The following is a 72089-nucleotide window of genomic DNA, read 5'->3' as shown; positions in this document are numbered from 1 at the left end:
AAGTATTGCAAGCTAGCAATGTTAATTATAGAAAACAAAAGTTTCAATTGGGAAAAAGTTGTTTTGCTATAATTAAGGGAGAGGAAATTATACTTCATCTCAAATCTATAAGCTTAGATTGTGAGGTTTTAATCATTTAGTCAAGGATATATATATGAATTTCATGTTGGAATGGCTCAACATAAGGAAATTCTGTATATGAGTCCATTATTTGCGTTCTAAAATTCGATTATGATTACGGCATCCCTTTTCATAATCTGAATTATGAGAACTTGGCAAATTGAAATGGAAATATTATAGCAAAAGACTGGTTTAGTCTTTATGTAAGACATCATGAATCGTGTCCCATATGCTTCGGATATAGGATCGATTACATGTGCTATATTCATCCGTTCTAAAATTTTCCAAATGCCTGGGGCATTAAGAAGGGAAAAGGTTTAGAACTGGATATGACTAAAAGGATTAAACAATTGTCGAGGACAATCTAAGGTTTACCAAAGATTGGGTGCTCAAGGACAATTGGAAGTATAGTGATAATTCTGGAAGGACCATATTGACATAGTCTGTAAGGAGGCAACTCTTGTTCAGAAGTGATGGTCAAAATGGAATCTGGAAATGTTTCAAAGTTAGGATTTTCAATCTGTGTAAGATTAAGGAAACTTAATGCAAGAAGGATGTTTCCAAGGAGCTGATCTCCTTTGGAATACTCTGTAATGATTGTTGTCAAGTCTTTCTGACTTTGTGCATAATCATTACGAGAGGATCAATGCATATAAGTTTAGAATCTAACAGATTTCAGTAAATGGCATGAATTTGGAATTCTTGCATTTGCAGTAAGGATTTGGGAGTGTGAAAAGAGAATCATTGAAGTTATGTTCAATGGATCTAGTTCATAAAGTAAAGATCATAGACAAACATAGTATGCATACTTAGTGTGTGGCATGACTAGTGTTTAGAAAACATAGTGTACATGCTTGGAGCATGGGACAACTGTTGTTTTAAATTCAAGATTAAAGTTGATAGCTGAAACAGTATACAATGAATAATGTGTAATCATATGGTGATAAATAAAAGGTGTTTTACTTATGTTCAAAGAGTTGATACCATATTGGATTCAATTATTATTGTGTTTCACTTTGCATGTTTTGACTTCCCGAATAAACTGGGTTATTCTTCCGGAATGACTAAGTTATTCAAACCATCCACAGTCGGTCATATTTTGGAAGTAGATATGAATTAAGACTGTCATGATGGGTTGTAGAGGTCTAAGGTGTTGGACAAGGCTACAACAATCATGAGTGCTCATAAGTTCTGAGTATTGGATTCAACCCGCGCTCATTGGAATCACTTCATGGATTTTATCACGAGTGATCATGAGATGATAATATCTTATATTCTTCAAACCTAGAGATATGAGTTGTTACTATGAGTTGATAGTACATTGATTGCACGAAACCGCATTTGGTAACTCGGTGCTATAAAACGTGCCTTTGTGTATGATTCAACAAGTAGTAGAACAAGCCATATGAGTCGAAGTTTATCCATTCCTTTTACCTTCGGGATAAAAGCGATATCTGTGGGCCCCTCGATGATTTGATGATGACAAATGGAAGTGCTCGGCCGGGCCAGGACTGATTTGATTTGTTCAATTAGTCAGTCGTCATAAATCGGAAATCGGGAAACAACAAATGGACAGAGAGAATGATTATAATCCATGTCTCAGTCCATATGATATCTAGAATGGAGGAATATATGATCCCTTATCTAATGGACAAGTCACTGACAAAGGTCAGAGTTCATCGACAAGGTTAGAGTTCGACGGAAGCTTTTGAGAGCTACGATTGCCAGTTGGTTCCTGAAGTCATACGCAATAATAGTTTTAGACTTATCCAAGTGGGAGACTGTTGGATTAATGTCTAAGTCCATAACTATATTTGGTAAGACTTGACCCGACCCGGCATGGTCCATTTGGGTTGCATACCATCATGCACTTGGATGAGAGAAATAAGACACTTATGGTTATTAATATATTATAAGTTCTAGTATATTAATAATAAGAATAATAAGATTATTTAATTAGTATTGATCAAGAATTAATCTAGGATTAATTAAGTGATCAAAAGAAGACTAATTAAATATATGGGTTGATTGTGTAAATCATCCATACTTGTATAGTGGGCTAATGCTCCATGGATAATCAAGTTGGGCTAAAACCCATAGGATGGTTCATGGATGCTCCATGGTGTATTTGAACCCATGGATCCAAGGAAATGGAAAGTCATGACAATTAGGGTTTACCCTAATTGTAACACTATATAAAGATCTTATTCTTGACAAAATTGGCCACTAGAGATAGTGAAGAAAGGGCTAGCTGATTTTGAAGAGTGTAGAATTCTCTCAAGTCATTCTAAGTGTTTTGATGATTGTGATTCCATTTGAGGTGTCACACTTGGGGCACTAGGTACTCAAGCTTCATGAAGACTTTCTACATTAAAGAGGTATGTATTCTATCTTGCTATAGTTATTGTTTTGTATGCTAGATTAGGATAATACCTTGGAAGTTCTTATTTTCATGTATAATAGAGAAAACATAGATCCAAGGTATTTAGGGTTGCATGTACACTTAGGAAGTGTTAGAATGCTCAAAACCCAACACCCTCTCCCTGAATTTGTTGGTGATCTCCACCATAGTATGTATAGTCTGGTGAAGGTCCTGGAACTCCCTCACCAGCTGTTGCACCTCAATGGCCGGTGTAGACTCCTGATAGAACCTCTGCACAAAGTCCTCCCAAGTTATCACTATAACAGTCGTCGTTCCAACTGCTCGGGTAACCTCCTCCCACCAGTCCCACACTCTGTCCCTCAACAAGCAGGACGTGAATCCCACATTTACCGCCTCATGGCAAAAGCTCGTGCACTGATCATTCTCCATGTCAGCGTCCAACGACGGCTAGCCATGGCGTCCTTAGCCCCAAAGAACTCAGGCGCTCTGTATGCCTTGAACTCCCGGAACGAGGGAGTTCGGGTCCTAATCTGACCTGCGACAATCTGGCTTGAAATGATCTAATCCGCTCCTCCATGATCTCCATAATCCCCTCCTTGATTATATCGAAAATCACCGGGGTAGCGTCACAGATGTCGTGAGTAACCTCGGTTGCGATAAGCTCGCACAACCTCACATCAATCGGCTCCGCATCGGAACCTGATCCCGAACCTAAACCTCCTAGTGTAGTTATCACCATCCTTAACTGAAAATACAACAAAGAAACGATTGATAATGAATTTCAAAGGGAATCCTCCTCATCGGATTCCTTAGAGTTTCCCGGTCTGCTCTTATCTCGGGTACAAGTCATGTGCTTTTAGTAGTACGGGCCCAATACTACCTTCCACACCTACCCGTACCTTCTTCCAGGTCAAACCTGATACCTCTAATTCACCCAGCTATACTCAGAAAATAACTCATACAGCACAGCACACACACATTTCCTAGACTCTTCTAGGATTTCTCAATCCTTATAGAACCAAAAACCTCAATCAACACTACAGGTTGCCTTATGCATGCAAGTTATACACAAATAGAATCACATAGACTGTTAAATAAAGTTTCTACCCTAAGTCCACAACTAAACAAGGAAAAGGAAATGAGGAAGAATCCATCATTCTAGGGCTACGCAATCCTAATCGTATATAACCTTGAAAGCATACACTTAGCAAATACAGAGTCAACATTGATTCAAAGAAATATATGGCATCAAATTTTCCTAGGCTATAAGGCATCACAAAAATCATGCAATTTTGTCACATAATCCCTGAAGGTATCCTTAGCCTTACTTGTAACAACGCAAATTTTCAAACAAATTTTTTTTTCATTTTAAAAATATATTTATTTCCATTCAAAACAAGGCATAAATAGTTTAAGTATTCTGTCAAATACAAATAATCAAAATCCCAAGATCATAAAAGCATTCTTCAGTGTGTATCGATCACGCTGGCGCCTTCCCACGGTCCTCGCTAGTACCTGAAATACATGCACAACAACTGTAAGCATAAATGCTTAGTGAGTTCCCCAATATACAACTTACGCACATACGCCTTTCCAGGCCCGACCTTCCGGTCCATGTGTCTCAGGGGACTTCCTTCCCTGCTGGGTAAACCTTCCGGTCCTACCCACGCCGACCTTCCGGTCCATCACACAACATATCGCCTTCCGGCCCATAACATATTGCCTTCCGGCCCATAATATAATCGCCTTCCGGCCCATAACATACATAGCACATATAACAAATAACTTACCACATATAGCATACATATCACATATCATATCCGACCTTTCGGTCACACAGTCAAACCCTTCCGGGTACAGTATAGTGAGAAGACTCACCTCGTAAAGGCTGAACGCTAGCAAATCCCGAAATGACTCGTGCACAACCGACGAGCTACAACCTCCCTATAACATCACATATCTCATTAATACTTATCTCTTCTAAGTGTGACTATCCCTAAGAAGTCAGACTTAGGTCAACTCTGGTCAACGGTAAACTCGACCGGACTCGGCGAGTACCATGGCGACTCGGCGAGTCTAGACGTCCTCCAACTTTCTGAGATTCCTTATCTACTCGTCGAGTATCCTCCTCGACCCGACGAGTTACTCCTGGAAGAATCGCGGGGCCACCCCGACTCCACTCGCCGAGTCTGAAGAACAACTCGGCGAGTCCCAGTAAATCTTCAAGCTACTCGCCGAGTCTGAAGAACAACTCGGCGAGTCCATGCCATGCAGACGAGCAACTGCTTTCTAAATTACGTATGGTCCCGAGATATACAATCATGGGACTTTCTGGACTTCTAAACATCTTATTACTGGGGTATAAACGTTTGGGTAATAACATAATAACCCATCTAATCACTAAATGGGTTTCATAAACCCTAATTTCGCATACACATCAAAATAACAGAATTGGTCCGAGTATTACCTGAAAACGCACTCTCTGTGTCCCCCAAACCTCAGGACTCGATCCTCCTTGATATTCCTTTGGCCAAATTCCTCTTCTTCTTGCCTAACAAGTTCCTCCAAGTTCCAATGGCTTTCTCTCCTGCTCTGGACGTCCACAACGATTAGGGTTCTTCTCAATCGACCAAAAGATGGAAAATGACGGCCTAAGAGGCGTTATATATGATCCAAAACCGAACGGTTAGGGTTTCTGCTGAACAGCGTCGACTCGCCGAGTCCATATCTGGACTCGTCGAGTCCAGTCGCAAACCCGCGACCAAGTCTGCGATCCTACTCGGCGAGTCTAGGCTCCAACTCGCCGAGTCCCCTCTTAAATCACCCCCAAAAACATAATTTAACAATACCTGAGATTCCGGGCTGTTACAACTCTCCCCCGCTAGGATTAGACTTCGCCCTTGAAGTCTCGTTCTGAAAATAGTTCCGGATGCTGCTCCCGCATCTCACGTTCCGGCTCCCAAGTCATCTCCGATCCCTTACGGTGTTGCCATTGAACCAACACCAGAGGTACCTCCTTGTTCCTCAGAACCTTGATCTTCCGATCCCTGATAGCCACTGGTCTCTCCGCGTAATTCAGGCTCGCATCCACCTGAATATCCTCCAATGGAACCACTGCCGACTCATCGGCTATGCACTTCCTCAATTGCGACACATGAAAGGTGTCGTGGATCTGCCCCAACTCCGCTGGCAACTCCAACCGATAGGCTACCCGGCCTACCCTTGCAATCACACGAAATGGCCCAATATACCGGGGCCCCAACTTGCCCCTCTTCCTGAATCGAATCACTCCTTTCCAAGGAGAGACCTTCAGGAGAACGAAGTCGCCGACCTGAAATTCAAGCTCGGATCGGCGCCTGTCTGCATAACTCTTCTGCCGGCTCTGGGTGGTCAATAACCTCTGTCTAACTTGCTGAATCTGCTCTGTCGTCTAAAGCACGATCTCCGTGCTGCCCATTACTCTCTGTCCCACCTCTCCCCAGCAAATGGGGGTCCGACACCTCCTACCATACAACAGCTCAAAAGGTGGCATACCAATGCTCGAATGATGGCTGTTGTTGTAGGAAAACTCTGCTAAGGGTAAATATGCATCCCAGCTACCCCCGAAGTCTAACACACACGCTCGAAGCATGTCCTCCAGCGTCTGAATCGTCCGCTCGCTCTGACCGTCTGTCTGGGGATGGTATGCGGTACTAAAATGCAATTTAGTACCCAGCTCCTCATGGAATTTCTTCCAGAATCTGGAAGTGAAGCGCACATCACGGTCTGAAACAATCGAGATCGGCACCCCATGCCGAGATACCACCTCTCTCACATATATCTCCGCCAACTTCTCCGCTGAAGAACTCTCACTGATGGCAAGGAAGTGTGCACTCTTCGTCAACCTATCCACAATCACTCAAATTGCATCAACTCCCCTGGCAGTCCTCGGCAATTTGGTGATGAAATCCATAGTGATTTGTTCCCACTTCCACTCGGGGATCTCCAATGGCTGTAACTTGCCATGCGGTCTCTGGTGCTCGGCCTTAACCCTACGGCAGGTCAAGCACCTCTCAACGAACCATGCGACGTCCCTCTTCATACAGGGCCACCAATACTCTTTCCTCAAGTCCAAATACATCTTCGTAGCACCGGGATGGATCGAGAATTTCGATCTATGAGCCTCTTCCATCAAAGTAATACGTGTACCGCCCACGAACGGTACCCAAATCCGGCCCTGAAACGTCATAAGCCCTCGACCATCCTGAACGAACTCTGAAATTAACCCCACAACCCGCTCTTTCTTCTGCATTTCTGGTCGCACCGCTTCGGCCTGTGCCCCACGAATAGCATCCAATACAGGAGTCATCACAGTCAGTCTCAAGCATACATCTCGCAATGGAGTGCTCTCCGTCTTGCGGCTCAACGCGTCGGCTACCACATTAGCCTTACCTGGGTGGTACAGGATCTCACAATCATAATCCTTGACCACATCCAGCCACCTCCTCTGAGGCATATTTAGGTTGGGCTGATCCATCAAATACTTCAAGCTCTTATGGTCCGTATAGATCGTACATCGAACCCCATACAGGTAGTGAAGCCAAATCTTGAGAGCGAACACTACTGCTCCCAACTCTAAATCATGCGTGGGGTATCTCGCCTCATGAGGCTTCAACTGCCTCGACGCATACGCTATCACATGACCCCTCTGCATCAACACTGCACCCAGTCCCGAAATCGATGCGTCGCAATATACCACAAAATCTTCCATCCCTTCTGGGAGAGCTAATACCGGGGCTTCGCACAACCTCTGGCGAAGTGTCTCGAAGGAGGTCTGCTGCTCGGGCCCCCATGAGAATGCAACACCCTTCCGGGTCAATCTGGTGAGTGGCACTGCGATCTTGGAGAAATCCTTGATGAATCTCCGATAATACCCTGCCAACCCAAGGAAGCTCCTGATCTCAGAAGGTGACTTCGGCACCTCCCAACTCATCACCGCCTCAACCTTGGCCGGATCGACCAATATCCCTTTCTGATTGACAACATGTCCTAGAAATTCGACCTCCCGCAGCCAGAAGTCACATTTGGAGAACTTTGCATAAAGCTTCTCCGACCTCAATACCTCGAGGACCTCCCTCAAATGCTCCTCATGTTGCTCTCTAGATCTAGAATACACTAGAATGTCGTCGATAAATACAATCACTGACCGATCCAACATCGGTCTGCATACCCTATTCATGAGATCCATGAACACAGCCGGGGCATTGGTGAGCCCGAAAGGCATCACCACAAACTCATAATGCCCATATCGCGTCCTAAACGCTGTCTTCTGGACATCCCCATCCCGTACTCTCACCTGATGGTACCCTGACCTCAGGTCGATCTTGGAAAACCAAGACGCTCCCTGCAACTGATCGAATAAATCATCGATCCTCGGTAACGGGTAATGGTTCTTGACCGTCAACTTGTTCAACTCCCGGTAATCAATACACATCTGGTGTGAACCATCCTTCTTCTTGACGAACAGAATAGGTGCTCCCCACGGCGAGCTGCTCGGCCGAATGAATCCCTTCCCCAGCAACTCCTGGAGCTGCGAGGACAACTCTTGCATCTCTGGAGGTGCAAGTCGATAAGGCACCTTAGCAATAGGCGCGGCCCCCGGAACCAGATCGATACCAAACTCTACTTGCCTCACAGGAGGTACTCCCGGCAGCTCCTCGGGGAAAACATCTGGAAACTCGCGCACCACAGGGACCTCCTCAACTGATTTCGGTCTCTCGGAAACCTCCCGCGTATCCATCACATACGCCACAAAACCCTTACAGCCCTGCTGTAGACACTGCCTCGCCCTAGCGGCCGAACAAAAAGCTGATCCCGAACGGGTACCCTCGCCGTATACCGAAAGAACTCCCCCACTATGGTCTCGTATAGTCACCAACTGACGCTCACAGTCGATGACAGCGCCGAATCGACTCAACCAGTCCATGCCCACGATGACACGGACATCACCCATCGCAATAGGAATCAGGTCAATCGGGAATTCCACCCCGAAAATCTCTAGTACACATCCCCGAAAAACCTTCGTGGCACAAATCACTTTCTCGTCAGCTATAGAAACTCTCAAAGGTCGACTCAACGACTCACGACTAACGCTGATATGCTGACTAAAGGCTAAGGACACAAAGGACCTACTCGCACCGAGTCAAATAACACTAAGGCAGGCACAGAGTTCACAAGGAAAGTACCTACGCATATAATAACATAAGCATAACATCTCGACATTTAAAATAATTACATGAATTACAACATACCTGCCACGACATCGGGCGCAGCGCGGACCTCCTCCGCAGTCAGCTGAAAGGCTCTTCCCCGAGCCCTCGGGGCCTCGGCCTTCACCGGTCGAGTCGCAGTAGCTCCGGCAGCAGGTGCAGATCCCTGAAGAAGCTGAGGGCACTCGGCCTTCCTATGGCCTGTCTGGTTGCAATGAAAACAAACCGTAAATCCCTTGGGACACTCCCTAGCAATGTGCCCCTCCTTGCCACACTTGTAGCAAGCACCAGATCGACACACCCCCTCATGACCCTTGCCGCACTTTCCGCAAGTGCGGCTCTTCGAACCTCCCGTCCTCGCATCGGCGGACTTGGTCCGCTTGGCTGCCGGCTGGAACTGAGCCGGTCGCCGGTCCACCCGCTGAGACTCGGCCTCCTCCCTGGCCTGGGTCTCCAACTCGATCTCGCGCTTCCTGGCATTCGCCTGAAGCTCAGCAAAAGTATGGTAGGTGGAGTTCGACACAAACTCCCGGATATCCCTCCTCAATACTCCCAAGTACCGGCTCATCCGAGCCTGATCAGTGGACACCAGCTCGGGGCAGAACATCGCCCTCTCATGAAACTTCCGCGTAATCACCGCAACAGAATCAGTACCCTGCTTGAGGGTTAAGAACTCCTGCACCAATCGTTCCCTCTCCACCGGGGGAACGTACTCATCCCTGAACATGGCAGTAAACCCCTCCCATGTCACCGCTGTAGTCTTTGCTAAAGTGAAGTTCGCCGTCACGAACTTCCACCATTCCTTCGCTCCCAGGCGGAGCTGGTTCAAAGCGAACCGTACCCTCAGGTGCTCCGGGCATGAACACGTGTAGAAGCACCCCTCTATGTCCGCGATCCACCTCATCGCAGCAATTGGATCCTGCGTCCCATCGAACTCCGGTGGCTTCGTGTTGCTGAACTCTCGGAACAGCAACGAGTCACCTCCCTGTGGCCTAGCAGCGGCCACAGCTGCGGTAGCTGCAGCGGTTGCAGCCTCAGTCAACGCGGCGTACCGCTCATCGAATGTCTCCATCAGGGTGGTCTTAATAGACCCAAACATTTCCGGGATCTCAGCCCGGATCGCTGCCGCCACCTCCTCGTGAATCATCTGACGAATATCCTCGTCACTCACACCGCTCGTACTCGCTCCGTGGCGTGGTCTAACCATGATGTCTCTGAAATACAACATAAAACTATCAGAGACTCCACCGAGTATAACTGCACTCGATACGCAACCCTACTCAGTCCCCGATATCCAGGGATTCTTACTTGGGTCTCCCACTGGCCCGGTGTCCTCGGTAGTACGGGCCCAATAGTACCGACCACACCGCATCAGCGTTCATCCCAAGTCTTCCTCCCCAAACTCCGGATAGTGAGTACTCTACTTCTGATATGCACTATCTACCCGCATACTAGCAAAGCATCTCATATAGGCAAACTTCCCTAGACTAAGGCATCACAAATCAGGCCACTCTAGTCCTATCATGAATACCTAGTCTTCTAGCATGCATAACAATTCATATCATATAATATTGTAAGGTATTTTGGGGATCTTTACCGTTCGGGCGCTGACTGATCGTACACACTGCTTCTTTCTTGCTTACCACAAAACCATTTACAAAAGTTTATGCCTTTATTTAAAAAGTTTTCTCAAATCCTCGGTTTGAGTTCAGTTACCCCCGAAGGCGCACCCGAATCCCTCAAACCAAGGCTCTATTACCAATTGTAACAACGCAAATTTTCAAACAAATTTTTTTTTCATTTTAAAAATATATTTATTTCCATTCAAAACAAGGCATAAATAGTTTAAGTATTCTGTCAAATACAAATAATCAAAATCCCAAGATCATAAAAGCATTCTTCAGTGTGTATCGATCACGCCGGCGCCTTCCCACGGTCCTCGCTAGTACCTGAAATACATGCACAACAACTGTAAGCATAAATGCTTAGTGAGTTCCCCAATATACAACTTACGCACATACGCCTTTCCAGGCCCGACCTTCCGGTCCATGTGTCTCAGGGGACTTCCGTCCCTGCTGGGTAAACCTTCCGGTCCTACCCACGCCGACCTTCCGGTCCATCACACAACATATCGCCTTCCGGCCCATAACATATTGCCTTCCGGCCCATAATATAATCGCCTTCCGGCCCATAACATACATAGCACATATAACAAATAACTTACCACATATAGCATACATATCACATATCATATCCGACCTTCCGGTCACACAGTCAAACCCTTCCGGGTACAGTATAGTGAGAAGACTCACCTCGTAAAGGCTGAACGCTAGCAAATCCCGAAATGACTCGTGCACAACCGATGAGCTACAACCTCCCTATAACATCACATATCTCATTAATACTTATCTCTTCTAAGTGTGACTATCCCTAAGAAGTCAGACTTAGGTCAACTCTGGTCAACGGTAAACTCGACCGGACTCGGCGAGTACCATGGCGACTCGGCGAGTCTAGACGTCCTCCAACTTTCTGAGATTCCTTATCTACTCGTCGAGTATCCTCCTCGACCCGACGAGTTACTCCTGGAAGAATCGCGGGGCCACCCCGACTCCACTCGCCGAGTCTGAAGAACAACTCGGCGAGTCCCAGTAAATCTTCAAGCTACTCGCCGAGTCTGAAGAACAACTCGGCGAGTCCATGCCATGCAGACGAGCAACTGCTTTCTAAATTACGTATGGTCCCGAGATATACAATCATGGGACTTTCTGGACTTCTAAACATCTTATTACTGGGGTATAAACGTTTGGGTAATAACATAATAACCCATCTAATCACTAAATGGGTTTCATAAACCCTAATTTCGCATACACATCAAAATAACAGAATTGGTCCGAGTATTACCTGAAAACGCACTCTCTGTGTCCCCCAAACCTCAGGACTCGATCCTCCTTGATATTCCTTTGGCCAAATTCCTCTTCTTCTTGCCTAACAAGTTCCTCCAAGTTCCAATGGCTTTCTCTCCTGCTCTGGACGTCCACAACGATTAGGGTTCTTCTCAATCGACCAAAAGACGGAAAATGACGGCCTAAGAGGCGTTATATACGATCCAAAACCGAACGGTTAGGGTTTCTGCTGAACAGCGTCGACTCGCCGAGTCCATATCTGGACTCGTCGAGTCCAGTCGCAAACCCGCGACCAAGTCTGCGATCCTACTCGGCGAGTCTAGGATCCAACTCGCCGAGTCCCCTCTTAAATCACCCCCAAAAACATAATTTAACAATACCTGAGATTCCGGGCTGTTACATTACTCTAGCATGAACTTCACATATCAATCATACTAATCGCAATACGTAAGCATGGTTAATTTTGGGAAACACTTACTTGAGCTCGACAGATCGCATGCATTGTACTCTCCCTTTTTACTTAAGAAAACCTTTTTCAGAAAAATTTGATTCTTTTTCTTTTGAAAAGATTATCATTTCCTCTGTTTGAGTTCTGACACACCTGAGAGTGTGCCCGAATTCCTCAAACCAAGACTCCAATACCAACTTGTAACAGCCCAAAAACCGAATAAATTTTTTAATTTTCAATCAAGTATTACGACATAGTTTGTTTCCAAAATCCATTACAAAATAAACATGTCAAACTATCAAAGTAAGAACATCAGTAAGTGCGGAAAATAGTGGAGAGTGAATGTTGCGCCATCAAGTCGGGCCCTTCCCTTTAGTACCGAAAGTACCTGAAATCACAATACAAATTGTAAGAAAAAACTTAATGAGCTTTCCCAAAATATCACACAACACAAAAACAATTACCATGGGCTACCCCCATGGTCTTTTTCTCTGAAATGCCATGGGCTACCCCCATGGTCTGATATCCAGGTTCCATGGGCTATCCCCATAGTCTTTCATGTTGTGGGTTACCCACATAGTCTTCCATACAAGTGCCCTGGGCTACCCCCGAGGTCTTCCAGACAAGCAACCACATAAACAATTATCATTCCACATGACAAGTAATGGGCCGACATTGGTGTCTTCGACCCATGGATATAGTGAGAAGACTCACCTCAACTGCTAAAATCCCAAACAAATACTCCGACTGCTAGGCTGCATAAAATCCCATGCTAACTCGACAAATAGTTCCCAAACAATAAGTTCAAAATCTGAACTAAGACTTCACATAAAAATATATTGCCCGAGATGGGTCAAACTAGTCCTAAAGCCCATAAATATCTAAAGTCCAATCTAATGGATCAATTAAGACCCAAGAGGGCCCAAAAACTAGAAAGGACCTACGGAAAAATACCCTAGGCTCAAACCCATTAACCAAGCCTATCAACTTGACCCAAAACATAATTACCCCAGATCTGGGTCATACGCTCAACATACATAGTGGTATGTATAGCGTACCAAGTCAAAGCGGGAAAACGCGACCAATGGAGCCAGTATACGCGACGTACAGAAAGTACGCACGACGTATGCAGCCTCCATACAAAAGATGCAAAATTGGCTTAACCACTTAAGTCCTTAAGCCTAAAATCCATATCTAAACCCCTTAAGCCCATTAAGGCCATAAAGTTGCAAACTTTATGCCTTAGGATAAATACCAAAACCCCAAACTCAAAATCCTAACTTATCACACCCAAAACTACATTCTATCACATGAAAGGGGACACAACAAAGTTCAAGCTTGTACCTTTATGGGATGAAAAGACTAGAAGCTTCTGAAAACTCAATTTTGGAGCTTAGGAGTAGCTCATACATACCAAGATCTAATCTTTATGGAAAAAATGTGGAAAACTATACCTAAAGTGGAACTTAATGATAAGCAACCAAAGGTTGGAGCTTTATACCTTCTAATGGAGCAAAATGAATATGAGAAGTTGGATCCAAGCTCTTGAGGGCAAGGCTTCCTTCTTGAGCAACCTACTTCACCACCAAAAGCACACTCTAACACTTAAAATCTCCAAAAAGGGGCAAGATACACTGGGGTTTGCTAAGAGAGTCGTAAGAGAGGATGGAGGATGAGGTAGGGGATGGACTTAGGCCATAATGGGGTATAAATAATGAACAAACCCTAAATATTAGGGTTTTGGTTTGAGCCTCATATACCCAGCATACTGGAGTACGCACAACATACTAATCCAGGACCAACTACGCTAAGCGTGTAGGGGTGTATACCCCGCGTACTCAATTAGGGACAAAACCTAGAGATTTTCACTTCAGGGAGCTTTTGTGCAACAAAAACGAACTTAAAGGGTTCAAAAGCAAACCTAAAGATTTCTATATGTTACACACCACATCTTAATCATCTTACAATTCCTACTACCACCTCAGGTCACCATATCCAGCAACAGATTCAGTTCCTACAGCAGCTCAGGTCATCATCTTCGGTCATAGATCCAATATCATAGAAATCACCCAAAACCCAACAGAGAGCTACCTAACATTCCATAATAAATCTAAAAATACATCTAAAACCAAACCTGTAACTCAAATCAAAAACTAAAATAAAACCAGAAAATCAAATTTAAAACCAAAATCGAATCTAGATGCAAATCCAAATCCAAAATCGAAGATGCAATTCAAACTAAAATCCAGAACCAAAATCCATGATGCAAAAATCACATATATAATCACAAATGACAAAATACCACCCTGCACGGCCCTTCATACGTCCTGCAGCACTTTCCACAACAGCTCCAATCATGCTAGCCTCTCGAAAACGAAGGATGGGTCTCATCGTATGTGCATTGACTATCGGGAGCTGAATAAGGTAACAATGAAGAACTGTTATCCACTCCTGAGGATTGATGATCTTTTTTACCAGCTTCAGGGTGCATCTTGGTTTTCCAAGATTGATTTGGGATCAGGTTATCATCAGATGAGGGTTAGAGAAGAGGATGTATAGAAGATAGCTTTCTAGACTCGTTATGGTCATTACGAGTTCGTAGTGATGCCTTCTGGGCTCACCAATGCTCCAGACGCGTTCATGGATCTCATGAACCGCGTGTGCAGGTCGATGTTGGATCGGTCTGTGATTGCATTTATCGATGATATCTTGGTCTATTCCAAGACCTAGGAGCAGCACGAGGAGCACTTGAGGGAAGTGTTGGAGACTCTGAGTAGGGAGAGACTTTTCGCAAAGTTCTCCAAGTGTGACATCTGGTTGCGCGAGGTGCAGTTTCTTGGGCATCTTGTCAACCAGAATGGTGTTCTGGTCGATCCGGCCAAGGTCGAGGCCGTGATGCAGTGGGAGGTTCCGAGGTCACCATTTGAGATTCAGAGTTTCCTTGGTCTAGCAGGTTACTATCAAAGGTTTATCCACTATTTGTCCAAGATAGTTGTTCCATTAACTTGGTTGGCAAAGAAAAAAGTTACATTTCGTTGGGGGCCTAAGCAGCAAGCAACTTTTGAAATCTTGAGACAGCAGCTGTGCGAGGCACCGATTTTGACCCTGTCAGAGGGTGTTGAGGATTTTGTGGTTTGTTGTGATGCGACAATCACAGGTTTGGAAGCAGTATTGATGCAGAGGGGTTATATGATCTCTTACACTTTGAGGCAGCTGAAGCCGAATTATCCGATGCATGAATTGGAGCTGGGAGCTGTGGTTTTCACCCTCAATATTTGCCGGAATTACCTCTATAGGGTCCGTTGTACCATTTACACGGATCAAAAGAGCCTGAGTTATCTGATGGATCAGCTGAATATGAATATGAGGCAGCGCCGGTGGTTGGATGTGGTGAAGGATTATGATTATGAGATCCTTTATCACCTAGGGAAGGCCAATGTGGTGGTCAATGCTCTTGGTTGCAAGGAGGTCGCGGCTCCAATCAGAGACATATATTTAAGGATGACCGTGATTACTCCGCTTTTGGAGCGGATTCGTGAGACCCGGTTCGAGGCTATGAAGGAAGAGCACCAGAATAGTTAGTGTATTGTGGTTTAGGTGGCTCCCTTCGATTATGATAGCTATGGGTTGTTGACTATGCATCGGCAAGTTTGGGTTCATTTTGGGGCGATGTGCGTCAAGTTCTGATGGAAAAGCCACACAAGTTTAGGTTCTCCATTCACCCCGGGGCGACGAAGATGTATAGGGATCTTTTCCCTGATTATTGGTAGCCCTGCATGAAGTAGGATGTGGCATGGTATGTGGAGCGGTGCTTGACTTGCACGAAAGTCAAGGTTGAGCATGAGCAGCCTGTAACGCCCTTAGATCAGGGCTAGTCAATTTAGAGACGATAAGCATCAAGAATGACTTTTTGATGAAAGATTATTTAGAATGATTAATCTTAACTAAGTTATAATATATGTTACAAGGATTTCGTACATATAAAGAACGCCGAAATCCGAGTTATAACGAAGAAGTTATGACATGTCGAAGTTTTGCGACAAAACCGGCACGACACAGCGCGACATAAAAAGTGAATTTACGTTAGAGCGATATTTATCCTTAGCAATCTAAACGAAAGTCGTAGAATACGTTAAACCGTGAGCGTTCATAAAAAGAACGTCCAAATCTGACTTCGTATGAGGAAGTTATGATTTTTTCTAAGTTTCGACTTAGCGGTATTTAGCCCAAATGCTCGATTTGAGATCAAGTAGTTTTTAGCCGAAACAATATAAACGAGAATCGAAGATCTTGTCAATTGTAGTGAAACGAAAAAAAGATAGGCGAAAACGGACGTCGGATGAAGAAGTTATGAATTTATAACGGAGTTTTCCTGTCCCGGCCTACTTAAAATTAATAATAAAAATAAAGTCAAAATTAGCCGATGGAGTCAAAACAAAAGCTGTAGATCGTAGTCTCACCGACGCGGGGATATAAAGAACGTCGAAAACGGAGCTCGTATGAGGAAGATATGAATTTTTGAAGTTTATTAAATAATTAAAGTATTTAATTTAAATAAAAATTCGGATATTATCCAAAGGGAGGGGGGGAGTCACCGGGCTTATCCACATTACGCCCAGCGTAACATAGAATTACGCCTAGCGTAATTCGGGTTTCAGCCCCCTTTAAAAGGATGTCGAGGGCAGCCGATTATTATGCTCATTTCTTCCCTTTCTCTCGCGTTTTTGCATCGTTTTTCGTGCAAGAATATTATCCCAAAGCCCCGGTGTCATTCCCGAGCCCCGAAGCAAGTCCCGAGGCCCCGAAGATCCCGAGAAGTGCAATTCCTGAGCCGAAGCTCTGCCCGCGAGGAGTCCGGTTTTTGTGAAGATCTTCCAGATCTGCCGAAGAATACTACTTCTACAAGCCGTAGTGTTGTCCAATCATCTTCTAATCAAGTGAGTGTGTAGTTACTTTCTTCTAACGCATAAATATCAAGTATTTGCTATGAAATACGTGCTATGTGTATAATATAAAGTTGTTTATATGTGTGGGTGTATAGTCCCTTTCATAAACACGGGTACAATACAAGTATTGTTTGAATGTATTAAGTATATGTTTGGGTGAGTGTGTGGTTACTTTCTTCTAACACATAAGTATGAAGTATTTACTACGAAATACGTGTTATGTGTTTATATATTGTTGTTTATTTGAGATATTCGTGGAATGGATGAACTATATAGGTTTTAATGAGTTAAACTGTATATGTATTTTATATCTACAAATATGTTGGGTAGGACATGGGTAGATGAGATCCGTGAATATGGATCAGATCAAGAGATTAGTTTTAGATCCGTGAGTATGGATTAGACCAAGAGGTTAGTTTTAGATCCGGGAGTATGGATCAGGTAAAGAGATAAAACTTGTTATTAGTCTGGGAGTATGGATTAAGACTAAGTTAATTGTCCCTAGTCCGGGAGTATGGATTGGGCATAATTATTGATCCGAGAGTATGGATCAGATCAAGATTAAGGTATACTTAATTGTCTCTATTCCGGGAGTATGGATCGGGTACAATTATTGATCCGGGAGTATGGATCAGATCAGGAGGTTAGTTTTAGATCCGTGAGTATGGATTAGGGGAAAAAGGTTAGTTTTAGATCCGTGAGTATGGATCAGGGGAAAAGGTTAGTTTTAGATCCATGAGTATGGATCAGGTGAAAAGGTTAGTTTTAGATCCGTGAGTATGGATCGGGTGAAGATAATAGTTTTAGATCCGTGAGTAGGGATCGGGTAAAGAGGAAAATTTTAGATACGAGAGTTTAGATCGTGTCGTTGTGAGGATCGATGTGGTGGGATAAGAGTTGTCGTTATATGGTGAAATTATACAAGTTTGAATGTTCTATATTTATAAATATATGATATAACATTGTAGGATGAAAACCCTATATGAGCACCAGGCTCCCAAGCCTGACCCACTCAGTTTTCTTTGTATCATAGGTATTAATACGAAGACATATTTCACAGAGAGATTTAAAGGAGATATAAATCATTAATGTAATTGAATGTAAGTTCTATTTATGCTTATATGTCTGTATCGGAACATGACATCTTGAGGTTTTATTATTAAATGAAAATACATTCTCTTCAAGAAATGTTTTGATAAGTTATTATCATATCTTGTTTTGGAAACAAATTCCGCAACTATTTTCTTTAAAAGATTACTCTGATTTTTAAAAACAAGTATAAACAAATCGGTCTTTTCTGGCCATGAAATTGGGGATGTCATAGTTGGTATCAGAGCATTAGTTTAAGCAAACTAGGAATTTGTAGAAAATTTCTAGACTTAAACTTAGAATGCTAAGTAATGATTGTGAGGAGTGTGTCTAAAATATGTTAGGTAGTACAACTAAATTGACACGAGCACTAGTTTATTTTAGGAATGATGCCTAAAAAGCTTTTATGTGCTAAATGTTTTGTGTGATAGCTATATTGATGCTATTATTTGTTCGGATCTATGGTCTGTTGCCGACCGGATCTGGAAACCTTATGTGTGTAGGATTCTAAGCGTATGACTACGATATTAGAACTAGCATGTAAACGTTTCGGAGCGATAAGGAGATTTATACGTTTACCGTAATTAAAGCTTTCTTATCTTAAATTCTCGCTTGGTACACCGAATGTCTGCTTGGATGTACAAGAGGTCATGGTGAAGACTCGTAGAGAAATTGAGTAAATTGAGGAAATGAAGAAGGCTTATGATAGTGGATGACACCTATCAGAAGATATCGTAAGAGTGGTATCTTGCCTTTAGAGTATGTCTTATGAAATAAAAGTACGTTTAGAGGAGTACGGTGCGTCTAAAGTACACCTTCGATTGGCAGGATGATGGAACGATTGGTGAAATTCTTGAAGTTGTCTCACCGTTTGGTATTTCCATCACTAATCGAGTTGAAGTAGAGTTGATGAGTGAAGATTGAGCAATGAAGAAGTCCTAGTAGAGTCTAGGGAAATTGTTTATGATTACTTGGACACATCCGTATGTGTTAAATTGTTTTGTGATTTTCTTGTATGGTGACTTGGTCAACTGCGGGACAATACTTGGGACGAGTATGAGTAGGTGTGAAAGATAGTAGATGCATATACTACCAGAAGCACAGGACTCGAACTTGGATCAGGGAAAGTCACAAGGTTACCAAGAAGCTAGTGTTTGATTCCGTTTTATTCGAGTATGTCATTAACCTTGTTTCGGTACTGACTAGTAAGATGGTTGTTATTTCGACCCTAGTGGTCATATCAAATTGAGTCCGACTACGGTGGGTATGTTACGTGGTTCATAGAACCAAGTTCGAGGTAACATCTGACGTAAGTCAGAAGGTTGAAATTAATGCGATCGATAGTATCGCGCTCGTTGTTAAAAGAAGCTTGCAGGTAAAAATGCTACATGCTGAAATGTGATTATATCACATTAGAATACGAAGGAAGGTATATTCCATTTTGGAATTTGACTCTAAGAGACTTAAGTCAAAGCGTTGCATAATGCGATGAGAGGTCATTAGAAAATGACCCATCGATCTGTTACAATAGATAAAGGAAAGTATTTACCCTAAGAAGAAGAAAGAGTCCACAATAAGGACTTATTTGGTAACTCGAAGGTTACGATTGAAAAGTACAACATGGTACGATAAGCAAATGCAAGATTGGGCATCGTCTGCGGTCAAGAAAGCCATAGAGTTAAATACTCTTTTGAGGAAACATAGAAGTTACGGTAATTACATAGGATGAAGAAATATGTGGAATCATTATGCAATTCCTATTTCTTTGATGATTTTGGGACGTAATCATCCTAAGGGGGAGATAATTGTAACGCCCGTAGATCACGGCTAGTCAATTTAGAGACGATAAACGTCAAAAATGACTTTTTGATGAAAGATTACTTAGAATGAGTAATCTTAACTAAGTTATAATATATGTTACAAGGATTCCGTACATATAAAGAACGCCGAAATCCGAGTTATAACGAAGAAGTTATGACATGTCGAAGTTTTGCGACAAAACCGGCACGACACAGCGCGACGTAAAAAGTGAATTTACGTTAGAGCAATATTTAGCCTTAGAAATCTAAACGAAAGTCGTAGAATACGTTAAACCGTGAGCGTGCATAAAAAGAACGTCCAAATCTGACTCCGTATGAGGAAGTTATGATTTTTTTCTAAGTTTCGACTTAGCGGTATTTAGCCCAAATGCTCGATTTGAGATCGAGCGGTTTTTAGCCGAAACAATATAAACGAGAATCGAAGATCTTGTCAATTGTAGTGAAACGAAAAAAAGATAGGCGAAAACGGACGTCGGATGAAGAAGTTATGAATTTATAACGGAGTTTTCCTGTCCCGGCCTACTTAAAATAAATAATAAAAATAAAGTCAAAATTAGCCGATGGAGTCAAAACAAAAGTTGTAGATCGTAGTCTCACCTACGCGGGGATATAAAGAACGTCGAAAACGAAGCTCGTATGAGGAAGATATGAATTTTTGAAGTTTATTAAATAATTAAAGTATTTAATTTAAATAAAAATTCGGATATTATCCAAAGGGGGGGGGGGGAGTCACCGGGCTTATCCACATTACGCCCAGCGTAACATAGAATTATGCCCAGCGTAATTTGGGTTTCAGCCCCCTATAAAAGGATGTCGAGGGCAGCCGATTATTTTGCTCATTTCTTCCCTTTCTCTCGCGTTTTTGCATCGTTTTTCGTGCAAGAATATTATCCCAAAGCCCCTGTGTCATTCCCGAGCCCCAAAGCAAGTCCCGAGGCCCCGAAGATCCCGAGAAGTGCAATTCCTGAGCCGAAGCTCTGCCCGCGAGGAGTCCGGTTTTGTGAAGATCTTCCAGATCTGCCGAAGAATACTACTTCTACAAGCCGTAGTGTTGTCCAATCATCTTCTAATCAAGTGAGTGTGTAGTTACTTTCTTCTAACACATAAATATCAAGTATTTGCTATGAAATACGTGCTATGTGTATAATATAAAGTTGTTTATATGTGTGGGTGTATAGTCCCTTTCATAAACACGGGTATAATACAAGTATTGTTTGAATGTATTAAGTTTATGTTTGGGTGAGTGTGTGGTTACTTTCTTCTAACACATAAGTATGAAGTATTTACTACGAAATACGTGTTATGTGTTTATATATTGTTGTTTATTTGAGATATTGGTGGAATGGATGAACTATATAGGTTTTAATGAGTTAAACTGTATATGTATTTTATATCTACAAATATGTTGGGTAGGACATGGGTAGATGAGATCCGTGAATATGGATCAGATCAAGAGATTAGTTTTAGATCCGTGAGTATGGATTAGACCAAGAGGTTAGTTTTAGATCCGGGAGTATGGATCAGGTAAAGAGATAAAACTTGTTATTAGTCTGGGAGTATGGATTAAGACTAAGTTAATTGTCCCTAGTCCGGGAGTATGGATTGGGCACAATTATTGATCCGGGAGTATGGATCAGATCAAGATTAAGGTATAGTTAACTGTCCCTATTCCGGGAGTATGGATCGGGTACAATTATTGATCCGGGAGTATGGATCAGATCAGGAGGTTAGTTTTAGATCCGTGCGTATGGATTAGGGGAAAAAGGTTATTTTTAGATCCGTGAGTATGGATCAGGGGAAAAGGTTAGTTTTAGATCCGTGAGTATGGATCAGGTGAAAAGGTTAGTTTTAGATCCGTGAGTATGGATCGGGTGAAGATAATAGTTTTAGATCCGTGAGTAGGGATCGGGTAAAGAGGAAAATTTTAGATACGAGAGTTTAGATCGTGTCGTTGTGAGGATCGATGGGGTGGGATAAGAGTTGTCGTTATATGGTGAAATTGTACAAGTTTGAATGTTCTATATTTATAAATATATGATATAACATTGTGGGATGAAAACCCTATATGCTCACCAGGCTCCCAAGCCTGACCCACTCAGTTTTCTTTGTATCACAGGTATTAATACGAAGACATATTTCACAGAGAGATTTAAAGGAGATATAAATCATTAGTGTAATTGAATGTAAGTTCTGTTTATGCTTATATGTCTGTATCGGAACATGACATCCCGAGGTTTTATTATTAAATGAAAATACATTCTCTTCGAGAAATGTTTTGATAAGTTATTATCATATCTTGTTTTGGGAACACTGTTTTCTTTAAAAGATTATTCTGATTTTTAAAAACAAGCATAAACAAATCGGTCTTTTCTGGCCGTGAAATTGGGGATGTCATACAGCCTCACGGCAAGATGCAGCCGTTGGAGATCCCCATATGGAAGTGGGAGGATAATACCATGGATTTCATCATGAAGTTACCCCGGAATTCACGTGGTGTGGATTCGATTTGGGTCATCGTGGATTGATTGACCAAGAGCGCGCATTTCATCTCGATTCAGGAGAGTATTTCTGTAGAGAAATTGGCTGAGATTTATATCAGGGAGGTGGTGGCACGTCATGGGGTGTTGGTTTCAGTGGTTTCTGATAGAGATGTTCGGTTTATTTCCATGTTTTGGAAGAGATTTCGTGATGAGTTGGGTACTCATCTCCATTTCAAAACATCATTCCATCCGCAGGCCGATGGTGAGAGCGAGCGGATGATTCAGATATTAGAGGATATGCTTCGTGCATGGGTTTTGGACTTTGGTGAGAGTTGGGATACATATATTCCATTAGCAGAAATTTCATATAACAACAGTTATCATACCAACATTGATTGACCTCCTTTTGAGATGCCCTATGGGAGGAAATGCAAGACCCCGATTTGTTGGGGCGAGGTCAGTCAGTGGGTTATGGGGAGTACCGAGATGGTACTCAAGACCACTGAGTTGATTCAGCAGGTTCGGAGTAGGCTCCAGAAAGCTCAAAGTCGGGAGAAGATTTATGCCCACAGATGCCAATCAGATTTAGAGTTCCAGGTAGCGGACATGGTTCTCCTGAAGGTGTCATCTTGGAAAGGTGTCATCTGATTATGCAAGAGGGGCAAGTTGGGCCCCACGTATATTGGTCCTTTCAAGGTTTTGGCTCGGGTGGGCTAGGTAGCTTACCGCTTGGATCTTCCTGATGAGCTCAGTCAGATTCATAGCACGTTTCATGTCTCTCATCTACATAAGTGCTTACTGGATGATTTTGTAGTGGTATCGTATGAGGATATTCAAGTGGATGATCTCCTGAATTATATTGAGAGATTGGTGGTGATTCTTGATCGTAAGACAAAAACCTTGAGGAAAAAGGTTATGAAGTTGATTAAGGTGCAATGACAGCACCGCAAGGGTTTGCAATGGACTAGGGAGCCGGAAGATGAGATGAGGGAGCACTATCAAAGTTATTCGGTGCAACGGACATCGAGGACAAAGTCTGATTTAAGTGGGGGAGAATTGTAACACTTGGATTTTTGTAAGTTTCTTATTCCATCCTTTTTATTTAAAAGTTCTCAATTTGGTCTCTAAGCTAGTACGTGGGAGTACTAGGTTGTACGCTTGGCGTACTGGCCCTGGTGGATCGCGCCTTTGGTTCACGTACGATGGGTGTACAAAGGGTACGCACGAAGTACGTGTGATTAAGTGAAACCCAAATTTTAGGGTGTTACGCCCTATTTAAACCTTGTAATAGCCTCACTAGGTCATGTTTAGACAGCCTCCATTCTCTCTTGTCCAGACTATCGAACCCTAAGTGAGATCTTGAGAGTTTGAGCCTTAAAGTGTGATTTTTGGTGCTTTGTGAAGGAGAAGAAGGAGTGAACCATTTGGAGTTGTGCTTGGAGCTTAAAGATCTGAGATTTGCTCTCCATTTGCTTTCCTTGTGAGGTAAAAAGCTTCCATCTTGTTAATACATGATGTTAGATCTAGTTTGGTGCCATTTTGTGATTTTTGAGCCCATGGTTTGATTGTTGAGCCTCTTGCTTCACTCTGGAAGTGATTGATGGTAGATCTAGGATCCTTTTGGCCCCTTTTTCCATAAAAATGCAATCTTGGAGGTGTTTATGGACTCATGCATGTGCTAAGTCATTTATTAAGCTCTTTTGAGCTATAAGAGCCTCATTAAGCCATGCATGCACGTAAAGTTGGAAACTTTACGTGATAATCCACCTTAAGGAAGTCAGATCTGAATTTGGGTTGAAGTCTTAATCGATTAAGAGTTGAATTGTGAAAGTTGGCCAAGTTGGTGGTGTACATCGGGCGTACAAGCAGGTACGTTGTGCATACAATCCCTAAAGCGAGTACGCTGAGCATACGAGTTGGGTACACCCTATGTACTCAGCAGTGGGCTTTAGTATTGTGGGCATCTCGGATATGTGCCCATATTGGACCTTAGTAGTCTTGTTTTTTGTTGGGTCACCAAAATTTTATTATTGCGCTGTTGATATTTTATTGGACTCTTTTGGTTGAAGGCCCATGAAAGGGATTTGGGCCTAATTTGGAAAATTGGGCCACATTTTGGCTTTAGGTGATTATTTTGGAAATTGGGCTTTTGGACAATTGGTTTGGGCCATGGCCTTGGGACAAGCTAGGTAAAGGGTAAAAAGGTCTTTTACCCTAGTTTGGACTCTTAGTGTGAGTCAGGATCCAATTATTAATCGGATGTTGTTTTGTGATTATAGCGTGGAGATTTTTAGCGGGCCAGTGGTCAGAGTTTTATCTGTGAGATTCTGCGGTGTGAGGTGAGTTTCCTCACTATATTTAGTGGGTCGAAGGCATCAATGCCGGTCCATGATTATTGTGGTAGGATGCCAGATGTATGGGTGACTCTTGCATGTGGTATGTGCTGGTATGTATACCGAGCGAGGCTCGATTTCGGGCGAGGCCCGATGACTATATTGTATGCTATTGGTTTGTGGTTATTGTATGTGTTAGCATTATTATATGTTTATATGTTATTATGTGTATTGGGCGGGGCCCGATGTCAGGTGGGGCCTAATGAATGACAGATCTGTAATCTGAGCAGGGCTCAATGTCGGGCGGGTAGGGATGTCAACGGGGGCAAACGGGACGGGGAGTGCATCCCCCGCCCCTGCCCTCGAAATTTCCCCGTTCCCCCGTCCCCACCCCCGCCCCCGAAATGTTCAGCCTTCATACCCCCGCCCCCGCCCCCGAATCCCCTTTATTACCCCCAACCCCGCCCCCGTTCCCCGTCATCGATAGTTTATGGGTTGCCTTTTTTTTTGCTAAAAGAAGTTGTTATTTAGGCTAAAAGAAGGTATTTTTAAGTAACAAATAATTATTTATAGCAAAATTTTATGTGTTAGAAATGAAAAAGTTATGAAATCTTAAAAACATTATACTAACAACTTAAAAACGTGTTTTTGATGAATTTTGGAAGCTTGAAATCATGCTATTATTTATTATATTTATATAATTAATATATGTAAATATATGTGTATTTTATTAACGAGGTCCCCATGGGGGTTTCGGGACGAGATTGCCTACCCCCGCTCCCGCCCCCAAAATTAAAATGGGGGTTAACCTTGCCCCCGCCCCCATCCCCATCCCCGATATTTTTTTAAAAATTTCCCCAAATGGGACGAGGTCCCATGGGACTTTTTGACATCCCTACGGGCGTGGCCTGAGGTCGAGTGGGACTCGATGTCGAGCGAGGCCCGATTTGGGGCGGGGGCCCAGTATGTGTTTATTTATGTATGGTATGTGGTATTTTGGGTAACTCACTAATCTTTGGGCTTACAGGTTTTCGTTTATGTTTTAGGTACTTCCAGATCGAAAGGGAAGAGCTCAGGATGATTGCAGAGCACACACCACTTTTTTCTACACTTTGAGAATTACTCTGATATGTTTTGATGTATTGATATATTTTGATCTTTTTAGGGTTGTATAACAATGTTTGTATTAATGTGTTATTAAATCAAAAATGAAATTTTTGGGTCTTACTTTTGGGACGTTATATATTTGAACGTTTGCAACTAATATTTTCAAAGAATACTAATATTCAAGAATTGGATTTTTATTAATATCAATTTAGTGTCTGACTTGTTATTGGTGTGATCATATATGATACTATGTTATTGACAATATTATTTTATGATCATTTTTCAGTATATGGAATCAACAATAACTTGAACATTTATTTTACCTCATAACATCTTTGATTTCACCTAGCATGTTGACCAATCATTCGTAGATTTCTCCCATTTTGGGACGTTCACCGTCACAAAATTTGCTTAACAAAAAAATAGGTTTGTAATAGCCAAAATATTCTCAACCTGTAACACTCAAAATCTTGAGGAGCAATTGTAAGGAATGAATCCCATTTTGAGGACTGAACACCGCATGTTGGAGGAACCAACACAACGTGTCTAGTTAACGAAAAGTGCAGTTCTCATTAGGGTCAACATGGCGTGTTGGAAGCTGGGAAGGAAACCCTAATTTTAGGATGTTGCACCTTATATAATCTCTTTGAGCCCCAAGGGCTGGTCTCCTTAACAGCCTCCATTGTCACTAAAACCCTAAAATCGATCCCTAAGTCTCTTGGTGTTGTTCTTGAGCTAGTAAGAAGTTTTTGGTACTCATTTTTGGCCTTGGTGAAGGAGGAGGAGATCTTGAAGTTGTCGTGCTTAGTGGATTGGCTTTAGATCCAGAATCATCTCTTTTTGGGCAAGCTTTCTAAGGTATCAAGTTTGAACCTTGACATATAGATGTTTAGATCTCCTCATATTGTGCTTTGTTATGCTTTTGGTCCCTTTTTGGGTTGATGAAAGATTGAAGTCATTTTAAGGGCTTATTACTCCATATTTGAGTTTGTTTTGGTCCCTTTGAGCATAAAGGTGCAAGCTTTATGAGATTTTTGGTGTCATGCATGCATTAAGTCAATTATTAAGTCCCTTTTAAGCTTAAGAGCTTCATTTAGACATGTATAAACGTAAGTTGGAAAATTTACGTGGTTTTCCAACTCAAGGAAGTCAGATCTATGTTTTGGGGCTATGTCTTCAAGGCTTGAGTGCTTATTGGTTAATCCCTTGCATAATCAAGCTTTGTGATTTGGGTTTTTGGACCTTCTTGGTAGTCCCTATGGGTAAAAATGGAAAGTTTACCCTTCTAAGTCTCATTTTGGTCTAGATCTGAGCTTGGAGCTCTTGGAATCGGAGAAAGTAGCTTAATGTATTAAGTTGTTGGAATTCAGGAAAACACGGCGTGTTTCTAGGTCAACACTATGTGTTGGCTGGGGTTTTCCTGACTTTTTGGATGCTATTGGAACACGGCGTGGCCAAGAGGCAACACGGCGTGTTTGATCAACATGGACTGTTGACTTTGACTTTGACCAGAAGTTTGATCAGAGTTGGCCACAGGATATGTTGGGCCATGTTTGGGCCTTGGTTGATTATTTGGCTTTTGGGTCTTTCAGGTTGTGAGTTTGGGCCTTAGTCTTTGACCAAGCTAGGTTAGGGCTAAAATGGTCTTTTTACCCCGAGTATGGATTTATGGATATGGATTGGAACCAAATGTTGATTGGGTGTGGTTTTGTTATTGATAGTTCGGGGATCGATCACCCAGCAGCCTGAGATTTATCTGTGGGATTCAGCAGTGCGAGGTGAGTTTCATCATTATGTTTAGCGGGTCAAAGGCACCAATTTCGGCCCGTGGTTTGCTATGTAGGATGCTAGATGTCTACGTGACTCTTGCATATGTATGTGCATGTATGCTTACTAGGCGGGGCCTAATGGTTATTCTGTCTCCTAGTGCCTGGTTATGCATATATGACTTGTACGTGGGCGGGACCCAATGATTGTGCAGTATGCTACTATCTTTGTGATTTTCGCATGTGTTTGGATGTTATATGATTATATGGTTATATGTTTAGTTCGCGGGGCCCGTTATGCAAGTGTGGGTGGAGCCCGTATCTCAGTGGGTGGGGCCTGTTTTATGCTTAGTTTTGTATGGTATGTGGTATCTTGGGGAACTCACTAAGTTTTATGCTTACGGTTTTCAGTTATGTTTCAAGTACTTTGGTTTGCTATTGGAAGAGCTTGGGATGATTGCAGAGCACACGCCACATGTTTTCGCATTCTGTGAATTACTCTAAATTTATGATGTTTTGATAAATCTCGATTAACTTGTTTTTATGGAAGTGTTATGTATTAACGATTTATTAATCAAAAAATAAAAATTTTATGTCATTGTTTTTTGGGACGTTACACAACCACTTCCCAAAACTCGTTATCTTTAATCGTATCGACGACTTTTTCCCCCAACTAATCGAGTGTTTTCGTCCCCACTTTAGACCAATCATTCGAGATGGTTGAGACTTGAGACTCCTTGTGTACACTACATGTCTCTAACCGGTGTTAGCTCCTTCTCAACATTACTAACACATTCATCAAGTAAGACGGATCCCGTTTTTTCACACGAAAGGGGTTTGTAGCCATACGGGCTTTCTTGATGGCGTTAACCATTTTAAGAAATTATGGGTTGCATAGCACGTTGAAAGGAATCATGTTTGCATACAACTCTCGAATGATCTTCAAATCCACCGCATTTCTCTCTAATATGCCAAAAGTTGCTTCAATGTGCCTATTTTGTAATGCATCTTTGCATCTTTGGAGAGTACTGAATAAAGTTTTGACACTCCACAACTTTTTACTTCTTTAACCTTCTTCTATAGGTTGTTCAACTTGTCTCGATCTCTAACCATGATTAAGCATCTTTTAAGCTCAATTTTTCCCCACATCGGGACCAAAAAAATGGTCATGAATTCTGGTGTAGGAGCTCGTGAACATACCTTTACAGTGATTGCAAATCCACTTTTTAGAGGACCTCCTTCATTCTTCTTGTTTCCTATCCACTTTTTAGCACCTCCTTCGTTCTTCTTGTTTCCTGTGCCAACAAAGGTTGCTTCATCAAGGAGTGGCTTAGTAGAATCTCTCTTCGGTTGGTTTTTTTGCTTGACCTCCTATTGATAATGTTGTGTTTTGTACCTCATCATCAAGGTCAATGTAACTTTGTGTGTCACTCACTATGGTCTCACCGTCATCTCGTGGAGTATTGCTATTCTTGCCAAATGCCATTTCAGAATTTGAAGATTAAACAACTGATTTTAAAGAAGACAAGAAGTATAGAAATAGAAAAGATGTTGATGATGAAATTCAAAATGCTTAACAAGGTATCCATACATGTTCATGGCTTAAGAGTGAAATTGAAAGATGTAACTATGTTGCCACATCATATCATGATATCATCATCCATCTTCTACCTATGAAAGGCTACGTGATCAAATTCAACAACCAAAAATCGATTTCACGACATACAACTTACTATTACTACAAACATAAAACTTAAAATTAAAGCAATCTTCAGTTTACAAAAGTACAAAATATCAGTCACAACTCACAAGTATTTAAAAACCTCCAAAAATATATAATATGAACATAAGTTTTAACGATTCCAAAATCCACTTCCAAAACCACCAACAATCAAGAGATGCTACTTCCCCTTCTTTGAACCGGTTTATAAAGTACAACATTCACGTATTTTGACCGAAAACGATGAGAGAACCCAAGAGCCACAACTGACCGAGGTGCCTCTCTGTTCTCAATGTAAAGATGATTCAGCACCACATGTTGTGGGTCGGGCAGTCGGGCAGCTGGGTCGCCGTTTTTCGGGTAGCTATAGCTTAGAACTGTGTGTTGTAGGTGTTGTGGGACTATGGGTGGGTCCCGCCCATCATCTTCGGTTGCAGTGTAGATGTTGTTGTAACTTGCATCCGGTGATGTTGGGACTTCAAATCCAGCCACCACAGGTGTTTCCTGTGATATGATTGTGTACACTTGTCGACTTGCTATTGATTTTGAAATATAATTATAAAAAAAATAAAATTAAAAAGGGTTTGGAAAACTTACCTGATCTTGACAATGAGAATTGTTCATATTGAAGCGAAATATAGATTAAATTCTAATAGTTCCAAATCATCACCTAATAGTTTAACCTGAAAGAAGATATGGGAGCTAAAACATATCAGAAATTTGAGGTTATTAATCATCAAATTCCCTAAAAATATGACAATGTCAGAAACAAAGTTGGGTTTCAAGAATAATGATACTACATCTTCTATTAACATAGGGTTCAAATGCTTCCTTTGAAAAAGGTATCTATCAACGTCATGCATTTCAAAGTTTCACTAGGCCCAGATGTTCGATGTGCTTAAATGAATTTGTGATTTTATCAAGATATGGTTGTCAATGGCCTCCAGGAGAAACACAGAGATTGCACATGTATAATCATAGGAAAACTACCCAACTACACGTCCTGAAAGAAGATTAGCTTCTAAAAAATTCCTCGATTGTTAATACAAAAATAAGAATTAAAACTCAATTTTAGGGTTAAAATAGAACCTAACTTCAAACTAATGATACAAATCCTATTCTAGAAAATTGATGTTCCTAAGTATCTAGGATGAATTCAAGAAAAAAAAAATATTCGGTTCGGATTTCTCAACAAAATCGGGACTCCAATTTTGGGACGTGCAACCCTAATCGATCGAATCTGTTATATGCATATATGCCGATCAAATATTCTCAAATTTCAGAAATTTCATGTTGTATAAAAGATCTAAGAAACATAGAGAATTGGTATTAATTCTGAATTCGCATAATTCGAAACGAGATCAAATTAAAAAAATAATTAAAAAAAAATGCAGAAGAACAAAACGAGGTGGATATATCGACGAACCTGTTGGATCAATGATTGTTTGATTAGGCTTCAGACTTATAATCCTTCACAGTCGTGGAATTTCACTTGTGCAATCAAGAAATTTCTTAACAAAAACCGGAAACCTAAAAATCGCAAGAAAATGAAGGCTATGAGCAGAAAATGAGATACTGAGCGAAAAGAGGGAAACCCGAGAGGCCGAGATGAAAAGAGATTGACTTTTAAATGGACCGAGTTTTAATCCGAATTTGAAATGGGCCTCCTAGAGATCCACAATTCGTGACCTATTTCTTTTTAGCTCGTTTGATTTGGTATATTACGAAACATGAGACATTGAGACGCATAATTATTTAAGATTGATCTTGTTTATGGAGTAAAATGTTAATTTTTGGATTGTATAAGCATAATCTATTATTATGTTGATTGGAAGTAAACAACGGTTAAGGTTTTATTATCAATTATCATCAATAAAAGTTACATATTTAGGGTAAAGAAAATAGCTAAACAACCCACAACTAAAACGACCAAACAAAAACAAACATAAATATACTTAACATCTCTCCTCAAAATCACATGACACTTCATTACCCGTTGTCCATTGATAATTTGTGAGACTAAAAACATAAATGTAAAACTAATAGAATTATATATATATATATATATATATATATATATATATATATATATATATATATATATATATATATATATATATATATATATATGTTCAGGTTCATTTGAAACCATTCTAATTTTGTGAGACCGTGATACCAAATCTAAAAATAATTTTAAAATGCAAAATAACTGGAAAAATCCAAAAATTCTTTTTTTAAATATTATTTTCGGAACTTGAATTAACTAAAAAATCTCGTTTTTTTTTTAAAAAATACATGAAATATTCTAATAGAATATTACACTGTACATATTCTAAAAAATAATTTTAAAATGCAAAATAAATGGAAAAATCTAAAAATTCTTTTTTTAAATATTATTTTCGGAACTTGAATTAACTAAAAAAATAAAAAATAATAAAAAAAAATCTCGTTTTTTTTGAAAAATACGTGAAATATTCTAATAGAATATTACACTGTACATATTCTAAAAAATAATTTTAAAATGCAAAATAAATGGAAAAATCCAAAAATTCTTTTTTTAAATATTATTTTCGGAACTTGAATTAACTAAGAAAAAAATAAAAAAAAATAAAAAATGCGTCTCACGGTTTCACAAGAACCTAACCCTATATATATATATATATATATATATATATATATATATATATATATATATATATATGTGTGTGTGTGTGTGTGTGTGTGTGTGTGTGTGAGTAAAATAATTTATCAATAATATGTAAGGCTTGAGGAACATATAGTAGGAAATGGTGACGAGTACAATAATAGTCGATCTCAATATGCTTCATCCACTCGTGAAAATATGTTTATGAGCAATCTGCATCACACGTTTGTTGTTACAATGTAAGAGAGTGAGATGAAAAAACATCAACATCCATATTCTTAAGTAACCAACATAGTCATGAAATATCATAAGTGGTCACTAAAACAATGCAATGTTTAGTCTATGAAAGAAAAAGAAACAACATCATGTTTATTAATCTTTCATAAGATAAAATAATGTCTAAAAAATACAAAAAAAATACAAAAAATACAAAAAAAAAAAAAAAAAAAAAAAAAAAAAAAAAAAGAAAACTAGTAGTAGACTTGAGATCATTGAATCATCCCAATCAGCATTCATTATAAAGCATGTAGCTCTAGAGTGTGGATTGAAGGGAACAAAATACTTAAGCATTTAGATAGGTCAAAATATGAAGAATTGCTCCCTGATTAATAGTAGTATGAGCGAGTACGAACCGACTAGAGTGTGGTTACTTTATTTAAGCATTTACCACAATGTTGTAAAATAAAGTAAATGTCAGAAAAAAGAACCTTGTCGGTCAGTAAGTATTCTTTGGTCGGATAAGTAAACACATTCATACATTTCACATATATATATATATATATATATATATATATATATATATATATATATATATATATATATATATATATATATATATATATATATATATATATATATATATATATATAAAGAGAGAGAGAGAGAGAGAGAGAGAGAGAGAGAGAGAGAGAGAGAAAAAGATAACTTTGTAGGAGAGGGCAATCCTAATTTCCAAAAGGTAACTCATCATCCTCAAGTTTGTTATAGAAAAATCGATTAGCTAAATCACGCTTTAAGCACTCAATACCATCATAATCATCATTGGCAATAAATCATCTCACCAACCACCAGGGCAAGAGGATCCAACCTATGATTGTACATTTAACAAACAATGACAAATCATGATTACCAGGAATAGAGGAAAAAGAGGTAATCATCATGGATAACTTCTCAAACCATGCATGAGGAGATTATTCGATACCATAGAATGATTTCCAATTCCAACACACTTCACTTTCTAATAAACAATACTTGGAGGAGGTATCATGTAAACATCCTCATGAATATCACCATTCAAAGAATTTTTAACATCCATTTGAGATATTTTTCACTTTCATTCAAAATCAACTAAAATCATAATATGAAAGGTTGTCATTTTAGAAATTAGTGCACATATTTCTTCATAATCAAAATTATTACTAAGAGTAAGCTTTAACAATAAATATGGCCTTGTACCTTTCAATTGACCCATCAGATTTTGATTTAATCTTGTAAACAACAAATAGTATGTTTTTTTGGGTGGTAGCAAACCGAAGTCCCATTTATGGGTTTGATGAAGAGCAGTAAGTTCATCAATCATAACACCATGCCACAGGGGGTCAAAAGCAGCCTCTTTACGAGACTTAGGTTTAGAAAGACAGTGAGCAACAAATGAAATAAAAGATAGAGAATATAGGGAGTATATCATGGATCTAGAAAAAAAAACCCGTTAACATGAGGACTTTTTAGATTATTTCTTGTCAATTAACAAGTTTTTAAGATTCTTTAATCGAATATATTAGTTTTGAATCAACATGACATAAGTAGATCCAAGTTAAATAGAAAACACACTCTAAAGTAACACAAATAGATTATTACTTTAGAAGAACACTTCCCAATATCAAAGGACATTTTTTAAATATAACAATTTCTAAAGACAGACAAATAAACATAATTGATATAATTGATGTTATTTTCACAAAAAATAATGTTAAAATAACAAAATTTCAAACTCCAAAATCCAAACGACATTCTCAAAATGAGATATTTCGGATTAAGAATTAGTGTAACACAGTTGCATTACTTTTTTTAAAAAACTTATCGAAACAGAAGTTTATTCTATTACAAAGACATAAAAGACATCACTTAGGGGTGTTTAAAATTGTGTTTTAAACCATTTATTGATTTATTTCCTTTTTAATAAGTTTGAAAATAACTTCTTTAATTACCTTTTGGTCACTACTAAGAAGGGACCTAATGATCTTAGGCTCTTAGCCCTTAGGACAAAGCGAGGAAACATTGAAATCAAGTGGCACCGGCGAGAACCTTACCCTTGAACTCCAATATTGAAGAAAAAGACCATGAATTCGGGTGGTTGTCCAAGCCGTTACACCCCACTAATGGCTATATTTCAACTTGTTATTTAATATTTATTAAAAAAAAAATCAACCTTCTCAATTTTTAACAAATAAATTATCGATTTTTCACAATTTTCAAAATTTATAAAACATTATACATGTGCCAAATGGATTCATCATCTTCAATATCGTTAAGTTCTCGTTAAGTTCAAACTTTATCGTTAAGTTCTCGTTAAGTTCAAACTTTATGTATTGGCTTTTATCATCGAGTTCATATGTTACAAGTTGGGGCTAGCCCATCTGATTAACATTAAGGTTCTAATCTAACAACTAACTAGAAGATCATGGATTCGATTTCTTACAGAGGAAAAAATAATTATTTGTCGTTTCAAAAAAAAAAAAAAAAAATCGAGTTTATATGCTATCTCTTTATCAAATACATATACATGCAACTCTCACGTGAAAACCATTGCTTAAATTATGTTCCTTCTTTTTTATGGAACTACAAGTTCAAGCAGATCAATGAATACAAGAAGTTGTGTAAACATAAACCATAAAAGGGCACATGGTCGTCACATTTAATAAGTATTAAAATATGTCCGAAAGAAGTTCACGTGAAAGTCTAGAAAGGTTTTGTACATGTGTTATTCACTTGTATGGAGAAGAATATGTGTGTAAATCCATTGTCAGTGACATACAAATTTGTATGTGGTACATGAATCCAAATATTTTTTAGTCATTGTTTGATTTGGCGATGACATGAATATTGGGATTAAGTGTCACAATCTATGACACGACATGACAAATATACATGATATGAAAAAAATTGAGACAAAATTGATATTTGAATTTGTGTTTGTGTCAAGCGCAAAAAACACGTCGTGTCATGTTCAAGATTCAACACAAATTGATGAGATATTAATTTTTGGTTATCGTATTTTTTTTTAGTTGTCATGTTTTGTAAGATTTTTTTTTTAATTAAATAAACTAAAGGTTTGTTTTTTCTATCATTTTCGTGTTTCTCATATTGGTCGTTTTCATCATATTTTAACCGGGTTGTTTTCGTGTTGTTAAAGCATAACTAGAAATCGTGTTGTGTTTTTTATTATCATATAAAAATTGTCCTATCATAAGATGTTTGCTAAAGTATGACACAATTGTATGATATGACACCCATAATTGGGATGTAGAGTCGGAATTAAGATAATTTCCTCCACCGTAATAAAACATTTGTCATAAGTCACATGACTTCCTATATATAACCAATAAAAAATAAATAAAATGACAATAATAACCTCATGTTTTACCTAATAAATATACACACCAGTATCTTTTGTGTCGCCATGAACCTAAAAAAATGAAAAACCATCGATACAAACCTTGGTTTTCAGATTTACCATTACAAAGATACGTTTCTTATATTTTTCGTCAACATGAGCCAAACAAAAAATGATATAAGAGGGTTCTTATCTATCCATTATGTTCACAATTACTAAACTACATATTTCGTTTTACATAAATGACCATTTATTTTTCAATGTCATTTATGAATGGTGGATTTTCAATGCTACTTATTTTTCTTTGATTTCAAATGTTTTTGACGAGCTTTGATGTAGATTGAATTTTAGTATTGTGTGGGATAATTTGATGAAAATTCTAAAATTTAGTTGAGTCAATATGTTAATATTTGTAGCTTTCCAGCTCTAATGAAATCATGAGACAAAAACACGAACTGATGTTGTTTGAGGGACATAATATATTTTGCGTTGTGTAATGAAATTTATCCAGGAAAATTTATATAGTCATTGCACTTTAAACTTATCTCTTTAATCAATAAATGTTGAACTTAAGCTTTCTTCTTTAAGCATATGTTTTTCTTTTAGGTTTTTAATTTGACAGAAAAAGAAATGAGTTACGAAAAAGAAAAAAAATGAAAAAAGTTGTGGAAATAAAAAAGAGAGAAGAAAAAAAATTGTTAAAAATTGTTGAGTGAGTAAAAGCTATCAAAGCATGAATATCTTGAAAAAATAAAGAAATAAGACAAATTGCTAAAAGTCAAGGGCTTAGTAGTCAAAGTTGCAATTTTTCTTTCTAGATTATTTTTATCATATGTATGTTTGGGAACTTACCAAAAATACAGTGAGGTTGTGAAAATTTTCTGAGAATGTATTTAGAGGGATGTAGAAATGGGTGTTCTTAAAAATAAATGGGGAACGTTTATGAAGATTGTAAGTATTTAGAAAACTAGACACAAATATATGCATTGAGGTGAAACATAATTTAATTTGGGTTATTATATATGATATTGGTGAATAATACTTTGATATAACAATAATATAAAAAATCAATTTTGCTTAGGGCAAGCAAAAGACAAATGTGAGGTATTTTGATATTATTATATATAATCAAGTATTTTATGCAATATTTTAGTATTTTTTAGCTACATTTAATCATTATTTATTATAATTAATACTTAATTTGTTTATATTTTGTTTTTGTAATGACAAAGACATTCTCAAGGAAAATTAAGCTAAATGCAAGTCTGGAGGCTAGTGACTTGAAGAAATCATCAAAATATAAGAAAACGTGCAAAAAGTGTTTGTCATATCATGATAATATATATGTCACGGCATGGTGACGTGTCAAGCATTAGAAAGTTCTTGAATGTTTGCATGGAAAGCTTAGAGGGCACATATAAAAACAAGACGCCACGTCGTAGTGAGCTATTTGTCACAACGTCGTGGCGTATTTTAAGCAATCTTATAAATTCGATTATTAGGTCAGAATTTAAATTGTGCTGCAGAGAGTTGCGATTATTAACAACCAAAAACTTCCTAGAAACCCTAAGAAGGTTAGAGATTGGATTGAATAATTCGAAGAGATCCAATGATGGGAAGTGATAAATCATTCTGTTTGCTTGATTTCTATATATCTAATCTAGTTACTCAATGTTTATCTTTTTTTTTTATTTAGTTATGGGCTAAAAACCCTTTGTTTTTGTTTAGCATAGATGAACTTTGATACTATATGTTGATTTAGATTTATATGGATTTATTTATGTTGGTTTTTACTTGTGTTTGATAGATCAGCTTCCTAACATATTAAAGTTCTGATTTTTATCACTTATCTACAAGTTATGTGTAGGTAGTTGACCATTCCAATTGCATGAACATGATATTTAACTATTTATGATAATTAAATTGTTAGATCTAGAGATTGAACAAATCCTAGGGTTAGGTGATAATAATTACTAACTTTGATTGTGTTAGAGAGCATTAAATATCCATGTAATTTGCTTGATTTATTGTTTTGATCATAGATAAGAAAATCATTAGATCTTGTAATTCATAGTTCGAAAATATTAAAATCAATTTAGTGTTCACTTGTTGCATAATCATTGTAATAGTTGTGCATGTTGTTAAAACACTAGGAATCCGAACAAGATAACTAGTAAAATTAGAATTCAGTAACCAATTAAATAATTCATTACATAAGAAATCAACCAAAGGGTAAAGGTAATTCGACGCTAAACGAGAGTGATCTTTAATCTTGATTTAAAATCGTTTTTGTTTTGTTTGAGTAAATTTGCTAGTTTTATTGTTTAAAATTGATAATTTAAGTTTTTCTGAACTTGTAAAATTGGATAAAATCCCAATTTATAGTATTTTTATTAGCTTAATTAGTAGTGGTACTTTCTCATTAGAATAATTCTCATTCCCTAGTTTTCGACACCCTTTTTTACCTTAACTATATTATTATGTGACTAGGTACACTATCTATTTTATTTTAAACTGGTTGAGATATGACATGACATAAATTTAAAACTATTAGTGCAAATAAACGCATCACACGACTAGGCACATAAGATATCAACATGAAATCATCGAGGGGCCCAAGGATATCGTTTCTCAAGTTAAAGCAGAAAGAACAGATAAACTTTAACTACATAGTTTTTGTCTACTTGTTAAATTATGCATGGACTTACTTGTTCTGACCACCAGCTACGGATAATGTTAGATCATGACCAATGCATAACCAACTCGTATGCAAAAAACTCAATGACTCTCCTTTTTAAGAATAAAATATATTATCATCTTAGAATTTCTCGTGATTAATCCATGAAGTAATCTCTTTGAGTGTGATTTGTTCCAATATTTAAATCTCTATAAAATACTCATGAACGATAGTTGCAATCTCCGTGCTATGTCTAGTCACTATATAAATTCTACTAACACTTTATAACAATATTACTAACTCCCCAAGAGTATGACTAATTGTGGAGTCTAATTAAAGTAATATTCAGGAATTAGGTTCTAAACATGTAAAAGGATAACACGGTGATAAACTTATTGAATGACCGATCTCCATCGCATATTAAGATATATACTTAATAATCACAAATTTAGATTGACATTTTATACTTATTAAGTTCATAAATATAAAACAAACTTATTTTAAGTGGGATCTAGTCATACCATATGCAAATCAAATGCCTCATGATCAAGTATAACCATTAGACTTGTTGACTTGACGAATGGATCGACAAGATTTATATCGATGTAACTCTATTGACTGATGCCTTCACATTTGAGCAACTATTAGATGTGATGGTAGTTGTTGAGTATCATGTGAGCTTGCATGACTTTGTGAATGGATCGACAAGATTTATATCGATGTGACTCTATTGACTGATGTCTTCACATTTGAGCAACTATTAGATGTGATGGTAGTTGCTGCGTATCATGTGAGCTTGCAGCTTGCATGACTTTGTGATCCATACTTGAGGTAAGTTCATCATTTCAATCACAAAAACCTTCAAAATGATCATAAATGATCGAAAGAAATTCATTATTTACATGTGCTTCGAATTTCAATCATTCATTATTTACATTTGTTTTGAATTTCAATCATTCATATAGCTTCCTTTGCATCATTATTTACATTTGTTTTGAATTTCAATCATTCATATAGCTTCCTTTGCAGCCAAACTAGATGCAACTCTAAGTTTATTCTCAAATCCATTATAATGTATTACTTGGTAGTCTCCAATAAATTATTTATAAATTTCAACTACCAACGAAATTGTCTTTGTTAGTTTGAAACTTATGTAACCCTTACAAGTTACAATGAATTCTTTCATACTACAATCATGTCCTTTGTCCTCCTATGACACTAAGGAACATACTCAATATTGATTTGTTAATTCTTGTCAAGTTGATCCTATCTAACCTGTTATGCTCAAGATATTAAAGTCATTGATCCTATCTAACCTGTGTTATGCTCAAGATATTAAAGTCATTGATCCTATCTAACCTGTTATGCTAAGGACATATAAGTCATTGGATCTGGTATATGTCATGGCTCTTTTAGCTCAATACCAGAATTAGGACATTAGCTCAATGTCGAGTCATAATTTATGAACTATTTCGAGTTTTCTCGAGACATCTTGTACTTTAGCTTATCCTAATGAATTAGGATAGATCTATCTGCATAAATTAACACATTCACTATGTGTATTGTTTCTCCCACTAACATTGTAACACACATGGCTCATTTTTGTTTCTTGCATTAGCATATAGAATATCATCATTTCTTGAAATTCAAACATTTTGAAGTTTTAATCGGAACAAAGATACTAATTGCTCCAACTCTCATTAACACACACAAAAGGTCCATGTTCAAAAAACTAATTTACAGACATGTACAAAAAGTAAGTGTCTTTGTTACAAGTTTATACAAGATTAACAAGTGTAAAAGTAAAAGGCACAACAATTGGGTTAATTCTTAGTGTTGCAAACATGGTTGTCTAAGATAACTAATCTTTTCAAACAATGCAAGTGAAAAAACGTAATTTTATTAGAATTTAATCATTTTTTTAGCTGACAAAATGCAATACAGCTATTAACAGGGACTATTTGATACGAAAAAAAGATTCATAAAAACATGAAATAATGTTATTCTCATGGCCAATCCCAAGAGGTAATTGCAGAGACTCCGCTCCTCAAGGCGATAGGATATGACAAGTCCCAAAAGACATTCATCCATGGGATCCTTCACCTCATACAAAGCAAAGGCTCAACCATTCAAAATGTCAAGGGATCAATCTTCGACGATTTATTTCATTTGAGTTTTGCGAAGACGTAAAAACATCGCCCCAATTTTGTTTAAATCGTCGAAAAAAATTTCAATCACAAACATTTGTTGAAAAATAGTATTACTAGCAAATGGAAATAAAACAACAAATCGATTTGAAATTTGGAAAGTGTTGAATAAGAAGATCTTCAGTTCAGGTCTCCAATAATTGTTTCCGCATGGATGTTATCCTCGGAAGAACGAAAGTATTATCTGAATCATCATAAGAGTCGTTCAAAAACGAAAATCGAAAAGATATTTACAAATTGAGGAAAAATAATCAAAATCAAACATGAATTTATTCTGCGTCTCTTCAGTTCAGGTCTCCAAAAACTTTCAGCATGGTTAATCTCAGAAGAACGAAAGTTATTAAATTTGATTCATCATAAGAGACGCAGAAAACTATTACATAAAACAAGAAGAATAGAAGGATTTATGAACAATGATAAAGCGAAACCTGACGACTAACGAGATTTGGTTGAGCATTTCGCAGCTCATTAAGGCGAAAGAGATAAGAACGATGGAGGATATACCTGAATGGAGGAGTGACGACCGCTTTATAGAGCAAAACCCTAAAATTGAAATGCGATTCAGGGGTTTTAGGGGTTTTAGGGTTTTGAAAGGGGATTACAGCCGTGATGGGCTAAGGTTACGCTGATGGACCCAAATATTGATATGTGTATAATTCGATTTTTAATAACTTCATAAAATATATTATTTTTTTATTAATTTTGATTTTTTTTAAGCGGCAAGGTAATTTATTAGGAAAAGCAAACTAATAAGATGTTAGATAATTATTTACAAGCCATATGACGAGATTAACAATATAAATGAATCTAATTTTTGCCTATACTTAATCCAATTAAAAACCAAAACTTGAATCCCATCCATAACTTTTTGCGAAGAACACTTTGAATTCCTAAAAATAATCGTAATTCTTGCTTTGCAAATGTTTCATAATGTGGTAAAGGTGAAAGTAAGTATGAGTTTAACTAAATGCTTATTCACTCCATTTTCTTTAATCAACCTCTTCAGCTAAATCAAACTATTCACTGAGCTACCTCAAACTATATATGCATGCAACTGGGAAAAGCACAACTCCATGAACAAAGCTAACACGAAATCACCCGAGTAAACAAGTAATTAAAAAGCACATGATCAATATTACCTTCTTTCGGATTGCAAAGCGGGCATAAGATAGAATAGACATTCAAACCTCTTAAACTAAAATTTGAGGCAAGAGGAATCCGATTCTTGAAAAATCTCCATGAAAAACATGAAACTTTTAAATGAACTCAAGAGCAATTTGGTTCTTGAAACATCCTAGTAATGTTTAAGAAACTGGAACGAGATCGTGTCTAGACCACGAGCACGCTCTCCACCACAATCCGAAACTGCCTTCTTAATTTCTCCGGGCGAAAACGAATTCTCTAAAAACTCTACACTTTCAGAACCAATACTAGTAAACTGGTTACTTCTATTCGCTAACCGAATATTATTAAACGTTTGAAATTTGGAGGAATTTAAAAATAAAAACTAAAAAATAACGTCGACAGATCTGTCACCCAATCCCCATCAACAGAACCCCTCAAATTAACATATGGCGCCTTCTTTTTTTCATCGTACCATGAAAAAAAAAACAAAATTTTCATCCCCTTCAACCAACCATTTCACCTTAGCTTTTTGAACAACATTTCCAGCAACATGTCTCTCAAAATTAGCAATTTCCCTAAGAATATGTTTCCTTTCATTATGCAAATCACTAGAAAAAACACCATCATCAATAGATAAATAAATATCATGTAACTGGGACTCTAGATGCAATTTATGCACATCACACGCCTCCATAGCCCGAGAATGTCACTCCAATATTTTACTCTTAATAAATTTAAGTTTATTTTTAAATAAAGAAAACTTGCTCCAACTTTGATTAACCACAAACTCAATGACACACCCACGAATCATGTCATCGAAACAATCCAAAAGCAACCAAGAATTATAGAACTTGAAGGGAGAAGGACCACATTCGACCTTATAATCATGAAGCAAAATAGGACAACTGTCAGACCACTTCCTATCCAACACAGTCGCCTGTAACGCTTGGAATCTATCAAAAATCGACCCTGAGACCAAGAACCGATCCAATTTACTAAGTTTGATATTTGATGGATCAACCGTGGTAAATTTCTTCCTAGTAATCGGAACATCCACCACACCTATATCATTATATCATTGATAAAGTCATTAAAATCTCCAGCAGAAACATGCAAATGATAGACCCGAATCTCTCATCTTTTCTTCTAACCATATTGAAGTCACTAAAAATAATATAATTATCCCCCTGCCTTCTTATAAACACAATAATATAGCTCCATAACCATTGTTTCTCCACAATATCTTAAGGCGCATAAACGTTCACCACATAACACTCCATATTAAATGGAATCCACACACCACCAACAATAACAATGTTACTAGAGCATACAATACTATTTTTAATAAAAACATTTGGGTACCATATAGATAAAATACCTCCTGATCTCCCACGAGCATTGCTAAAAGCAAAATCAAAATTACAATTCCCCCGCATAGTCCTAACTCTAAACAAGTCCAACTGAGTCATCCTTGTTTCTTGAAAACCCAAGAAAGAAACCCCATACTGAATACAAATTGACCTCACCTAACTTCTTTTAAGAAAATTTTGGGTGCTACATATAATCAAAGACATGCAATTCATTTATCAACTTGAATAACACCAATACTAACCAATATTTGTCTAATCTTGTCTTTATTACCTTCCATATCATAACCAACTAACCCTCCCATTTCAACATATTGTTTCATTATATCAGCAATATCTTCGACTTGTAATATCTATCTTTTGTGACCAATTATCACTCCAGAACATATAAAATGGTATGAGGCGACTAAGTGAAATAAAGTTTGGAGTTATTTAAATTGGATATTTGATATTTAGATAATGGAGTTGAGAAAGTGATAGATCGATTAAAAAAAGTGTGGATATAAATATTGTTGAACACAGAGTTCTTATGAGAAAGTTATGACCGTTTGAAGTTTAGATGAAAGTATGTTGCTATTTTGAGAAAGTCAACGGAAGTCAAAGTCAGCGGTTAACTTTTGATCCTCACGACATGAAGGTATATTGCCTATGACATGGAAATGAGTGAATCATAATTACACGTGTCAACCGAAAAGTGACATGTGGCGAGATGGAGTCTATTCAATCACCACGACATGGTGATAGATGTGTCACGACGTGAAATGAGGCAAGCCACTGCAACACTTGGCGGAAGAGTGTAATATATGGATAAACTGGGATTCATTTAACTGTTACGACGTGACACTCAAATGGTTACGACGTGACCAATGCATAGTATAAATATATGAGTCTCAAGTCATTTGAGAGTGATTTGGCATGCGGGATCAAAGACCTTGCTCATAAGTCGTTTTTGGGAGATTACTACGGTGAAGTTATGTTGTTTTACAGATGATACGAGGTCGAGTTACGGGATACAGTGAGCTATCTTTTACCTGTTAAATTGTATCTATGATATTTGATTATTATTAAGGTTTGATAGACCCAGGTGTATTACAGGTATTCATGATATGATGTTGTTACGAACCAATTGATAAGATCAATGATTAAATCTTATGATTAAAGAGTTAGTCAAGACTATGTGGGTTATAAACCCTAATATTTAAGAAATTAACTAATGGATTATAGGCTAAGCCTATTATGATTATATTATGAGGTTTGATTAGTTTGGTGACAAGAGGTCTTGAGGGTAGCTAGTAGTGAGTAATGAAAAGTTTTGAGAAAACTTGTTATTTGATGGTTAAGTGCTACCATATGACGAGCTAATAGGCAACGAAGGATTGAAATCGAAACTGGAATAAGTTTGCTGACTAACCAAGTGATTAACACTACTCTAACATCCATTGATATGTTATTTGTGATATATATTACATCGTTTATATGATTAATTATTAATGAGTAACTGAATAATACTGGAAAGATTGATTATTTTGATAGATTAATATGTTGAAAGAATTATTTTGATTGATAAGATAGATTATAACTGAAAAATAGAACACATTAAAAGATAGATCATTTCTGAGTAATTGTTACATTAGATTTGTGATATATGTGATATGTATGATATATGTGATATGTGATATGTGAATTATATAAAGATCTAAATAATTGATTAAAACCGAGGAATTGATTATTACTGTTAGTTATATCATTTTCGAGAAATACATTACAATTCATAGATGGATTACGATTAACAGATTAATCATCATTGATGAATTGGTCACGACCGGATGATAGATTATGACAGAGATGGTGATCCATTAAAAGAGATATGTTATGATAGAGAAAGATATATACATTATGACTTAGAGATAGATCAGTGATGATAATTGAGTCGTCGATTGAGAGACAGATTATTGATTGAGAGATAAAACCTAATTGATAGATTAATTGCGAATAAGATATTTATTTTGAGTGATTGATTGAGAGAGAGAGAGAGAGAAATAGATAGATCATTAATCGAGAGAGTGATCACAATTTAGAGATAGATCATTTACTAGTAATAGATTATTTTTTTAAAGACAGATTATGAATGAGAGATAAATTGTTACTGAGAGACTGGTTATGAGAATACCATTAATTGATATAAATTAACTGCTACATAAATGAGGAATAAGTTATAATGTGATTTATATTATTATGTTATAGTAGTCTTTATTCACTAAGTCGTGAGGCTTATGTTGTTGTGATGATTTATTTTGTATGTATATTATTGTGACACCTGACTCGATCATGTACTAGAAGCCAATACGATTCTATTGATTACTACTTGTATTCCAGAGTGTTAATGTACACCAAAGTTGTTATAAAATTTTAAATGAGAAATGTAAATTTTAGGGTGTACGTGGTATGAAAACATGGCCGTTACATCGACATCTACAATCGGAACACCGTCAACCACCAACCCTGTTACTATAGCAATCGGGTCAGTTGACTCGGGCACTACAATCGAAGGTATTTTACAAGCAACAACAGCCTTGGTGGGATGAACAATATGAGACGAGGCAGAATAAAGAAGACTCCAACCCCCCCCCCCCTAATCAACAATTGGTTTAAACCCACTGGTCGGAAAAAACGACATGTCGATTAACAAACCCTGCTCCTATGTTATTATTCATTAGTTTGATTGATACCACCTGTATTACACTCACCTGTATCTTCAGCTTCATTATCTTCATACCCATTCTCATCATTATCTGATTCACCCAAAAGATTAGGTAGCTCGCGGTCCAAAGTTTCCTCATTACACACAATGTCAGGTTCCCAATTAGATATTTCTTTAACAACCAGTTTGTTACTAATTCCTTGAATAAATACACTGATCTTGTCATGAATCAAACTGGATTTAAGATTTTTGATACAGACCATTTTAACCATGAAAGGGGCTTGAATGTCATCTTCCAAGAAACAAACGTCGCCCCATAAACCCGCCACCTTATTTGCAACAACATCATTCCAAGCACAACAAGGTAAACCCAAAATTTCAGTCCAAATGACCCTCTCCAAAACTTTAGATCCATTCACCACTGGTCAAAAGTTAGCAAAAATAACATGAACAATTGTAGACTTCTTAAATTTCACACACACCACATCCAAATCAAAAGCAACATATACCCAAATACCTAAGATGTATATCATGAAAACCTCCTCTTTTAATAAGAAAAACAATTTAGGTATCATTCTAACACTCCTGACCTGACAGAAAACATACGAATTTAATATCAGGTCATTTGATGGATAAGGTGTCTAAGTCCATAACTATAATTGGTATGTACTTGACCCAAGAGTAGCATGGTCCATTTTGGGTTGCATTCACCAAAACAATATGATAGGATGAACATTTGAGAAAAAGGTTATTTATGATTTATTAATATATTACAAGTATAAAATATTAATATGAAATCATGTTATTCAATTAGTATTGATCAATAATTAATTTAGTGATCAAAAGAGACTAATTAAATTAACGGGGACTGATTATGTAAATCAATGATATATATATGGTTTGAGCTATTGATCCATGATGGGCTATGTTTATGTAAGTTTCCATGAAGAGTTAGCCCACATAAGATATAGATCATAACCCAAAGTGTATGGATTAGAGTTTACCTATGACTCTTGGATTCCTACATTATATATATGACCCCATGGCCTATAATCGGTTACCCTTGTCTTCTTAGAGTTCATAGAACCGATTTTGAGTGCATAGTAATCTCTCTCAATTTCTCCAAATCCATGAATTCGACTAATATAGTTCAATACATATCGATTGAAGGCAAATGGGAAACAAGCTGCGCCGCTAGCCCTAAATTGTTGGTGGTGTTTTGTGAACCATTTGAGGCATCACACTTGGGGTGCTAAGTTCTTAAAGGCCAAACACATCAAGCTACAACAAGAGGTAATTCTATAACTAGTTTTATGATTCACATGTCATGTTGTATGCTATATTAGGTTTCATGCTTTGGAAAAAATTGTTTGCATGTATAACTAGAGAAAACTTAGATCCAAAGCATCTAGGGTTGCATGTGCACCATAGGAGTGTTATAGTGGTCAAAACCCTTCAGTGGTATCAGAGCCTGGGGTAGTTATATGTTATATTGTTGCTTATTGATTGTTCAAAGTTGAAGCAAACTGAAAAAGGCTTTCTGACAGGTGGAACTCGCCAAGTCCATTGATGAACTTGACGAGTCCAAAACCTGTCTCGACGAGTTGCACTGGCAGATGACAAATTTTCCGGTTTTTTGGCCTATATTGGATTACGATCACTACCGCAAACTGTTTTGTATCATAAAATTTGTTTTTATGATTTGGTGGTGATTTTACTCATCCAATCAAAAGATAATTGACAAAATTTTAAGATAATTGTTGGTTTACATAATAAACAAAATTTCTTGTAAATTGTTGATTTGATATTATCTAGCTTTATGAGTTTAGTTAGATCAATCCTATATTATATGATAATTTAATTTGTTAAAATTGATCTAAATGTTTTTAATGACTTCCATAACATGTCCTCAAGTTATGGAACATGAAAAGTCTCTTCCATTAAAATGACATTAAACTCATAAGTTATGGAAATGAAGAGTTTTCAAGAGTTTCAAAACTTGCCCTCAAGGAATTTGTAAAGTCTCACTTTTGAAACATTTAATTCCAAATCTTAGAATTTTAAAAGTTTAAAATTCAACTATTATACTATTATAATATTATAAATTTAATAATTATATATATATATATATATATATATATATATATATATATATATATGTATAAGACAAGTAAGTCTTACCGTTAGTGGGCCTCATTCACAAAGTTGGTCTATAAGAGGGGTATAAGGTTACTGCCTATAAAATGGTGGTTTGATGGGTGTCCACTCTCACCCACCGCTTCCTTGATTGGTGGAGGTTCGTTAGCCGAACGGGTAGGATAAGACATTAATTCTCGTTAAAAGTATAATGATCATTATAAAGTAACTAAATTTTTTATTAAATTCTCAATCTTAGTTACTTTAGGAAAAATGTGAAAATGATGTTATTCCATGAAATTGCACTTTACACTTTGCCAAGTCGTTAATGGAGCGTGTGTGGTTAACCGACACATTACCTTAGACTAGTAAGGGTGGCAAAGGTTAGCTTGATGTTTGTCATAGATCAATGGAGCGTGCATGGTTAATCGGCACATTGATTAGGTGATAAATGATATCGGGTGTACCAAGCACGTTTGCATGGTTATTCAGACCTTGTTTGTGATCCTCGGTATCCCAGTCATAAACTTGAAGGACATAATCGAGATTTATACATGCCATTAAAAAGTTCAATGAATATCAAAAGAATCTAGGAATTTCAATACAGTTAAAACTTAATTATCAATTTCGTTTTTCATGGTGAAAATTGGTAAATCGTCATTTACCTACCTTCAAATATTTTGCAATTGGATTACGGCATCCCTCTTCCGAATTGTAAAGTATTGTGTTGGGTCTCAGCCTTAATATTTCATTTGGGTGTTATGTTAAGGATTATTATCTAATCTAAATTTGTCATTCTTTCTTTTCAGATGTCTTCCAACACCGCTTCTGGCTCAAACCCTTATGGATCTTTCTCTCGCATGAACTTGTGTGGGAGAGCCATCGTTGATGGTTCGAACTTCAATGACTGGATTCAGAATATTAGGATGGTCACTCGCTACGAGGAAAAGGAATATGTCCTCGACAAAGAGCTTAAAGAAATTGATGAGTCCACTGCTACTCCTGAGGAGATCGCTGAATATATAAGACTCATGAGAAGGATGCCATGAAGGTGTCTTGTATCATGTTGGTCATTATGTTGGTTGAACTCTAAAAGTCCTATGAGGACTACTATCCTTTCGAGATGCACTAAGACTTGATGGAAAGATACCATCAAAGTGCTCGTTTGGAAAGGTATGGAATTATTGCCTCCATGATAACACCAATGATGAAGGATGGAGAGTCCATCACGACCCACTTGTAGAAAATGCAAAAGTTTGTGGACCGCTTACTGAAATTGAATGTAAATTTCGATGAAGAGTTGGCCATAGATATCATTCTACACTCTTTACCTCCCTATTATGATCAGTTCCATATGACCTATCATACGAACAAGGAGGAGGTCACTCTCAGCAAGCTTCAAGGCCTTTTGAGGACTGTTGAAAGTAGTCTCAAAGGTAAATATGTTGTTACTACTCCTGCTACTAGTGCCCCTGTCTTGGCAATTGGACATAGGATAGGGAAGAAGAGGAAGGCTCCTTCTAGGAGCCGCAAAGGAAAGTCTCATGATGGATCCTATTCTAGTGGGACCAAAGTTGGGTTTGCTAATCCCTCTACCAATCCGAAAGAAGTAGAGTGTTTCTATTGTCATGATAAAGGGCACTGGAAGCGAAGCTGCCCCAAATACTTGCAGGATGTAAAGGATGGGAAGGTTAAGCCCACCCATGCAGGTATTTATATTATTCTATCTAATAAATCATCACATTCTTATTCTTGGTTCCTTGATACAGGTTGTGGTTTCCATATTTGTTCTGATTTGCAGGGACTAAAAAGAATTAAGGATGTGGAGCACGGGAAAATGAACTTGATCATGGGAAATAGGAAAATGTCGCATGTCACCAAGATTGAAGTTTATTCTTTATTGCTTAGTAGTGGGTTAGAATTAGATTTGAATAATTGTTGCTACTCGTCCGATATGGCAAGAAATATTATTTCCTTTCATGGTCTGTACAAACAAGGTTTTAGATTTTCATTTGATAATGAAATTGTTTCTATTAATGCTTTTTACAATGGTGTATTTTATTTTAAAGCATTGCCTTGTAATGGTGTATATGAAGCTGTGATGGTTGTAGACAAGTTAGGAAATAATATGTTGCACATTGATTCTTCCAACAGTTTGGATAAAGCATCCTCGTGGCATTGTCGTCTTGGACATGTCAACAGGAAATGCATAGGCCAACTCCAAAAGGCTGGAGTCTTGGTTTCATTCGACTTAAAGTCAGATGACACTTGCGAATCTTGTTTTCTTAGAAAGATGACCAAGTCACCCTTCACTGGTACTTGAGAAAGGGGCGAGGGTTTGATGGATCTCATACACACCGATGTGTGTGGACCCTTCAGAACCGCCGCAAGGGATGTTAACCGCTTCTATGTAACTTTTACTGATGATTACAACAAATATGGCTATATCTACTTAATCAAGAATAAGTCAGAAACCTTTGAAAAGTTCAAAGATTTTAAACAAAGAAGTGGAGAATCAGCTGGGCAGGAAGATAAAGATGCTCCGATCCGATCGAGGTGGTGAGTATCTTAGTATCGAGTTCCTAAATTATCTTAAGGAATATGAAATTATTTCGTAATTGACGCCACCCAGGACACCACAACTTAATGGTGTGGCTGAGAGATGCAATCGAACCTTGTTGGACATGGTTCGTTCCATGATGAGTTAAACTTCGTTACCTATCTCATTATGGGGGTATGCCTTAGAGATTGCCGCCCATATCCTCAATCTAGTCCCTACTAACAAGGTTGCCAAAACATCTCATAAGATGTGGACAGGGAAGGTTCCCTCGTTAGCACACATCAAGGTTTGGGGTTGCGAGGTTCTCGTGAGGCGTGAGACTCGCGACAAGCTCGAACCTCAAAGTGAGTGTTGTATTTGCATCGGCTACCCATAGAAGTTTTTTAGATATCTCTTCTACAGACCGAGTGACAATGTTGTCTTCGTTGCGAAGAGAGGAGTCTTTCGCGATAGAGAACTCATATGCCAAGAGGACAGTAGGAGGCAAATTGAACTTGAAGAGCTTCAAGAGTTAAATGATGAAGGATCCTCAAACACTAGCAATCAACATGAGGAGGAAACTCATGTTGAACCAATTGACGAGTTCGTACCTCCGAGGCGTTCCAGTAGAGTTAGTGTTCCACCTATGTTATATGGTTTCCATATAACATCTAAGGGTGATACATTTACCAGTGATAACACACTAGTAAATTTGGATGAACCTAACAACTACAAGGAAGCCATGGCAGGCCCCAAGTCTGCAAAGTGGAAAGAGGCTATGGACAGCGAGATTCAGTCTATGTATGGCAATCAAGTTTGAAACTTGGTTGACAATGTACCGGGTCGTAAGACCGTCTGGTGCAAGTGGATCTTCATGAAGAAGACCGAAATGGATGGGAAAGTACACATGTATAAGGCGTGACTGGTTTCGAAGGGCTTTACTCAAACTCATGGAGTTGACTATGATGAAACCTTATCACCAACAGCGAAGAATAAATCTATAAGGGTTATGCTAGCCATAGCTGCATTTCATAACTATGAAATATGACAAATGGATGTCAAAATCGCTTTCCTTAATGGAAAGTTGGCTGAAGATGTTTACATGAGTCAGCTAGAGAGTTTTGTCAATGCAAAGTACCTTAATAGAGTGTGTAAGCTTGAGAAATCCATTTATGGATTGAAACAAGCATCTCGCAGATGGAATCTTTGTTTCAATGAGAAAGTCAAAGAGTTTGGATTTTCGAGAATCGAGGATGAGTCTTGTATGTATGTCAAAGCTAGTAGGAGTATAGTTAGCTTTTTTGGTGTTGCATGTGGATGACATACTTCTCATAGGAAATGGCATCCCAACCTTGCAGGAGGTTAAGTCATGGCTTGGGAAGTGTTTTGCTATAAGGGACCTTGGGGAAGTTGCCTATATCCTAAGGATAAGGAAATAGGAGTAAAAGACTAATTGAATTTAGTCAAAGTACCTACTTAGACAAGGTGTTGAAATGGTTCAACATGGAAGATTCCAAGAAAGGTGACTTACCTATCCAAAGATATACCAAACTGAGTAAGACTCAGAGTCCGAGTACAGAGGTCGAGATAGCAGAGATGAGTCGAGTACCATATGCTTCCACGGTTGGCTCGATCATGTATGCTATGACTTGTACTCTCCCTGATGTGACCTTTGCTTTGAGCATGGTCAGCAGCTATCAAGGGAATCCTGGTAAAGCTCACTGTACTGCGGTAAAGAACATTCTTAAGTACTTGCGGAGGACTAAGGACTAGGTCCTTACCCTCGGTGGGAGTGATGACTTGAGAGTGAAAGGGTATAGTGACACCAACTTTCAGACCGACAAAGATAATTTCTGTTCTTAGTCAGGCTGGGTATTTAGCCTGAATAGAGGAGAAATAACTTGGAAAAGTTCCAAACAGGAGACTGTAGCTGATTCAACATGTGAATCAGAATACATAGCAGCAAGTGAAGCGGCGAAGGAGGCGATATGGCTGAAGAACTTTATCGGAGACCTTAGAGTTGTACCAACTATAAAGGAGCCTATGGAGATTTTTTGTGATAGCGAGAGTGCGATCGCCTTAGCCAAGGAACCAAGGGATCATGGTAGATCCAGGCCCATCGAAAAAAAATATCACTTCATAAGACACCGGATAGAAGAAGGACTCCTCATAGCAAATAGGGTATCGTCAGAGGAGAACCCAACATATCCCCTTACTAAGGGACCAAGATTTGGCCCCTGACAATTGTATGAAAGCTAGGATATGTCACCTGACAGTTGTATAAAAGACTAGGATCTAGCCCCTGGCACCTCTGTGTAAGACCGGGGTTCGGCAATCAGAACTGCAAGGAAAAACCATAAGGGTAACCCATGACACTTGTATGTTTTGGTATGTGGTATTTTGGGGAACTCACTAAGCTTTGTGCTTACGGTTTTATATTTATGGTTTCAGGTACTTTCGGTTTGAAAGGGAAGGGCCTGACGTGCCTACACAACATCCCCCGAAGTTTTTCGCATTGGCAATTAATGATATTACTATGATGTTTAAATAATATAATCAATTTTATCGGTTTTGGAACAACTCGTTTGTATGATTTATTGTTTTAAAAAATGAAAAAATTTATCTTGGATTTTCGGGACTTTACATCTTACAAGAATGTCATATTTGCACTTCTATTCCTCCATGTTAGTTCAAGAATGTATTTATAATAATTATACAAATATGTATATTATGTAAAAAATGTGTATGTTTTTAAATACCTAAAATTAAAATGACATTCTTTCAATAATGCATTATGTAAAAAATATGTAATTTTGCGCTTTTAAAAAAAATCATAGAATAAAACTAAAATTAATATAACATTCATGAATATTCTTGAACCAATCTAGAGGAATAGACAGTGCAAATATGACATTTTAGTAAGAATTGCAATAGTAGCACAATAACACAATAATTGTATGTGCAATAGTAGCATAATAACATAATAATTGTATGTAACATATGATCCTAAGTCTCTCTCTCTCTCTCTCTCTCTCTATATATATATATATATATATATATATATATATATATATATATACTAGTTTATAACCCGTGAAAATCACGGTTATAAAATTTATTAAACTTTCATATTAAAAAATCAAAATTTTTAATCAATTAGTTTAAATAAATTATTACTTAAGAGATATTATTTTTAGTTATATAAAATTATAGTCATTGACTTAAAAAAATACGTGAAATTATATCATCTTATAACATGTATTAATTTTATTTTATTTTTTAATCTAATATTATTAATTTAATATAATTAAAGTGAAAAAAATTCTAATTTTGAAATTTAAAAATTAATGTAATTAGGGTGAGAAATTTAAATTTTGAAATTTGAAATGGATAATTAATATGTTGACAAATGGCATGATATGGGACATATAATATCAATGAGGAGTTCTAATATAATAACACTTGTCAAAAAGAGAATAAACTTATATATATATATATATATATATATATATATATATATATATATACTTATAAAGCTAGCATTTTTTCTTGAATCTCATGCATTTGAAGCCCCCATTCTTTTTTCTTTTCACCACATTCATTTGAAACTCCCATGACTTTTCAATTTCTTTATAATAATAATTATAATTTGGTAATTAGGTTAAATAAATATCAAATCTAAAGTGTATTCACATATAAACTAAATTTCAATATTAAAATAATATCTTTAATTCTACTTATAAAATTATGTTTTTTAACTTTTAACATATTATACTTAAATTATTACTTTTAATATATTGTTGAATGTAAACCATTATCATTTTAAAGGTATAATTTTTGAACAATTTGTATAAAACACTTAAATTATTAATTAAAATATAACATTATAGGCTCAACTTAAATATAAATTTTATTTAACTTAAACAACCCAAAGATTATTTTATAAATAATTAAAAGTGATAAATTGTAGTGTCTTTCTAATAAAAATTGTAAGTTGGTTAATAAGGTTAAATAAATATCAAACCTAAAGTGTAATCATAAATATACTAAATTTCAATTTTAAAATAATATCTTTACTTCTATTTATAAAGTTATGTCTTTAAATTTGAACATATTATACTTAATTTATTAGATTTAAAATGTTGTTGCATGTAAACCATTATTAGTTTAAAGCTATAATTTTTGAACAGTCTGGACAAAAACGTTAAATTGTTAATTTAAATATAACATTACAGTGTCAAATTAAATATAAATTTCAGTTCCACTAAAAAAACCAAATAATATTTTGTAAATAGTTAAAAGTGATAAATTATAGTGATAAATGCAAAAACTAAATTGTAATATCAGTTTAACTAAAATATTTCCTAAATATATTTATATAATCGTTAAAAAATTTCAAATAAGTAGCTTAAAATAACTTATAATAATAATAGTTAAAAATAACTCTATATAAATGATTATATTGTTACCTTTAAAATCAAAAAATAATGTTTGATGTTTTAAATAATTATAATGATAGAAATTAAAACATTAAGCAAATATATTTTAAAAAATCAGTTAAAATAACCACTATAAATAATATTAAACCATATATAATATTTAATTTTATTGATGTGTAACTCGCGAGTAGAAGTCATTCAAACGATTGAGATTACGACGTTATAATAGATTTATATATTATCATATAATTTAAAATAGTCAATATATTATATCAAATTAATATACGAATTATTATATCAAATTTAACAACAACGTTAGTGTTATATTTTAAAAAATATATATTTGTAAAGACTTCAACTATATAGGTGTTTCTACGCATTACAATGTCAACTCAAATATAAATTTTAGTTCCATTTAAAAAAACTAAAGAATATTTTATAAATAGTTAAAATTGATAAATTGTAGTGATCAAAGCAAAAACTAAATTGTAATTTCAATTTAACTAAAATATTTTTTAAATATATTTTTATAATCGTTAAAAGTTTCCAAATAAGTAGCTTAAAATAACTTACAATAAAAATAGTTAAAAACAACTCTATATAAATGATTATATTGTTAGCTTTAAAATAAAAAACAATGTTTGATGTTTTAAATAATTATAATGATAGAAATTAAAACATTAAGTAAATAAAGTTTAAAAAATTAATTAACAATAAAAACAACTATAAATAACATCAAATCATATACTATATTTAATTTTATTCATGTGTAACTCGCGGGTAGAAGTCATTCAAACGATTGAGATTAAGAAGTTATAATAAATGTATATATTATCATATAATTCAAAATAATCAATATATTATATCAATTTAGTATATACAAATTATTATATCAAATTTAACAACAACGTTATTGTATATTTAAAAAATCATATATTCGTAAAGACTTCAACTATATAGGTGTTTCTGCGCAACGCGCGGGCATTCGCCTAGTATATATATATGGCAAAAGTTCAACGAGGAACCATTTTAAACCATAAAACCAATGAACCATTATTTTTTTTTTAAAGATTTAGATCTTATTATTTATCGAAAAAAAAATCTAAAAATATAGAAATTCAAAATTAATAACTTTTTATCTTCTTTCCATTGATATCAAATTTGATATTATCATTATTATTTTTATCTGTTCAGATTCACATTGTAAAACTACACTATAAATCATTAATTTTGTATAAATTACTGTGTGAATCTACACAAATTCACAATGTGAATTTGCACATATTCACAATTTGAATCTGAACAAATCAAATTTTATTTATTTTTATTATTTTTTAGTAAATTTGATATCAATGGATGAAAGACAAAAAGTTATGAATATCTATATTTTTAGTTATTTTTTTATGAAAATTTTGCTCTAAAGGTTAAGAAAAAATTGGTTCTTTGGTTATAAGTTTTAAAATGGTTCATTGTTTAACCTAACAATATATATATATATATATATATATATATATATATATATATATATATATATATATATATAAACATCATAAATGCTCCTTGTGGTTAACCAAAATCTAAAGTTTAGTCCCCGTGGTTTAAAAACCTCATAGATGGTCCCTGTGTTTTCAAAACTTTTGACGATTGGTTCTTATTGCTAACTCCGTTAACTTTTGTCCATTAATTGAGGGATATTTTCGTTATTTCACACCACATGGACCATTTATGATCTTTTCAGTTATTTTTTTAAAAATAAGAAAAAACTAAATATAATTAAAAAATAGTTTAATACTTATTTAATAGTTTTTATAATTAAAAAATAAAAAAAAGTCTCTCTCTCTCTCTAAACTCCACCCCTTCCACCTTCTTCATTTACGACCAGGAACTCCCTACCAGAGGTGGAGCTGTTCTTCCGGCCACCAAGACATTCGCGGTTACTTACTGCCACCGCCTGACACCGCCTATTCTGACAATTCTCACAGTCGCACTCCACCATCATCCATCGTTGTTGTTGTTCCCCTTCCTTCTCGTCAATCCGAGTCGGACTCCAAAAATTGAGGTAGCAAAGCCGTCGGAGGCAGCTCGCCACTCGACTACACCGATTGCTTTCCCTTTTTACTCTCGTTATGTACTGTTGGACGGGAATCCAATTCCCTTTTCTATTCAGACAATCTGAAACCCAACGAACATGAATGCAAATCCATTTTCTATTAAAATCGCTTCAAAAATCCCTAAATCGCATTCATATCTTTTGATTTTTGAGTTCTTTGTTGTTTTTAGAAATCTGCAGCTTCTTATTATTCAGGTTATTGATCTACTGTACAACCAACTTTCTCAATCGGAAATAGGTGTAGGTGGTGGTGGATGATTGTGTCGTGGCGGAGAGATGCAACGCCTGTGAAAAAATGTAGGGGTTGTGAAGAAAGTGGGTGATTCCTAAAACAACGGTAACACCTCCTCCTCTCTATTCCATCGTCGGCAACAACTTTAACAAGAAATCTTCCTCCATCTAATATCTATTACTTCTGGATCTACACGGTGAACTTGTCAGAGAAGCATTGCTCTTCTGGAAAAGCGACTCCCAATTTCTGACTCTCCTATCCCAGCCGATTCCGGAGAAGCATTCAATTTGCTTCCATTTAAAGGAGACCCGAGACGATTTTTGGGGCGGTATTACAAATCAAACTTGGAACCATTACCATTTAATTGGTAAGATAATACCGTGATATTTAAAGCTTGGAACCATCACCATACTATATTTACTCAATTGGGGCGGTATTACAAATCAAACACGTTGGCCACAAAACATATCGGTTGCCAATATTATTGGTTCAATCGATAACATGTTGGTTTTATGTGATACATATTTGTTAGCCTAATACTCTTTGTAAGGATTGGTCTATTGGTTTTCAAAGCCCTGTTCAAAAAGTAAAAATGGACCCTTGTTTTCTTATATATAAACAAAGTTTATTAACACTACGAGAAATTGATAATTGTTATTAAGGCAATCAAAAGAAAATTAAATCATAATACAATAAATTATTTTAGGTAGAAATTGTCAAAACAAAAATGTAGGTGTAATATAAATAACGGTCTCAATTAATAATTGCTTAAATGATTAAATTTGTAATGGGTCGACCTCAATAAAGATGGGCGAACATTGCACCATGAACTCAGCATGCCGAATTTGGAAATAAAGGTGTAGCTATATGGGTGCAAATGTGGGCCTTAGTCCACCCCACACAAATTTGAAATGTATATATATATATATATATATATATATATATATATATATATATATATATATATATATATATATATATATATATATATATATATATCTTTTGAATAGAAAAGACTATGCGTATGAATTGTGACATGATCCACTCTATTCAAAAACTTAAATTTATAATGAATGAAATAATTTTAGTTGTTGAGGTATATTGATTAAAGAATTGAGACAACAATTTTTTGAATAGATCAAATTTCATTTCAATCTTCATAACAAATTATTCGTTCATTAGGTTTGTATATTAATATTTTGTTTATTATCTTAATTAATCAATTATTTCCAACTTAAACGAATAATTTAGTTTAAGATTATACATTGTTATATTTTTTTACCTTATAAAGTATTTTGCTACTTGTTCATATTTTGTAATTTATTTGATATACCCAAAAACAAAATCTTGGCTACCTCACTTTTTGGAATTCTGTGACTAATTGTCTGACTTTTCTTCTCTTTACTTCTTCTCACCCTTTATTCTTCCCTACTCCACAACCCACCACATAGTAGGGATGAGCGTGGGATAGAACCGATATTGACCGTTATCGTTTCTGATTTCCCAAAAATTAAATTTGATTGAAAGTCAATCCCGAGTACCGACCTGAATTAACATTACCAGGAATGATACTGGTTTTCGGTATTAGTACCAACATCGACGATATCAAATCCTGAATTTCGTGATTTTGGAGTACCGAGTACCATCCCATATTTTTAAATTCGGTACGGTCTTGTACTGGTTCCGATACATGATCGAGATTTGGTGCAACCCACCCCTCTCTTTTTCTCCATTTCTTCCTTACTGGAGCTGAGGTGGAGCTCGGTAAGTTCAACACCACTCCCCTCAGCCGTAAGAGGTTGATCTACTAGATGTTTTTGTACATATTTATGTAAAATAATATATATATATATATATATATATATATATATATATATATATATATATATATATATATATATATATATATATTAATGTATTTACAAGTTAATCTGGCTAAAACTCTAACTCTATTTTTTTGGAGCTTTGTACGGCCACACACCCGAAACCCCCTCAGAATCGGGCATGCTTCGTGTAGCTAGGCTTGGCAATCGTGTTGTGTTCGGGTTGGCGTGTCGCGGGTTGACGGGTTGACGTGTCAAAATGTGTCAACCCAAACACAACCCATTTAAATATACAGGTCACGAGTTGGTGGGTCACGGGTTGACGGGTTTGAAACATAAACCCATATATGACCCACCAACCCATTTATTTAAACGGGTTCACAAGTTGGTGGGTTCGTGGGTCAGATTTGGGTTCATGGGTCCGAATTTTACATATTTAAGTGTTAAACATCCAAATGAAAATTAAAAACATTCATAGAAACATGTTACAAACTTAGCCTAATAGCTTACGACTTATAACATTAGACCATTCACCACGAGTCATAATGTCAAAACAGTTAAATGGTCTATGAATAAATGGTATATTTTTGTAATACTTATTAAATATTAATACTTGATACATAAATACATTTAAAAATAAAATAATTTTTTTTATTAAGAATATAAACGGGTTGGCGGGTCAACCCGTTTATTTTTTGAGAAACCCATATATAACCCGTTTAATAAACGGGTTGGCGGGTCAACCCGTTTATTTTTTGAGAAACCCATATATGACCCGTTTAATAAACGGGTTGGCGGGTTGAAAAACTCAACCCAAACCCATTTATTTCGTGTCGTGTCGCGGATCGTGTCGAGAATTGTCAGCCCTACGTGTAGCTTTAGTGTATAATTATACCGTTGCCCGCTTACATCACAATCATAAAAAGGAAAAGGTGTTTATTTGTTTATAATATTACTTAAACATAACACAGTAAATACAACAGGAATTAACACTAAAGGATCCGGATAACCACAATCTTAATGGTTATCAGGGATGACATTATCTGAAAGACCATATTTTATGTTTAGTATTTTTAACAAGACATTTTTCATATTTATCTAAGAACACCCAGAAGAACAGCTTTTGGAAAGGTTTTCGGGTCAAATGAGTTTTGTCAACATAAGATTGATCAAGTTTTTTTAAAAAAAAAAACTATTATAAAAACTTTTATATTTCAAATGTAACTTTGCAAGTTTCATGCATAAAACTTTTTATTTTATCCTTTTACTTTATAAATTACAAATAAAAAGCTTCGCTAGGACCACTGCGAAGACTTGTGAAAAACTTTAATATTGTTAAAAAAAATGTTAAGATTTTTGGTTGTATATATTACTAATTGACTATTGACTCTAATATGATTGTAATATGACACCAAAAAGTTTTTCGAAAAAGCTTTCTTATTATAGATGATTTCACCTCATATTATTGGATTAGTTCTTTTTTACTAGGAACCATTTTTAGTTGGACTTCAATCATTTTTTTAACACCGTCAATGTCATGAGCTAACAGGCATTAAAACTACGTTTTTAAACCATATTCTCAACAAAACAAACATCTGAACTAAAACCATAACCTTTAGTCCTTTACAGTATCACGAAAAGAAAATTATGATTTACTCAAAAAAATAATTATTGTTTTCTTTTACTAGTATCTAAATTCAGATGTGAAAAGTTGATTAAAATTAAGACTTTTGAGATAATTTTTAATCCAACTATCAACGATGTCTAAATTCTAATATACTCACTTCAAAAATTGACGTTCAAATACCTATCAGATCTCAAAACCCTTAAACCACATACAAATATAGATTAACACAAATCTCCCACCCTATTATTAATAAACAATTCAACCCCAATCCCCACCATAAATATCCAAGAAAAGAAAACAAACCACACCAATTATGTTAGTTAAAATAAAATGTATCGTTGAAAAAAGAATTACCCAAACATGCCTCCAGCAATAATGTTTATTTATTTAATCAAAAGATATTTTCATATTTCATGTTTTATATTTCCATAAAACCCAAAACTCAATCCCCTTTTTATATTGCGCATGCGTTTCACAAATAATCCAAAACAACAAGATAAAAAAGCAAAGTTCCATTTCCCATCCAAGGCCCACAAGAATCAACATGCTCCAAAGTACCTTTTCAGTCCCATTTAATACAAAGTCCAAAAATAACATGTACTTAGGAAAAAAAAACAACACAAGACAAACCGGGCCTGACTGACCGACTTCCTTGTTTTTAAGGCCCGGTTTGTATGCACCTCTACTAACAGTATACTACTATCCTTGCACGGCCTTGGCAAGGCCGAAAGCGGCTGCAGATGCTATGACCCCAATCAGGGCAGTCTGCAGCGCGCTCCACACCGGTCTGTCGCCAGTGAAGTAACCTTTGGCAAACCCAAAGACCAACAACGCGAATATGGTCACAATGACGGATGCAACCAACGCTTTTTCAGCGATTGGGATGAACATGTAAGGTGAGAGGGGGACCGCTCCACCCAAGACATAAGCTATAGCTATTGTTAGTGCGCTTTGAAGTGCTCTTTTTGGATCGGGCTTCTCAAGTCCAAGTTCAAATCTGGATAACAAATAAAAGGTGTAGGAATTAAGATCAAGGTTCAAAAATTATTTGCTTTTGTAATATTTTTTTATTGGCCAAAAATATATGATAACGATATCTTGTCTTTGTATAAACGTGATTTATTTTTAATTCAATGAAGTGTGGCTAACGTGCTAAAAAGGCCAAAAGTTTACTTAGGAAAGAGCAACGTGTGATTGTGACCAATATTAAGTATAAACAATATAGTTAATCCAAGATTTTTTTATAATTTTTTAACAGAATAGCAGAGATTGCTTCTGGTTTGCTAGATGCCAACATTCATAAACTTTTTACTTAAATAATCATGAAAACATTCTCAAGACACATAAAAGGACAATGTTTGGCATTTCGATGTCTAATCATGGATTACTTCATAAAACAATTAAGATTTCTATGCCTACAATCATGATTTTTTTTTTCTTGAGATCTTGTATGTTAGACATGATATAACAAGTTGTACCGTGTTATTGTGCAAAAGACACAAATTTCCTCCTTATCATCATCATCTTTAAAAATATGTGTTAAAAAATTGTCCTACTTTTATGGAGAATTTGGTCAGGTAAGAATCAAAGTTCTAAGCATAATTGACTAATTGTACTGTGTAATCATGGTGTACATGGATATGAATTACTCAAACAAATATGAGATTTGAAAGAGAGTATTATTTGGATCAAAATTCAGTAATTAGCACTTACTTCATCATGAAATCAAGCCATGCTTTTGGGTTCTTTCTCAGAGCATTCACCACGGGTTGATATTCATGTGGCTCCACGCCATATTCTGCTAGTATCTCTGCAACTTCAGCCGCCTCTACAGTTTTATATTAGAATCAAACCATCAAAGATCAATGAATGTGTATCACGCAAGTATGTATGTATGATGTATCTAATCTGTAAAATGAAATTAAGAAATGAACCTGTATCAGGTATGGTATCAATTTCTTCTTGTTCTCTCTGTAGCTCTCTAGCGTAATGATCAGCCTCACTTTTCGCAGCCAAATACCTAATCGTTAAAAGCCGATTTCATTAATCAGACTAAGGATAACAAATTCGAGATTGCTGAATCATAATACAAAGTACAAACACTATGAATAAGAATATGTATGTGATAATTTCATATCGATATAGTAGGATTGACCTCAAGCGAATCCTAAAACCCTACAGAGCACTCGCATGCAATTTGCTATGGTGGATTATAATAATTACAATTTTGTTTCTATCCTGAATCCGGAACTAGATGACGACATGCCGTTACAGAGAACAATTTTATGACGAAAAAAATAGATCGTATTCGAATGAAGTGTTTAGAATGCTACTGAAATTAATCAACCAATAAAACCTAAAATCATTGCAATGAAATAAACTTGGTTGATTTACCCGCCGAGTCCCATGGAGATAGCACCAGCAGCAACCTCCGCGATTCCGGCGGTGAGGATGATGGAAGACGAAGCATTGGCACCGGAAAGCCCCGCCGCGAGAGCGAAGGGGACGGTAAGACCATCGGAAACGCCGATGATGATATCACGGACAACTTCACCGGCGGTGAAGTGGTGCTCCTTGTGCCGATTCAGTAAATACTTTTCCGATTCACCGACGGTGCCCATTATTGATATCTTTTAGCGATCGAATTGACAAGTAGAATATACTGTGTGTGAGTGTGTATGTTGTAGTGGAGTTCGAATTGGATATATATAGCTAGTGCGGATTGTGCGGGAGGTGACGGATGAGAGCTAGAGGAAGCCTTTTTTATGAAAGTGGTCCATGCAAATTGGAAGAGTTGTCACGGGAAATATTAAGTTGCATTAAGCCCCCCTACAAGTTTAGTAAGTCGCATATCGGTCCTTGCAAAATTAGATTTTGCAACAAAAAAAAATAGTAATCTCCACTCCAACCCGAGATAACAACGAACGCGGAGTCGCTGGTCGTTACCGAAATTTTTTTGTCACATGTCATGTTTTTATTGATTTGGTCACATGTTATTTTGTAGTTATTTTCAATTAAATTGTTTCCATATGATATTTTGTGGCTGTTTCATTTTTATTAAATTTCCTATAATATTTAATTAAATGTATTAATTGCAATAAATATAATAATAAATGCTTATCAATTTCATTAATTGATTTTCTTTCTAAGTTCAAATTTTTTAAATTAAAACCCCATTAATTTCTTTTGTTTATTCATCTAAACTATTTGTTTGAATTTAAAAGAAAAAACACTTTAATTTTAATAATTCAATATTTTTCTATTTTTTTTTTATAAATTCAAACTTCTCAACTGTTTAGAATTTAATATTTAATTTATTTTTTAAATGAACACATGTAATACATATGTCTTACACCTAGTATACTCTAATAAATAAAAATCATTTATGCTACTTGTTACATGTCATTTTGTGGTAATTTTAGATTAAATTATATATTTTTTTTGGGTTTTTTTTTCAGTTTTATTAAAATCCATATAATATTTAAATGTAATAAATGCATATCAAATTCATTAATGTAATTTTCCTTATAATCACCATCTAAAAGTCTCAGCTCCCTGTATAGTAAAACTATTAAGGTTACTTCTTTAATAAGCTTTTTCAAATTGTATAATAGCTAACCAACCGCTTAAAGCGGACTGCAACTGTACTTATTAGCTTTCCTCCAGCGATACAACCCTATACGGGGCAGTGAGAGGAGCTGCTTCTTCTATTTATACTTGCCCATCAGGACCCTTGCCCTATGTTAGCCAGTTTCAACTCTGGACCATACCGCAGCAGCGGTTGCCGCTCGATCGAAATGGGTCTAATCCTGATATGGTTTCTAAATTTCTAAATTGAATCAAATTATTTATATAAATTATTTATTTAAATTTAAAAGAGAATAAAGCACTTCAATTTTAATAGTTATATATTTTTCTACCTTTCTTTATAAATTCAAACTCTTTAAATTTTTGAATATCATACTTATTTTTATTTTTATGAGTAAACTCATGTAGTACATGAGTCTCACGATTAGTAAGATAATTTAAGGGTAATGACAAAAGATATTAGGGAGAAGGGAATTGATATTTCCCAACCCACTAAATTCACTGACACATCAGTTTTTCTCTCTCTCTCTCTCTCTCTCTTTTTTTATCTTTTCCAACTCACAACATATAGAAATAACATATTTCCCACCCCTTCCCAAATCATTTTTTCTAATAATTAAAAACATACAAATTATTTCTTAAAATATAAAATTAATTCATAATAAAAAAATATTAATTATATTTGACAGTATTATACTTTTGTAATTAAAAAAACATGTTATATATATAGTTTTTGTGTGTGAAAAGAATACAAAAGAAAAGAGAAAGAGATAATATATATATATATATATATATATATATATATATATATATATATATATACACACACACACACAGAGCAAGAGAAAAGGAGAGCACAACAACGGGGTATACAACCCATCTAATTCTTCATTATCGATACTAATACAAAGGAGGAGTAGTCTTAGCGACGGTACCGCCAGCCCAAGCCATTCTAACCTTCCTTAAGGACAATGACGGGGATGAGAACTAGAATGAGGTCACCCGTGGTTTTCGGTGACGATAATATTAATATATAAAAGTCATATATATATATATATATATATATATATATATTGTCAATTTAAAATATCCAAATTCTGATACACATATTTTTGGATTAAGGTGTCTAAGCTCATAACTAAATTGGTATATACTTGAAAATAGATGCAAAGTCCTTTTGGATTGCCCTCCTAACCAGAAATAGCTAGAAATGATATTAGGATAGTGTGTATGTGTGTGTGTGAGAGAGAGAGAGAGAGGGAGAAATGTTTTGTAATATATTATGTGATTAATATATTAATTAGGAATATATAATTAATATGTTAATTTGTTATGTAATTTAACATGAGATCAATAGTTAAATAATTGTTTTGTTACTTTATATGGTTAATAAATTAATAAAAAAATCAATTAGAATTAATTAATTATTGATCAGAATTAATCTGGAATTACTTAAAGGTACAAGGGGTGAATTGTAATTGATCAATAGTTGAACAAAAAAAAGAAATTATAGAAACCTCCATGGCATGGACAATTTTGGAGGCTCCTCTGGGGTTTCTGGAAGCCTCCTAGTTGCATAAAAGGAAAGGATTTGACTCAGGATTAAAGCTATTATTTAATCAAATTCAGATTCTACTTTGCTTGTAAGTTACCTAAACTATAAATAGGACCCCAAGGTCATCAATTTTCATTTACGACCTTCCTAAAAAGCATAGGAACGAAATTTATTCCTCTTCGTTTTAGGGTTTCTAGGGTTCAAGAAAGATTTTATTGATTATTTACAACAACAATTAAAAGGTATGTAAATCGTAATCTCTTTGTGAATTTCGATAATAATAGGGTTTTTCCTAGTGTTCTTTGATGTTCATAGATTATAGCTATCAATAGAGAAAACTTATGTCCAAATAGGTTGCATGTGAACTTAAGAGTTAAGTTTTTTGCCACATAATTTCTAATATAATCTATAAAACACATCAATGGTATCAGATCCATTGTTTTCAATTGATCTTGCACAATGTTGAATAGACCAAAATTAAGGTTTATAGAAATTAAAACCTCAGGAGAAATTTTTCGAAAATTACCACGGTTCTTGAAACCCTAGCCTCCACCCTTAGGATTTTCGAAATTTGCTAGGGTTCTTGAAAACCTAGTCTCCTTATCCTTTTTTGAAAATTAGGGAGCCCTTTTAGGGTATATCTAGTTCCTCAATTATTATTTTAAAAGCCTTAAAATTTGAATAATTAAACCTGATAAACCAACCTTATTTTCGAACATTAGGAGGGTTTGGATTAGGATTAAATTTGAATTATTTTATTAATTGGTTAATAGTAAATAATTGTTTAATCCATAAATGATTTAATTAATTTAATTAATTGTTTAATTAAAGGACAAAGATAAACCATAATTGTTTTAATATTAATTAATTAAAATATTTAATTTAAATAATTAATATTTAAACCTCATATTTTCAAAAAGTTTTAAAATACACCTTATATATATTATTAAAAGTTAACTACTATATGTATAAGAAAAGTCAGTCAAATCAATAATAGGCCCCATTCACGAAACAATGTCATAAAGAGAGTATAAGGAAGCGACCTATAAAATGGTTGTTGAATGGGTGTCCACTCTCACTCACCGCTCTCCTGTGCGGTGGAGGGTCGTTAGCCGAACGAGTTTGATAGAACATAATCTCATTAAAAGTAAAATGATATAAAAGTACTAGCACCTTCTTTAAAAAAATCTCACTCTAGTTACTTTAGGAAAAATGTGAAAAGCATGCTAATCCATGAAAACACACATCATGCTTTATATGTCGTTAGTGGATATAGGGACTATAAAGAGATATGATGGCCATCTTGAAAATTATCATTATTGTTGGAGCGTGTATGGTTAACCGACACATCAATGTGATGATAAATGACATCGAGGTTATCAAGCGGGTTTGCATGGTTATTCACATCTCGTTTGTGATCCTTGGCATCCTAGTCAAAAGTGAGATCATAATTCGAGATTAAACATGTCATTTATAAGATTCAATGAATCTCAAAAGATCTAGGAGATTAATAAGATTGGAATCAGTAAAATCCTTACCTACCTAAAATAGATTCGAATTTGATTACGTCATCCCTCTTCAAAGTTCGAATCGAAAATATGGACCCTAGCCTTAATTTAAATTTTGGGTTTATAATTAAGGATTAAAATAAACTAACTTGAATTCTTTTTTCTCCTAATTTTAGATGTCTTATGAAGATAGAAATGGTCTTCCTTGTTCTTTTGGAAATGGTTTTCCGCTTCCTTCTGAAGATGATCTTCCACGTTCTAATCAAGGTGAAAATGTTTTCCCTTTTTCGGAAATTGGTAGGAACTAGACATCATGCTTCTTTTACTCTTCCACCTCTTCCTCCTGTAACTCTCCCAAATGTCCCATTTTCTTCAAGTTGAAAGATATGAGACACCTCAAGCCCTATTGGCATGTAGACAACAAGATGGAAATTAGTTGTGTGTGCATGTTCTACAAATGAAATCATACATTGACAAGTTGGATAGAATGGGTGTCATTTTCCCAAGTCAGCAAGCCATTGATTTGGTTCTTCTTTCGTTTCCAAAGTCATATGATCAGTTCATTGAGAACTTTTATATGAGTAATATCGACATGACCCTGATTTATCTGACCCAAATGTTGATTGTTGATGAAGCAGAAATGCTTAAGATCATATCTAAAGCAGCGATGCTTATTGGGTATAATTCAAAGGTTTCCATATATATTGACAAAGGTGATAATGGTGGTCCAAAAAATATTTATCTTCCCAATGGAAGGGAGTCGTCCAAGGTCAAATAGTTTGATCATATGGTAAAGAGAAAGGCTCATTTTGAGATCGTTCCACGTGTTGACCCCAATTAGTCCATTTGTTTCTATTTCCATATGAAGGCACATTGGAAACGAATCTGCACAAAATACCCGAGAGATCTTAGAGATAGTAAAGTCAATGCATGCGACTCTACTTCAGGTAAATCCCTTATTTGATTCCATTGTTTTATAAGTTCCTATTCGTAGACTCTTAATACATGATGTGATGATCACATTTTTTTGGTATTAACGATAAAGAAGGAAGCATGAACAAGGTGAGCTAAATCTGATCGTGATAAATGGACTTTGGTCACATGGTTCGAAGATCAGAATTTGGAGCTATTACCAAGGAGTTGGGATAATTTAATAAATTGCTATTACGCTAGGATATGTTTAGAAACCTAGTTTTTCATTTTATGTGTTGTAAGGATAAGTTCCAACTTTTCATTTATTTTCAATAAAAGTGAAATTTTGGTTTATCTGGTTGCCTTATTTTATATTTCCTTGCAATGACATTTATGAAAGTGTTCTTTACGTTTCTAATATTAGTAATATTAATTGTAGATTTGATTCTTATGATATCTCTTGTGTTAACATCTTTTTGTTTCCTGCATCCATTTACAATTATAGACAGTGGCTTCAAACTTTACAATATAATGTAGTTGATGTTTCCACTTATTCATAAACTTTACAATATAGTGTAGTTGATGTTTCCACTTATTCATTTATAGTCGTTATATTAAGGCCACTTATATTAATTTGGTGTGATCCTATTGGGTGAATTGTGACCTCACACAACTGTGACTGATGGTATTATTGTTTGATGTCGACTTTTAAAATTGGTTTGGACTTATATTTAGGTGGTGATTTCCTAACTCTTTGATTAGTAAATACTATAACCAACTAGGGTATTTGTTGAGAATTTGCAAGGAAGTTTTTGTAATGAACAATGTCACGAAATATGCATATTGTTGTATATAAATATAAAATATAAAACTTGTAAGAATCAACAACAATCAAGAATAAAATTCTCAAACTCATCACTAGAACAACAAAAATTCATCACTGGAGCAAAAAAATTTCAATTTAAGTCCAATATTTTCCTAATATGAAAAGAACATAAATAGAAACATCAAACATTAACATAACAGAAGCAAAAACAACAAACTCATCACTAGAAAGCATCTTATTTATGCAAATCTTTTGCAATCCAAAGTCAAATATGGACTCATTTTCTTGGATGGATTCCCCTGCATTGTTGTCTACTTTTCTAGACAAAAGACTAATGTGACCCCATAAAAAATCATGAAACCTGGAAGTGGAAATTTCTATTTCTCACCTAACAACTAAAAATTTTGATTTACACTTGAACAAAATTCTGCAGCAAACATGGACAAAAACAACTAAAAATGAGAACTTTTAAACAATATCAAACATGAATAAAATAACAAAATTTTGCTGAACAAAAATTCAATAGAACATCATAATCCAGGATTCAAAAATCAAAATTTCAGAACAAGAAACAAATCAGAATCCAAAATTCAAACCTGGTTATGTTTAGGTTATGTTTATATTATGATCAGTTGAAGAAATCATACAAAAAAAAATCAAAATCCGAATGAGAAGGATGGAGATCGTCAATGAAGAGGAAAGGGATCGTACCTGATGAAGAGGCAGGAGATTGCCGATGGAGGCTGGAGGTGGAGGAGATCTTCGGCGGGGGAAGATGCAGAATTGACGAGAAGGAGGGGTTGTAAGAAAGAGAAGGATGAATGCGATGAAAGGAAACATAGGGCAAGGGTAAAGGTGGAACTTTTCTCAGTCAGCTGTTTTCCTGTATCTATCCGAATCAGATTCTTTCTTACAGACTCAGATGCCATAATTCGACTATCAAATTGGTTTTGTTGACCGAGTCAGCCAAAAACGTCTAACTCGACTCGGTCATACATATTTCAAACATGACCTTAGTGCAATTGTATGACTAAGAAGAGGAATCAGATAATGTTGGAAATAGTTTGATCAAGAGATAAGCCATACTTCATTCCAAATCAAGTTGTAGAGCCATGCTTTAGTAACTATGAATCATATCTTAAAACTCATTTCAAACTAAGAAGCTTGAAAACACCCTGAAATATGTGGACTAAAAGTGTTTTCTTACTCTAGCACATATAGAATTGGATTTGTGATGTTTTCGTTAATCGAGAAACAAAATATAAACTGAGACCTAATCCATGAAGTGGTTTCTTGTCGAGAATCCACACGAACTTTTAAATATTTGTTTTAGATCTTCAATGAATGTTCATTGAGAGAACACTTATATGTCAAGAAGTTAGTGGGAGTCGTATTGATCTTGAGAGTTTCAAGAGTTAACCGACAATAAGCCTTTTAGTTATCACTAGCACGAAGTCTGGAGTTAATAACCTATCATGTTTGGTTGACACATTCTTATTTCCGTGTACTTCTAGTTGATTTGGAAATTCTTATGAGTTATATGTTTTTCATTTGTCTACAAAAGTAAAGCACGTTAGTTAGTGAAAGTGCATTAATCAAAATGGGTGAGTTGTTAACAACATGGAAGCAATGGTAGGCCCTTGAGCTACTAGATGGCAAGAAATTTAGCATAACGAAGTTCAGTCCATGAAGGAAAGCTAAATTTGAATTTGGTTTTGTCCTAAAGCTTGTCTTATGATTGTAGGTTGGAAATGATAGATTCACATGGATGGGAACGTATGTACCATAAAAACTAGGTGGAAAAGGTTTCTCACTAATTCATATGAATGATTATGAGTAAATACTTTCGCTGATAGATCTGATAAAGATAAATATGGATGTTGGTTGTGTTAATTGAATTCTCAAATTCACAATATGATTACGACATCCCTCTTAATATTTTGAATCCTAAGGAATGGCAAGGAATTGTTTGAACTTTCATGACATATATCTACAAGTTCTGAAAGAGTTTAAACATATATGCTATCCAATGAAGGTGTATAAGCTTAAGAAGTCTAGTTGGAGACATATCGAAGCATCGCGTAACAGAAATATGTACTTAATTAAGAAAGTCAATAGTATTGATTTCTAGAAATCCAGTTGTTTTTTGGGTACATGTCAAAGCTAGTGGGAGCATAATTATTATGCTAGTATTGCATTTTGACAATACTATCCGTAGGCAACATTGTTTCAGATTTGAAAATTGCAAAGTTTGGGAATTGTTTCGCTATAGTTGACTTAAGGGACAGGGCACTCATACTTCTTTTCAAATCTAAAGGTTTAGATTGTATAGCTTAATAGAACTTAGTTATAGACATATATGAATATCATGTTGAAATGGCTTAACATAGGAAATTCCATATATGAGAATATTATAGCAAGAGATTGAACAAATATCAGATCCTTATATAAGATATAATAAGTCGAGTCTCATATTTTTTGATATAGGATCAATTATATATGCTCTAATATTCCCTTGTTCTAAATTTTCAAATGCTCAGAGCGTTTTAAGAAAAAGGGACTAGAATTTTGAGTCACTAAAATTGTTCAACAACTGTCAAGAACATCCTAAGGTTATAACAAAATACTAGTTGCATGTGGACAGTTAGAAGTATGATATTAATTTGGATGGACCATAGTGACATGATTCTAGATTAAGATGGTTCTTGATCAGAATTGATGGTCATATGGAAATATGAAAATGTTTTCATAATTAGAAATGGTTGAAAAGTCTACATGTGATTTTGAAAATTTAATGTAAGAGAAGTGTTCAAGGAGTGTACCTTGAATTTGAACCTTCATTAATATGGAATTGTTTCTAGTGACAAAGTTCCAATGGGATATTTTGTAATATCGAAGGCTCCGTCTTTGAGACTTTGGAAACTTGATATCACGAGAGATTAATGCATGTTTAGTTGGAATTTCATCACATCTTGGATAGTGCTAAGAATTTGGAGTTGTGAAATGAACATCATTGGAATAATGTCCAGTTGATCTATTCATAAAGGAAGGACCATAGAGAGCAATAGTATGCATGTTCATAAAATGGCATGGCTGA

At 36.0% G+C, this 72089-nt stretch overlaps 2 protein-coding genes, 1 long non-coding RNA gene and 2 other non-coding genes across 5 annotated transcripts; all 5 read right to left on the bottom strand.

The window, feature by feature from the left end:
• Window positions 1-29378: 29378 nt before the first annotated feature.
• LOC111917722 (SNF1-related protein kinase regulatory subunit beta-3) lies at window positions 29379-30976 on the bottom strand. The gene is made up of 3 exons (XM_023913388.3): window positions 30790-30976; window positions 29961-30046; window positions 29379-29867 (listed from the first exon to the last, which is right to left on the bottom strand). The coding sequence occupies exons 2-3, from the start codon at window positions 29985-29987 to the stop codon at window positions 29535-29537; spliced, it is 360 nt and encodes a 119-aa protein (XP_023769156.1). The 5' UTR covers window positions 29988-30046; window positions 30790-30976; the 3' UTR covers window positions 29379-29534.
• Window positions 30977-40291: 9315 nt separating this feature from the next.
• On the bottom strand, window positions 40292-41121 carry LOC111917723 (uncharacterized). Its single transcript, XR_006190214.1, has 2 exons — window positions 41009-41121; window positions 40292-40688 (listed from the first exon to the last, which is right to left on the bottom strand). It is a non-coding gene; the product is annotated as an uncharacterized LOC111917723 (long non-coding RNA).
• On the bottom strand, window positions 40619-40707 carry LOC111917776 (small nucleolar RNA Z159/U59). Its single transcript, XR_002859008.1, has one exon. It is a non-coding gene; the product is annotated as a small nucleolar RNA Z159/U59 (small nucleolar RNA).
• On the bottom strand, window positions 40783-40869 carry LOC111917775 (small nucleolar RNA Z159/U59). The gene has a single exon (XR_002859007.1). It is a non-coding gene; the product is annotated as a small nucleolar RNA Z159/U59 (small nucleolar RNA).
• A 19979-nt stretch (window positions 41122-61100) lies between the features above and the next one.
• LOC111917724 (vacuolar iron transporter 1) lies at window positions 61101-63294 on the bottom strand. The gene is made up of 4 exons (XM_023913389.3): window positions 62998-63294; window positions 62538-62623; window positions 62317-62431; window positions 61101-61600 (listed from the first exon to the last, which is right to left on the bottom strand). Exons 1-4 carry the CDS (start codon window positions 63222-63224, stop codon window positions 61303-61305), a joined length of 726 nt encoding a protein of 241 aa, XP_023769157.1. The 5' UTR covers window positions 63225-63294; the 3' UTR covers window positions 61101-61302.
• Between the last annotated feature and the right edge of the window lie 8795 nt (window positions 63295-72089).

This window comes from Lactuca sativa, chromosome 4 (genome assembly GCF_002870075.4).
Source record: "Lactuca sativa cultivar Salinas chromosome 4, Lsat_Salinas_v11, whole genome shotgun sequence".
Classification (NCBI taxonomy): Eukaryota; Viridiplantae; Streptophyta; class Magnoliopsida; order Asterales; family Asteraceae; genus Lactuca; species Lactuca sativa.
Note: the sequence above shows the minus strand (reverse complement) of the source record. Positions and strands in the feature narration are given on the sequence as shown.

Coding starts and splice junctions, on each gene's coding strand:
- LOC111917722 (XM_023913388.3), bottom strand. CDS start 29,987: ATGAACAATTCTCATTGTCAAGATCAG. Junction 29,868..29,960: donor ATTCTCATTGTCAAGATCAG/GTAAGTTTTCCA, acceptor ATCATATCACAG/GAAACACCTGTGGTGGCTGG.
- LOC111917724 (XM_023913389.3), bottom strand. CDS start 63,224: ATGGGCACCGTCGGTGAATCGGAAAAGTATTTACTGAATCGGCACAAG. Junction 62,624..62,997: donor ATCTCCATGGGACTCGGCGG/GTAAATCAACCA, acceptor TTTAACGATTAG/GTATTTGGCTGCGAAAAGTG. Junction 61,601..62,316: donor TGGCTTGATTTCATGATGAA/GTAAGTGCTAAT, acceptor TTTGTTATCCAG/ATTTGAACTTGGACTTGAGA.